Source organism: Glycine max, chromosome 13 (assembly GCF_000004515.6).
Source record: "Glycine max cultivar Williams 82 chromosome 13, Glycine_max_v4.0, whole genome shotgun sequence".
Lineage (NCBI taxonomy): Eukaryota > Viridiplantae > Streptophyta > Magnoliopsida > Fabales > Fabaceae > Glycine > Glycine max.
This window is the reverse complement of record NC_038249.2, coordinates 40114942-40187030: the sequence shown is the minus strand read 5'-3', so window position 1 is coordinate 40187030 and position 72089 is coordinate 40114942. Positions and strand designations below refer to the sequence as shown.

General features: G+C 32.6%; 7 protein-coding genes across 10 annotated transcripts; 4 read left to right on the top strand and 3 right to left on the bottom strand.

The window, feature by feature from the left end:
• The first annotated feature begins 7023 nt into the window (after positions 1-7023).
• On the top strand, positions 7024-12002 carry LOC100779075 (BEL1-like homeodomain protein 1). Of its 2 annotated transcripts, none has more exons than XM_003543368.5 (5): positions 7024-7304; positions 7830-8714; positions 9371-9744; positions 9861-9921; positions 10683-12002. In XM_003543368.5, exons 2-5 carry the CDS (start codon positions 7875-7877, stop codon positions 11514-11516), a joined length of 2109 nt encoding a protein of 702 aa, XP_003543416.1. In that variant the 5' UTR covers positions 7024-7304; positions 7830-7874; the 3' UTR covers positions 11517-12002. The 2 variants fall into 2 exon arrangements, with proteins under 2 accessions (XP_003543416.1, XP_006594920.1); XM_006594857.4 differs by lacking the exon at positions 7024-7304 and adding an exon at positions 7320-7566.
• A 4430-nt stretch (positions 12003-16432) lies between these two features.
• On the top strand, positions 16433-17812 carry LOC100778547 (E3 ubiquitin-protein ligase PUB23-like). The gene has a single exon (NM_001317469.2). It carries the CDS (start codon positions 16498-16500, stop codon positions 17764-17766), a length of 1269 nt encoding a protein of 422 aa, NP_001304398.2. The 5' UTR covers positions 16433-16497; the 3' UTR covers positions 17767-17812.
• Positions 17813-25044: 7232 nt separating this feature from the next.
• Positions 25045-26748, bottom strand: LOC100778012 (E3 ubiquitin-protein ligase PUB23-like). Its single transcript, NM_001317451.2, has one exon. It carries the CDS (start codon positions 26397-26399, stop codon positions 25188-25190), a length of 1212 nt encoding a protein of 403 aa, NP_001304380.2. The 5' UTR covers positions 26400-26748; the 3' UTR covers positions 25045-25187.
• A 4399-nt stretch (positions 26749-31147) lies between these two features.
• On the bottom strand, positions 31148-34511 carry LOC100790613 (pentatricopeptide repeat-containing protein At3g18970). 2 transcript variants are annotated; one of them, XR_005888013.1, is made up of 3 exons: positions 34333-34459; positions 31672-33605; positions 31148-31577 (listed from the first exon to the last, which is right to left on the bottom strand). XR_005888013.1 is itself a non-coding variant. In XM_006594856.4 (2 exons), the coding sequence occupies exon 2, from the start codon at positions 33315-33317 to the stop codon at positions 31884-31886; it is 1434 nt and encodes a 477-aa protein (XP_006594919.1). In that variant the 5' UTR covers positions 33318-33632; positions 34333-34511; the 3' UTR covers positions 31628-31883. The 2 variants fall into 2 exon arrangements, 1 of the variants encoding a protein (XP_006594919.1); XM_006594856.4 differs by lacking the exon at positions 31148-31577 and having other exon boundaries at positions 31628-33632; positions 34333-34511.
• A 13393-nt stretch (positions 34512-47904) lies between these two features.
• LOC100790085 (protein FAF-like, chloroplastic) lies at positions 47905-49916 on the top strand. Its single transcript, XM_003541909.5, has 2 exons — positions 47905-48054; positions 48242-49916. Exon 2 carries the CDS (start codon positions 48289-48291, stop codon positions 49561-49563), a length of 1275 nt encoding a protein of 424 aa, XP_003541957.1. The 5' UTR covers positions 47905-48054; positions 48242-48288; the 3' UTR covers positions 49564-49916.
• Positions 49917-53006: 3090 nt separating this feature from the next.
• On the top strand, positions 53007-58192 carry LOC100776581 (J domain-containing protein spf31). The gene is made up of 9 exons (XM_003543363.5): positions 53007-53287; positions 54273-54363; positions 54443-54503; positions 55612-55689; positions 56241-56314; positions 56565-56678; positions 56802-56909; positions 57718-57756; positions 57868-58192. The coding sequence occupies exons 1-9, from the start codon at positions 53187-53189 to the stop codon at positions 57952-57954; spliced, it is 753 nt and encodes a 250-aa protein (XP_003543411.1). The 5' UTR covers positions 53007-53186; the 3' UTR covers positions 57955-58192.
• A 290-nt stretch (positions 58193-58482) lies between these two features.
• Positions 58483-71019, bottom strand: LOC100776048 (serine/threonine-protein phosphatase BSL3). Of its 2 annotated transcripts, XM_003543362.5 has the most exons (21): positions 69741-71015; positions 67542-67602; positions 67355-67433; positions 67181-67260; positions 66996-67090; positions 66797-66896; positions 65890-65959; positions 65157-65258; positions 64991-65072; positions 64640-64819; positions 63712-63955; positions 63391-63628; positions 63122-63292; positions 62396-62634; positions 61378-61462; positions 61193-61291; positions 60916-61115; positions 60770-60845; positions 59918-60053; positions 59698-59837; positions 58483-59127 (listed from the first exon to the last, which is right to left on the bottom strand). In XM_003543362.5, exons 1-21 carry the CDS (start codon positions 70144-70146, stop codon positions 59044-59046), a joined length of 2967 nt encoding a protein of 988 aa, XP_003543410.1. In that variant the 5' UTR covers positions 70147-71015; the 3' UTR covers positions 58483-59043. The 2 variants fall into 2 exon arrangements, with proteins under 2 accessions (XP_003543410.1, XP_006594918.1); XM_006594855.4 differs by lacking the exons at positions 58483-59127; positions 59698-59837; positions 59918-60053 and adding an exon at positions 60078-60215 and having other exon boundaries at positions 69741-71019.
• Between the last annotated feature and the right edge of the window lie 1070 nt (positions 71020-72089).

The window sequence follows — 72089 nt, the reverse complement described above, 5'->3', positions numbered from 1 at the left end:
GCTTTGACTTTGTAATAGAATGTATATCTCTTTTTTCTTAAACTTTTCTTTATCAAATCATAGTTCCAATGGTACTATAATATAATTTTTTTAGTATAATATTTAATATTTATTAATTAATGGATTTTATGTAAATGCTTGCAAATTAAATCATTAAATATATTGAATAGATAGTACATGTTTGATAACTCATTATTACTAGTACTAGTATTTGATTAAAAAGTATACGAGTAGCTAGCTTATAGTAAGTTCCCAACCGCTATTGTGGTATGTATGGTTATTGTTGGATCTTAAAGGGGGGAAAAGACAATGGGATCGATAAAAGCATATGCTATACAAGTACTAGTTGTATTTGGAGGGTGATCACACCCACCAAGCTAAGGCTTTAATTCTGTTGGTGGATAAATATTGGGGGAGAACCAGACGAAACAATATACATACTTGCGTGTTTGGAGGCGCTTAGCATTGTCATTATGGCGTGTGATATTGACGCACCCACATATATAGGCCCACAACTTGTGGCTATTGAATGAGCCAAGCCAAAAACTACCCTGTGGTCCATGGCCACAACTGCTCATTTTGAGGTACTGCCGGAGGAGCAAATGCCATTTAATTCTCATCTTGGTGATTTCGTGCATGAGAGATTCATAGCTAGAAAGAAATTTCTACTATGTTCCAACATCACCTAAGAAATTCTTAATACATCATGATTCATGATCTAATTGTACGTATATTTATGTTTGGGGTGCATTTGTGCTTTCTAATTTTATTAAGGACATGACGAGGTAGCAAAAATGAATCGAGTAGTTAGAAACTACTACTAGGTAGCTAATGGTCAATATGGAGATTCGTTAGTGCCAATTTACCGCGGCATGCATGGTAAATGTGAGTCATCATGGGTCACCTTCACTCGGGGCAAATAGTAATAGTAGTAGTCATAGATGTGTGCAAAAGCAAGGGATGAGATAGATAGATAATGTAACTTTTGCGAGCCTCGGGATGTTTTCATTTTAATTGCTAGTGAGGATCGAGACACTTTTTGTGGACCTATAACACAATGATTATTTAGGCCACCACGCAAAAGTCACTATATGTTGGTTGGACTTTTTTTTTTTTTTTCATTTTGGACTTTTTTAAGAATTTATTACCACTTAAAAAAACTAATTATACAATGTATGTGCGAATGATTTTACAAAATAATATGAATTGGATCTTGTAAAAAATTAAACATTATTTTTAGTTTGAATCTTATAAATAGTATCAAAATGGAATATTAGAGAAAAGGCATGTGCGAATGATTTTACAATCTTAATATTTCTTTTTTATACATACTATATACACTTCATATCTGCGATGGACGAAACTCGCGAGTAATTGATTGTAGTGAGTTTGACATTTTATTCAATTATTAAGTATAAGTAAATATTAAATACCAGTATCAATTCAATATAATTGTTGGCATTATAAAAGTGCGAGCGGAATCTTAGAAATTCTTATACATATGCAACAACTCATTTATTTCTGTTTATTATATAATCTTCCACTCACTACAAGATGTTATTATCATAATCTCACTAATATCATTCAAAACATTCTACCATATAATTAGGAATACATTTTTAAATTAATATTTTCTTTTTCCTATAGATATTTTAATATTATTATCATTCCATTAAACAAAAATTTCAAACATTATACATATATATTGACATATTTTATATTTATCAATACTCAAATACAAGTGTGAGTCCGTACATCAGCATAAACATCTCTTTAGTATATATGAAAGGTAGAGTAAATTAAGATAGATTTGAACGTAGAAAAAAGTGAAATAAGAAAAATTAGAGAAAAAGTCTAGAGACATAATAAACAGTTTAGGAAGCAAATTGAGGAACTGTGACTTTTTGGATTATTTTTTAGGTTCTCATGGGATTAGATCGTTCATGAATACATCCTTACTTTGTGGCCATCACTCTAACACGGTAACAGTCATTAACAGTGACTTTTGATGATTAGCATTAGCTTGAAATTAATTTGTGTTTTTGGGTAGTGATGTAATTGTATTTATTAAGAAAAAGAGAAAAAAAGATAAATACTGTGATATGAAATAAAAAAGAATAATAATAAAAAATAAAAAGATTATAAAAATCCATAAATATCTTGGTTGAAATCAAAATCATAATGTTTGTTTGGGTCGGGTGGTGCAAAATTAGCGTCTCATAGAGTGATACGTAATATAATATTTAAAAAAAATGTAAAAATGACAAAGGTAGCTTGTGCCCATCATGGGCATCCAAATTGAAACTTCTAACATTAAATTATGCGACGGTAGACATCTATAAGTCTCTCGTTTCAGTCATCTCCTCTCATCCACTTTTTGAAGAGTAACTAATAGATTCCTTCTTTTAATTATCTTCTTGATAAGATATTTTCCACTAAAAGCGATGTTAACTAATTAAGTTAACAGGTGTAATTAAAACGAAATCCCACCAGTCAACCTATTTGAGCCCCCGACATAAACTTGAGTAGCAGTAGTATTTTATCTTTTTAAATGATGATTAAACCTCGTAATCCATTATGAAACTGACTGTTTAAAAGAAATACATTCACCCAAAATAAGTCGATAACTATAGCATTCCGTCATTTATAATTATTTATCCTCCTGATTGCATGAACAAAACTGATGTTTTTTTTTTTACAACATCATTGCTATTATTTATGGTAATATTCTCTTGTCAATTTTTTTATGGTAATCTTCTAATAATTAACTACTCCATATATATATATATATATATATATATATATATATATATATATATATATATCTAAAATTCGAATTTAGGATTTTTAATTAAATTGAAATTAGTGATATTGTGCTAATTAATTCACATGTTTAGTACAAATTATGATTTGTTTAACTCAGCCATTCACCTTCTGCGACTTGAATAAATGAAATAAATTTATTTGGATGTTTGTAAATTTATTTTTATAAAACTATTTTAATTAAAAGGTAAATTTATTCGTATTTAAGATTTTTTTATGTATAATGTAAATTATAGTAATTTTTGTATGGATTTCTTAATTTAATGTTATATATAATTTAACTAAAAAAGTTTTATACTGATAATGCATGAGGATTAAAATTATATATACATATATCTATATCTATATATATATATATATGAACTTTATTAAATACCTGTATAAAATTTTACAAGTGGGGAGACTAATAATGAAGAACTAAGTGTTCAATGAATTACATGGATATTCCAGTGATCAATATTGCATGAAAAGTTAATTTTCATTTCTACTCTCAGGGATTTATATATTAGAAAAAATCTCAAGTTTAATAAATTGAAATATAAATAAATTTTAATTAATTTGATCCTATCTAATGTTATTATTTCAAAAATACTTTAATTTAAATGTGGATACCATCTCTAATAAATATGTTTAAAGATGGTTTAAGAAATATAAATTTTATGTTAAATTAAGAAAATTTAATAAATTTCGCTAGCATCCTTAATCAATATAAAATTAAGTATGTTTACTAGTTATATATTTGAGTGAAAAGAAAATATACGATTAGCTGTATGAGATTTTACCGTTCTTATCAAATAATTATTATTATTATTATTAGCAAGAATTCTTTATTTTTTTTTCCTTTCTTAAATCATTCTTCCTCTTTATTTTTTTTAATCTCTTTTGCTTCCAAGGAATTGATACCATGAATCATGATGTATACGCTATTCTTCGCAAGCAAAATACCTACACTACACGTGCTTTAATCCACAAAAATTAACTAGTAGCAGGATATTTAAAGGACCGACAGCGCAATTAATCAGAACCAACTTTTTATTTTTTTACCTTTCCCAGCAAAGATAAGAATTCATTGGTCTGGGCGTGATCGTTGATGGTGTAACACACGTACATTTTGTGGGGACGATTTTGTAGTTCATTATTATTATTATCATTGAAACATGTTTAATTAGTGACTTAGTGGCACGTGCATATATATATTGGTTTTAAATCACATTAAGCATGGATCAATCTCACACACGCTTACTGGTTTGTGACATCTGTATATATATAAATATATAATGCATAAGTGATCTTTTTAGTGGTATATAACTTCGAGTATTAACTTTCAATGACTAATACTGTAATATACATTGAATGATAAAGAGTGAAATCAAATTAATTATTTGTCTCATGCATATAAATTAGAAATACTTTGTAAATAGTGCATTAATGTTACGGTCGATTTTTTAATTAAGGAAAAGTTTAGATACAGCTTTTTATATACTTTTATTAATCTGTACCAAAAAAATGGGACTGTAACAAAAAAAATACTTTCATTCACTAAAATTATAATTTTACTTAATTAATTATATCGCATAATAAAAATTACTATTAAATCTTAACATTTTCTATTAAGGTAATAATTAAAAATTACTATTAAATGTTAATATTGATTAATAAGATAAAGCTTTAATTTTAATGAGATCAGAGAAACTGCATTCTAAATTTTGTTTTAATGTATTAATAGTACTGGTATTAAATAATACACTTTTAGAAAACTTATATTTTGACTTCTTTAATTGATGATATAAAGGCAATGGTTAACAAATCTGATATATAAAATCATTTCTTTGTTAAAAGTTTGTCATGCACGGCCCCGCTATATATATAAGTATTTCCATTGTAGTTTTCTATTGTAAGTTTTGTTTTCTATTTTTTCTACATATATTTTTTTTTTAATCTTCTAGTTCCGCCTTCAACTACATAAAATATGGAGAAAATATCTTGAATTATAATGGGAGAAGGGATATGAGAAAAGAAAAGTAGCAACGAATAAAGAGGAGTTATTGTTAGGAGTGTCAAAATGAGATAAGTTTCAACAACTAGTATAGGGATGTTTCGGGTGATTCAAGGCTCGGTTTTGGTCAAATCTAGGATTCAATCTAATTAAATTGATTTGATTTGATTTGGTTTTCACATCTTCTTTAAATCCAACCCAATCCATTCATGAATAGTTTGATTCGATTCGAGTCAACAGGTTATCCATTTAAATTTGATCTTTTTTTTCTCTTAAACTATTATTTTATATCATGATTCATTCAAATATTCAATATAATTAACATAATATTATCAAATTGTACTGAATGTATAAAATTAATTCATTTAATACCATCAACATAATATTTTAAAGTAGACTAATATAAACTAAAACAAAATATTTTTCAATAAGATTTATAGTAATATGAATCATAACTATTTTCTACAAACTAATTTCTTAATATAAGTTTTACCGCAACCAGATTTTTTACAATCAAATTTGTTACAACTAGATTTGCTGAAATAAATGAACAAAATATGTTCAATTAATATCATAAACATAACAAAAAAAATAAATATGAAAAAAGGTGAAACAAATAACAATATACCTAAAAGTAATACCCTTAAAAAATTTCAACATTAGTAATCCCAACATTTGAAGTCCTAATATTAACAATATTTAAAATTAAATCAAACAACTTTAAAAATTTTGATTGATTCGATTCGATTTTGATCGGATTTATAAATCTAAACTCGTGATCCAACTCATACATAAAAGGCTTTGATTGGTTCAGTTCGATTTTGACTCAAATACATAAATGACTCAATCGAAACTGTTCGGATCGATTTAGGTCAATTCAGATTCATAGGTAGTGGACCCGTACCCGTAAACAACCCTAGCTGGTATGATTTGCCAAATCGGAAAATTTGGACTAGGATGTGAAAAATTCGTCTGAACTTAATTTGCTTCCGCTTGCCCAAATTTTTATTTTAAGGGTCCTGAATATCATGTTAGTTTGAATTATTTTTGTTATATATTTACATTTTTGTAAGTAGTAAAATTACAAATGATGGATTTAAAACGACATGTTTTTGTTAATGTCCTCTTATCAGGTTAGTATTTTATGTATATTGAGTTTTATATTTAATTTCTAGTACTTAATTATTGTTATAATTGATACACTCTGTTATGTATTATATTCTGATATTTTATAGTTAAAAAAATAATCTATATTTTATTCATCTTAGTTTATAGCGATAAAAAAAATTAAAACTTGTTATATAAACCTAAATTTATTTTTATAATTTTTATTTTTATATTTAAAAAAGAGTACTGAATCACAGATCGCACTCTTTGATCCACGACCGGCCGCCAAAGATTGGGGTTAGTAACAAAGTTTCAGTTCTTATCATTAGATTAGTTCCATCCTTGTAAAAAATGAGTTAACCCACGATTCAAACTAGCCCAATTAAACTGTTGACAGGTCTAATTATTATGAAGTTCTGAATATATAATCAAAGGCAAAATTTCCATCAAGATTAAGATTAATCCTTTGTCTTTATATTTCTTTTTATTTATTGAGTAATAATACACGAATCATTATTTATTTATTTTAAGTATGCCATCAAAATGTCTCTTCCTATTATATAATAAAATTCATTATATTTATATATTTTTTTCTGTGTCAAATAGATTTTAAGGTGTTAATCAAACATTTTTTTATTATTTAAATCTCTTTCACTTCTGGTTTATAATTGTGTCCTGATCTTTTTGTAGAGTTTTGACAAGGAGTACGTAATCGTGACAACTTAATTAAATTTCCTTTTTTAAAATTAAGTTCGTGTTTGGAGGTGAAGGAGTGCTTGGTTTGTTTTAATCAAACAAATACGTGCCCGAGTTTTGCTTTTATGCCCGAGTTCTAATACTATATCATTTTTTATGTGTATCAAACACACTCTGAAGGAAAGAGAAAACAGGGAAACTCAAAAAAGTGTTGAGGATAAGACGCATATAGTTAGCGCAAACGCTAGATCTGAGCGTGTAGAACACAAGAAAATTACTTTTGAACTGTCAATTATTGTTGATAAATTAAAAGCAATTACAATGGGATATTAATTAATTAATTAATCAACATCATTACCCAAAATACATAGGACCACAATCTCAGCAGTCACCACTGATCACTCATATCTTCCTATTTTTAAATATTATAAATTTATATAGAATTTTCGTTTGGAGAAGACAACAAAGTTGCAGAGAGTACTACTCATGAAACTCTCCCAAGTGAAGTCCCAACCCAATATAAATCCATCTGAAAGCAAAAGGGAGAGAAGCTTTAATTTACTTGCATCCCCTGCCCCGCGATGATGGACACTTTGTCTATCTAGACAGCACCTTTCTACCTTCCTTCTCAGCTTCCTCAAGTTTATAGCTCCCTCTATCCATTTATTAATTCAGCAAAATGGTACGGACACACACACACCCAACTCGTTAATTTCTGCACATATTGATGTGAATTGTGAATCCTCTCTCTCGGCATCTGTTTCCATTTTTATATTATTTTTTTTTTAATTTTATTTTCTGTTCATTTTCACATCCATCATCTATCTATCACTTTTTCATAAACAATCATATTCCGGATACAACTTCCTTTTCATACCTCAATCCATGAGTGATATGATGCTGAATTGTTAAGTACTTGTCCAGATTGATTTGTGAATTTTAAGGTACTTATAACTTACTAGGATTCACTGACACAGCAGCAGCAGCCGAGGCTGTTTAATTTTCATTATTTTTCAGGATCTGTGACAAACAAGCAAGGAATTTAATTAAACCCCCCAACATTGGTGGAAGAAGCGTGTGTGTTAATCCAACATAACTGAACCATATGCATGCATAATGGGCTAATAGAATACTATATAGATCCTAGAAAAGGATGATGAATTGAAATGAAAGGCTAATAATAGAAAGTTGTTGTTGTTTTGTACAGTGTCACTGAGAGAGATACAATCATAGAATTGAAGAAGAACGCAACATGGCGACGTACTTTAATGGAAGCACTTCGGAAATTCAACCTTCTGCAGATGGCGGCTTGCAAACGCTTTACCTTATGAACCCAACTTACGTACCCTACGCTGACGCGCCGCACCACCCAACAACGCTCCTCGTCAATCCCAACGCACCCAACCTCGCGAATATCCCACACGCGCCGCCAGTGTCACCAAACCAACAACATCACCACGTGATTCACGGCGTCACAAGCATCATCGGATCCGGCAATTCCGATGACCACTCCCGACCGTCGTTGATCGGCGAAAACATCGCCGCCTTCCACGGCTTCTCCGGCGGGGCAGGCACTGCCTCCACCGCCGCCCCTCGCCTTCACTATAACCTCTGGGGTCCGGTGGTTGATCAGCCGGGAACGCCGTCTAGCAGCTCCGGTGGAGGCGGTTTCCGGCGGCCGAGTCAGCAGGGTTTGTCTCTCAGTCTTTCATCACAGCAAACAAATTTTAGATCAGTTTCCGGCGAGCTTGACGTGGCCGGACAGGGCCACGTTGCCGGAATTGGGAACTCGCCGATGTCGGCGTCGATCGGAGTTTCAGGTGTTATTATGGGGTCAAAGTACTTGAAAGCTGCACAGGAGCTTCTGGATGAAGTTGTGAACGTGGGAAAAGGAATCTACAAAGAGGAGAAATTCTCAGAGAAGGTGAAAGCGAATAGGGAATCAACTAATTCTGGTGCTGCTGGTGATGGTGGAGATGGTTCAAGTGGTGGAGGAGAAAACAGTGCAGGGAAACAAGTGGTTGAACTCAGCACCGCTCAGAGGCAAGAGCTTCAGATGAAGAAGTCCAAGCTTGTGACCATGCTCGATGAGGTAATAATAATAATTACTTATTATATGCATAGTGAATTTTGGATGTGTCATGCAATATTGTGTTGTGTGTGGGTGTGTGTGTGTATATATATGTTTGATTGATCTTGTGATAGTACTATACTTAAGTAATCGGTTAAGAGTGGTGCCATTTTGTTTGGTTTGGTCAGTTATTCAGTCTGTGCTGGTGATGATATGATTCAGTAATTGGAAAATTATGTACGATATTCAGCTTTTGGAGGGGGCAATATCAAGAATGTGACACTGGCAAGTGTCAGTGAAATTGAAAGTGTGATGCTGCTGTCTCTCGTTTTCAGTTATATCTTGTGTCCTGAAATTATGTGTAGAGGAAAAGAAAGTAAACTTGGCAGGAAAAGTAATTTGGTCTGTTGAGTACTGTCAGAGAATAATGTGAGTTCGGACCCAGTTGGGTCAGTTTCAGCATTCATTCAGATTGATGAAGTGGGAGAGTTAAAAGTATAAACTCTAATAATAATGGTCCAATTTTCTTACTAAGTTTGTCTCTTTTCATGATTCATCTTAAAGTCCAGTCTAACTTTTAATTAGCTTAGATACAATTTAATTACATTTATTATCTACATATGATCATATATATGTGTGTGTATGTGAGATTCTAATTAATTTTCTTTTAATTGCAGGTAGAACAAAGGTACAGACAATATCACCACCAAATGCAAATTGTGGTATCGTCATTTGAGCAGGCAGCAGGTTATGGGGCGGCAAAATCTTACACTGCCCTTGCCCTAAAGACTATCTCAAAGCAATTCAGGTGCCTTAAAGATGCAATCTCTGCACAAATCAAAGCCACGAGCAAGACATTGGGTGAAGATGATTGTTTAGGAGTTAAAGTAGAAGGGTCGAGGCTTAGGTTTGTTGACCACCATCTCAGGCAACAAAGGGCACTTCAGCAGCTAGGAATGATTCAACCCAATGCATGGAGGCCCCAAAGAGGCTTGCCTGAACGAGCTGTTTCCATTCTTCGGGCTTGGCTTTTTGAGCATTTCCTTCACCCGTATGTAACATATTTCTATGGACAATTAACTTTGTGTTTCGTTTAATTACTTTCTTTAATTTTAGATATTATGTATACTTAATTACCATCCACTTATTACTTATTGTGGCATGCAGTTATCCAAAGGACTCCGATAAAGTTATGCTTGCTAAACAAACTGGACTTGCTAGGAGCCAGGTATGTTTTCATCAAACCATATATGCCTTAAGGAAAATGCAAATTAAAATTTGAGAAATAATTAATACATGCATGCTTGATGTAAATTAATTTTTAAGAAATAATTACTTTTTCTTTAAAAGCTTTTAAGAGAGCTGATAAAAAAACTTTTTCTTTTTTTAATAGCGTTGTTATATAAATATTCTTATATATCAAGTACTTTATTAACATTCACCTATTACGATGTTTACTCTCTTATTATCATATTTATATCTTTTTCATTCTTTCTCTTTCTCTAAGTTAACTAAACCAAAGAATGGAGTTATACTCATCTTTGGAAATTCCGCATTTGAAACTCTTGTTGTAAATTGAAGTGTGGTATTTACGAATTATCATATCAAATATTATAAACATAAGTTTAATTTCACTTCATCTCTTTTCACATTATTTTTTTTACTTCTTATCACATTATTTATCACTTTTTCTATTACATTTTTTTCTTTTTTTTTTTTCCTATCACTCTCTTCTTTCACTTCAAAATGGGGTAAAAGTTGATATATTTTTCCCATGACATACAATTTTTTTTCACTTGTTTTTTTTTAATCTTTTTGATTTATAAACATTTCAAAAATACATCACAAAATCAAAGGAACAAAATTTTGCAGTCCTCCTCTCCCCATGCTAATTTACACATTAAAGTGGTTCGGTAACATGAACTAATAACAACAGTTGTAGCTAGCTAGCAATGTGAGAGGTTTCTGATACTACTCTTTCTAATGCAGGTGTCAAACTGGTTTATCAATGCCCGAGTTCGGCTTTGGAAGCCAATGGTTGAAGAAATGTACTTGGAAGAAATCAAGGAGCATGAACAAGGTAATGGCTCAGAAAACACCAAATCAAAAGAATCGAGCAAGGAGTTGGCTTCAACAGCAAATGTTGCACTCGATCATCTCCAATCAAAACATGAAAGCTTCAACAACCAAAATACTTCCCCAACCGAGATCTCAACAAGCTCTTCAATGTCTCCAATGGGAGGGTCCCTTCAATCCCACTCTGGTTTCCATCTTGCAGGATCATCTGACATGCAAATTAGGAGTCCAAACAAACCAAGAAGTTCTGAAATGCAAAACTCCCCAAGTAGTATCCTTTCAGTGGACATGGAAATGAAGCATAGTGGTGACCATGGAAATAATAGAGATGCCAACACAAAGTTTGGTATTGAAAGGCATCACCAACAAAAAGATGGGTACCCTTTGATGACTAGCAATCCAAACCATGGTGGGGGGTTTGGAGCATTCACCATGGAAGACATTGGAAGCAGATTTAATGTCACTACTGAGCAACTAGCTTCAAGGTTCCATGGAAACGGTGTTTCTCTCACACTTGGACTTCCCCACAATGAGAACCTTTCTATGTCAGGAACTCAACAACATGGGTTCCTCTCACAGAATATACACCTGGGAAGGAGACTTGAAATGGGAACAAATGGAAATGAGTTTTGTACTATCAACACTGCTCCACCTTCTTCTCACTCAGGAACCACTTATGAGAGCATTGATATTCAAAACAGAAAGAGGTTTGTTGCTCATCAGTTATTACCAGATTTCGTGGCCTAGGAAGTAAGAACTGATGGCTAGCTAGCTAGCTAAAACAATATTGGATAATTTATGAGAGAAATCTTAGAGTTCTGATGAGTGTTTCTCTAGACTTGGCTAATTAACTTCGCTAGCAGCACCAAGAAAAGAAAAGGAGAGGGTTTATGTTATTTTCATTTACATATATATACACATGCATGCAGTCACTAATTATGAAATATTGTACCGTGATTCTGGTATACTGGAATTCCTGGCATGGGAGGGGATGCTAGCTCCCTGTAAACATTGAATAGTAGCATATAGAACTATACTTGCAGAGATTTAAGTTAGCTTAATATTAATTATAGGATTCATAAAGTTGGGGATGGGGTATATATATTGTATATGGTATTGGATGTAGCCAGGTACGTAGATGGATTTGAAAGATTTCTTTTGATTTGATGTTATATATATTTGTGCACCAGAGTTATTATTTGGGTATAGAAGAAGAAGCATTGCTTTGTAAAATTAGTTATTCCTGCATGTATTTTTCGTTTCATGATCATTTTCCTTCTGTGTACACACTAGTGGGTGAAGGTGGAATTAATAGTGGGAAACATGCATGAGATGGAATATACGGATATGCGTACTATTTGGACGCTTTCATAAAATAGAGTATGAGAATTTGAGTCAACTTTAGTATAAGATATATATTATTTTTACATTTTTTTCTTCTATTTTTCTTCATTATATTATTACTCATTTTATTTCATATTTCTCGATGATCTCTTCTTTTCCATTATCATCATACCAAGTTAATGTACTATATATAATTATAATTTCTCAACTATTTTTCTTTAGACACACTACCACTACATTTCAGGTATGCAAAAGTAATTAATCGGACCTGAAAGCAGTTCTTTGGTTAAATTAGATTTATCCTTCTGAATGGAAGGTCAAAGGCAAACAGATAAGATGTATAACTTCTCTGTCTTTTCCTTTCTAAACTCCTCTTCCTTAGAGTTTAACGTATGATCATAAATTTTATAAAACTAGTCTTTTGGGCAATGCATGAAACAATAAGTAGAAACGTTTTGTTATCTTGTCTTTTGGGCTAGCTACCTGATACACGTCACTATATATATGCCCAAGCAATGAAAATGTCTAGAAGCCCTACTACTTTTGTTCCCATTCTTTCTGCAATAATGAAAAGCAAGAAAGTAAACTTGTTAATTGGCCAATTCCATTTTATTTTATAAAATCCGCACTGCTACCTCGCTAGTCCGAACCTCTTGTAATGCTCTATGAAACTTGTAGATCATGTTATAAGCTAACGATGGATAAATTATTATATGTCCTGGGAACCCCATTTGTTTCACTAATCATTGTGCAACTCGTTATTATTACATATTTTCTAATTTATAAAAACGAGTTAATAATGTGTTATACAGAGATTAGTCAGAATCACATATATACTCCTAAATTATGTAATAATTTCTCCTACAAGTGGGGTATGAGAACGGAGCCAGCACCCTGCTTGTGGGCACCCCTTGCTTTTTATATGATATATAGACCATGCCACAGCAGACAGTAATGTACTGAGAAGAAAAGGAAAGACTTTGGATCTGATACTCAATCCCGACATCACACAAGAACGAAGCGGGCTCCATGCAGCTAGGTCCCACTGCTCACAGAAATAGCTGTATGATGTACTTGTTGAGTTTCTGTTCTCACTGTCTTACCCTCTATCTTTATATGCATTATTTATTTAACATTCCTTTAGTTTTTCATATCATCATTTTCTTTTACTAATTTGCATGTGTGATATTGTTGAATAAAAATGAAAAAATTAAATACTATATAAGCGAATATAAAATTTATATTAATGAAAATTTCTTAAATATTTAATCCCCTCGTATATAAGATAAATATTTATTTTTATAGAATTAAAATTTATAATTAAGTAAATATTTTTAATATATGAATTACATTATAATTAAAATTTCCAACATATAAATACTTGAAATAAATAAATTATATTTTGAATTTGTAATTATTAATTTAAATTATGGTATAAATTTATTTTAATTATTGATTTTTTTTTATAAAAAAATAACTTCGAGATGTTGGGGAGAAGTGGATCCCGAGCCAATACAACCCAAGCTTAATTTACATACGCACTTGGATTTCTCTGGATTTTTAATTAAATTTAGTGCTAGAGCAAACCAGAGAAATCCAAGCTTCATCCTTCACTGCGATTCTCCAATAGTAAAGAATCTGTGTTACATAAGCTCTGAAGAGGGGTCTAATAATTACAACAGCAAGGTCCTTAAAATCGTTCCTTCATTCATGTCTAACATGCAAGAGTACCAAGAGGTCGGTTCCTGCAATGGCTAATTAGCTAGTATGTATATCTGATGCACTTATTTAATATTTTTAGTGGTGACTACATAGAATTGCCCAAAACTAGTCACCATTCAGAACAAGATAGTAAAACATTGCGGTTTATAGTTTCGGAACATTCTGATGTACTGATTATCACACTTGGCACAGATGCTTGGAGAAGTTTCGGGTCTAAATAAAGACTCTAATCGTGTTAAAGGCTTGATTTTGATCTTAGTTATATACTTACTGTATCATAATCTATCTAAGTTATGTGTTGCAAAATAAAATCAATGTCAAAAGTAAAAGGGATTATATGTTAATGGAAATGAGTGAGAAGAAATGGACTGAAATAAAAGATGACAAAGAATGGAGCATATACCTCAATCATCGTGGAAAATTGGGTTAATTTGTGTAGGTTCGTAAGTGCTGGACCAGGTGGCTATTATGGCCATCCATCAGGGCAACAGTTAGTCTAACATTTTTGTTGATGGGCTTTGAAGCACTTTGGGCCTTTGAGTAAGCCCGGTCTTGGAGATTGAAACGGCAAATTTTGACTTCTTTTTCGGTTTTATCCACTTATTCCCAAAAAAGCCCTTCTATTAATAAACAATTAAAAGTTTATTTACTTTCTACGTTAAACTGTAGATTTATTCTGTTTAGGTGGTATTAATGTTTAACTTAGTCTTTATATGAAGAAAAAAAAAATGATTTCTGAGGTTTAGCTACTGCTGTCTATTCAGTAAAACAATTGAAGTCTAAAGTGCACGGCAGATGAATTGAAAGGAAAATTTTCTTAGTGTGATTCTAATTAAGGCAAGACAAGCAGCAAGGTGATTGTGGCTATTGATTCTCATCCCAAATTCTAGTTTCTCATTAGTCCTACTAATTATATAATTTAAGTGTAGATTTTTTTTACCTATTTAAAAGGCTTTAATATCTCGACAAAAAAAATCCTTAATTCAAATTATACTTTTAAATGTCAAGCTTTTACAAATGTCACAGACAGATATAACAAGAAGGTATAAATCAAATAAATAAGTTGGGTTCAAGCCTTAAATTTAGGAAACAGGTCATATTCTAGTCTTATAAAATATAACCCTACTCATTCTACTTTAATCGATCCTTACCTGCTAGTAAAATAAAATACATAATTATTAACAAATAATTGTTTTATTATTTAATAATGTTAATACAATTATATCTTATATATTAACATTTTATTTAAACTCAAAAAATTGAGTCTCGTATATTTTTAGTTAAATAAAAAATTGTTTATTTCCCCAAGTCCCTAAGAAAATAAGATTTGTGAAGGACTAAAAATACATTATTATATGTTAATTAAATTAATATTATACTATACTGACCTCACAAGAGATTGAATTGGAAATAACCGACCTCCACGACCTTATATTGTCCTTAATGGGCGTCATGAATGGTTACCACGAACAAATATAAAATATAAAAATGAAAAAAATAAAGAGTCCCATATATTCAAAGATAAAATCCTAAAATAATTATAATTATAATATTTTATATTTACTAATATATAAAAATGAAATAATCAAATATTCATTAATTCCAAAAAAATCATATATTCAAAGATAGAATTATAAGAAAATTAAAGTTATAGCATTTTATATTTCATATATAAATGAAAAAAAATTCAAAGATAAAATTCTTAAATAATTGTAATTATAGTATTTATATTTAATGTATAAACATGAAAAAAAATTAAAGAGTCGTAAACTCCAGAAAAATATCATATATTCAAAGATAAAATTCTAAAAAAATTATAAGTATAATATTTACATTTATAATGGGATATATACCCAATGATAAATTATATTAATATTTTAAAGAATAAATAAAAAATAATTAAATTTTTAAGCCAAACAATCGTGCCAACGTAAGGTTGAATTCAAACTCGATCCTATACATGTTTGAAAGTTCCACGCACTAATTTATAGCTGCAAGCCGGCCTTATAGCTCACTCTGTAAGTTGGGTTCCAAATGAAATCAATACATAGAATGAAGTAAAATACCATAAAATTTTTATAAAATGTTGCCCATTCTTTCATTCATTGTATACACTCCCCTACGTGAGCATCACCGAGTTTGAAACTTATTTTGTTTTTGTCCTTTTTCTCTTTTTCTCTAGATTTCTTCGTGGTTTGAAAATTATGTCACTATCCAAAATCAACTCATCAAGCTGCAGTATATATTAGCCGCCGACGTGAACAAGTGGACACCAACTTAATTATAAGACCCAGAAAGTTCATGCGTCTAAAATTCAAACACCATAATTTTGTAGTAGTATTTCAAACGGTTGCTGCTAGGTTTGACCACCCAACTCACCATTGAAAATTTTCAAGCATCTAGACTAGTAAAAACAAGGAAAATTAAACACACACCAAGCACATATATATAAATAAACATCTATAACTTTATAACGCATTCATAAAAAAAAAAATGTCTTCTAGTACTCTATCGCCAACGCATACACAACAATACTTATTATATTAATCATCTTTTGGAACTATATATTTAATAGAGCCGATTTCTCTTACCAAATTAAGAAATCAAATCATTTTCTATCTTCTAACATCTCTATATCAGAAAAACCACACCCGCATTTCTTATGCTGTATGAATCTGATATAATGACAGAAATTGAAACTCCTCAATTTTTTCTTTGTCCTATTTCGCTTCAGATCATGAAGGACCCTGTGACAACCGTTACAGGGATAACATACGACAGAGAAAGCATCGAACAATGGTTGCTAAAAGCGAAAGATTGCACGTGTCCAATCACAAAGCAACGATTGCCACGAAGCACAGAGTTCTTAACCCCAAACCACACGCTTCGGAGGCTAATCCAAGCGTGGTGCTCAGCAAACGAAGCCAATGGCGTAGACCAAATTCCAACCCCAAAATCCCCTCTTAGCATCGCCAACGTTGAGAAACTCGTGAAGGATCTCGAAGTATCTTCCCGTTTTCAAAGGGCATTGGAGAAGTTGCACGATCTTGCAATAGAGAACGGGAGGAACAGAAGGTGCATGGCTTCTGCGGGTGTAGCAGAAGCTATGGTGCACGTGATCACAAAGAGTTTTATCCAAGGTAACAAAACGACCTCGTGCGTTGAAGAGGCTCTGAGAATTCTTGGTTTGCTTTGGAGTAGTGCTAATAATATGGTCGACAACGACAACATGAAGCGCATGGTGGGTGAGAACTTTGACTTTCTCAACTCTTTGACTTGGGTTTTGCAGCTTCAAACCAAGAACAACGTTAAGGTAATAAACGAAGCAATGCCAATATTGAAATTGACAATTGAAGCCAAAGATTCAACCCCTTTAGGGAACTTGAAGCTTGAATTCTTTAAAGTTGTTGTGAGTGTGATGAAAAATAGAGAACTCACTCAGCAAGCTGTTAAATCTGCATTGCACGTGCTTATAGAAACCTGTCCTTTGGGGAGAAACAGAATGAAGATAGTTGAAGCAGGTGCAGTGGTGGAACTCATTGAACTTGCACTTGAAAAACCAGAAAAGAATATGACAGAACTCATATTTATTCTCTTGGCTCATCTTTGTTCTTGTGCTGATGGGAGAGAACAGTTTCTGCAACATGCTGCAGGCATTGCTGTGGTTTCAAAGAGGATCCTTAGGGTTTCACCAACCACTGATGATCGAGCTCTTCATATATTTTCCTTGGTTTCGAAGTTCTCGGCCTCCAATGAGGTCGTGCAAGAGATGCTGAGGGTTGGTGCTGTGTCAAAGCTTTGCATGGTGTTGCAAGCAGATTGTGCTTCCTATTTGAAGGAAAAAGCAAGAGGGGTACTTAGGTTGCACTCAAAAACATGGAACAATTCTCCATGTATTCAAGTGTATTTGTTAACCAGATTCCATAGGTGATTGATACTAATAGAAGCTCCAATTCTATTTTTTGTTCTAAAAGAAATTCCTGGGTTCTTTTTTCACCCTTCATTTTTTCAGCCTTTATTACAATCTATTGTCTGTATCAAATCAAAGTGTACAATTTGGAGAAAGAATTAATTAAACTTTTCTTTGCCTGTATGTATGGAGAAATTATTATATACTTGAGACTGCTGTCATGATTCTAACTGATCATACGTAATGAATGTTATTAATTTTTTATAATTAAATTTTAAAAAAATTACAATATATGTTAAATATTGGTTGCAAAACAAATATTTCTCCTGCGTGTGTCGTGTACTATAGTTGGCTTTGATGTAACATGAGCCCGCACTTGATTGAGTATCAGACTATCAGCAGCCGACATCTATGACAAAAATGGCGGTGGCTAGAGATTAACTTCGCAGCATGAATTGTTTGAAAGCCAAAAGCGAAATCTTACTTTAATATTGAGCAATGCACTGAAATTTTTCACGTGCTTTACTTAACTTCTTATTTTCTAGTGGTTCTTCTGGGTGTAAATTTGTTATGTCCTTCTCCTGTAATTCTTTCCGATCAGCATTAAGAGCATGCACGGGGGTTAAAAAATGGGTTAAATCCAATAGGCTAAGGCAAATGGCCGGATGTGTATGTTAGATTCTGAAAATGAAGTTTGATTTTAACTTAAGCTAGATTGACCAAACTCAAAAATTGATTTATACTAGATCTTTGGGCTAAACAAATAGTATATGTATATATTAAATATCAATGCACTGAGTATGTTTCAGGGGTCTAACCCATTTGTATTGAATTTTGTCAAGTAATTATAAATATATTAAATATCAAATATATATATATATATATATATATATATATATATATATATATATAATATAACAAATTATTGATGTATGTAGATGCGAAGTAATAATTTAAAATAAAAAGTGAGCTGATAGTCCAAGCCCGGCCCTTTAACCTACAACCATTAATTAGTACAAAAAGAATTAAGATATATTTTATTTACATTTTAAATCGGTTGTGCACGATGCAAAATCAGTTGATATAAAAAGTTGTTACTTTCTGAAAAGTAGTGTAAAAAGTGTCTTTTACAATCATTTTTATAGTGTGTTTGAATTATATTTAGTTTTCTTATAATTAATTATAATTTCACGTTAAAGCCAAAGTAGTAAACAATTATTTTTAATTGATTTTAATAGTCATCCAAACGCACTATCGAAAAGTCTCGCTTCTGTATCGGTAACTGTTTGTTACTTTAAATTTACCCGCATAAAGTATAAGATGTGAAATTAAATGTGCCGATAAAGAAAAATAATAAGTGTGAATGAAACATATAAAATATAATATATATATGCAAGTGTTTATATATTATTTCTTATCAAAAATTTCTTTTTGTTATTTGTAAAATTTAATTAAAAATAATGAAAATAACTATAACTTTTTTAAAAAAATTGAAGGATTAAGAAAACAAGTCAAGAAAAATATAAGCGAGAGAAACACAAAGTTAATAAAAGAAAATAAATAAAACAATAAATTGATTTTCTTTAAGGTCACTTAACGGAATAAAACAATAAGTTGTATAAGAAAAATGGTCGAAAGAAGATTCATTCATTTGAGAGTAAAACATCATAACTAGACACGCAATAGATATCTGAATCAAATTTAATTGCTCCTTTATTCTCGATCGAGGGCCATTCTCAGCCTCATACTTTATAGACAGATTCATAGTCTCAAGGCCAAAATAAGTTTACAAATTATACAACTAATCCAGTTGAATCTTTCTATAGTTGACTTAGCAAGTCTTATCTGTCATCCGTGGTGCGTAGTACGTTCATCTGCAGTTGGTATTGCATTTGCAGCAAACATTAAGAACCACTATATATTAATTAATTCCTCCTATGCCTAAGTTAAATATCCATTATTTTATATATTATCATTGGAAGCTTCATTCAATATTTTTTCACATAGCTTCTATTTTTTTTCTTGAAAATAGAATAAAAAGGGTTCTTCGGCTAATTATTTATTTAGGCCTATATTTTCTTAATTCATTTTTCAAGTCTATGTATGCATGATACCTCTTACCATGGATCAGAATTTTAATAGTCAATCCACGTATTGCAAACAAATTGTTGTTTTGTTTTATGTATAGAGTGTTTGAAAAATCGTTGAAATTAAAATAATCACATTAAAGAAATCTGAAAGTTATAATTATTAACTTTTGAAAATTACATTAGAGATGTGAAAAATTAATTATATTTAAAACACGGAATCAAACACACTAGTAGTTTCCTAAAAAAAATCATGGTAGTAGTATAATAGTTTGACATTAAATTAATGATCCAAATATATATTGAAGATGAGTATGACATGTTATTTCATAAAATAAATCTATAGAATAATTTTAATATTTTTATTTTTATCCTATCATTTATTTTATTTTATATTTTTTTCTCTTTGTATCTGTCTGTTTTATCTATAAAAAAAGGTTACATATAAATATTTTATAAATAAAATTTCAAAAGTTTTTGCTTGGATTTTCAGAAGCCAAAAAGCTTGCCACATTTACAAAATGACTAGCATACAGCTATGTAATAATATTCTACTTTAAGGAAATGTCTCGACTCTCACGTATCAATTATTCTCACTACCAGTCAAGTTTACAATAAATGGTGATATCCCTTTCTATACTTTTCGACCCCATAAAATGGAATTGTATATTGTACCATTACCTTTTCCTAGTCAAAGTTAACGTTTGATTGCAGCAGATGATGAGTCGTCCCATCTTAAATTTTTTCTGATTGCATTGTCATTCTTACTAAAGACTTAAACATATGCATCCTATTTTAAAGTGATTGGGCGGAGGGAGGAGACTGGAGAGAGAAAATAAAGAAAAAAACTATAAGCATGATATGTGGTGGAAAAAAATAGAAAGAGAATAAGAGAAAAATAAGATAAAAATGAGTTGTAAGAGAGTGAAATCTATAAATATTTCATTACTTCTTACAAAACCATATTTAAGAAGTTGTAATTTTTTATTATTATATCAGTCCTTATATTTTTTTATTTTTCTATTCTTCCTTTTTCAACACCTATCTACCACAAATTTGGAGTGAAACATTATGAAACTATTATTACAGTTGAGTTTTTCTATGGATATATAACTATAAGTAATGTTTGATTCAGTTTTTTTTTATGTCTCTTTATTTTGAAAACAAAAGTTAGATAAAACATGTTTTTAAAAAAAAATTCTTGAAACATTTGTTATGACGCGTAAATACTTTTTAAAATTCTTTTATATATATAAAATTCTTTTATATATAACGAGACGGCACTAACCTTGAATGGGTCAATGTTTCGACCCAAATGTGCAACACTTAACCAATGCAAATAACTTGGGGCCTAATAATCTACCAATCAAGCTATGGGCTTTAATCAAATCTTATATCTTACAATATGGACTTTCGGCCATCTCAAACAAATAACAATAGAAAAAATGAAGGGATTTTCTAGGCGCACCCAGCATTTTTGCTAGGACACCCAGAAAAATAGTAAAAGGACGAAAATGCTCTTCACTTTTTCATGGATCGCTGATCCATATGAGACAATCCGTATGAGCATACGGAGATCTGTATGCCTCATACGGATCAGTGATTCATATGAGTTTTTTTTTTATGAATTGTTAATCTGTAGGTGCATACGGATTGTCAATCCGTATTGAGCCTACGGATTCTCAATCCGTACGTGATCTATAGGATTTTATTTTTATTTTTTTTCAAATATATTTTATAATTTAATTTATAATTAATGGTCCAAATAGGGATCAAACTTGTGCCTCGTGCATTATTTTTCTCTATTTAACATTATCCTAATGTTCTTATGTTGAGAAATTACTCAAACCAAGATCCCTCTAGTGAATGAGCCTAACTCTCTTTAAACTTCATCCTTGATTCTTCAACAAACTTAGCCTAAAAGAGTTGCATTAAGTCTACAACATAATATGAACTAGATCTCTGCACTCCATTCTTAGACATACAGATTTCTAGCTTGCTTTATCAAGTTCTAAGGCTTTAAAGCATTTCCCAATGCTAAAAATCCTAACTATACATACAAATGGGTGATCAAGCCACAAGCATGTAAAAATAAGCATAGATAGAAGCAATGAACACATAAAAATAACATTAAATAGATAGTGAAAGAATATTACATCAAGGGTTCAGCAGAACTTCCTAACCAAGAGGCTTAACCTTCCATTACAAGAAATATGCTCTCAATACATGGAAGGAATAGAGTTTAGTGAAAGAAAATGGCAAAGAATGGTTGATGATGTCTCCTTCACCCTCTAAAACCTTAAATTCACTCCTCTAACCTAAGCTCTCTTAGCAACTCCATTTATGTCGCTTCAGCTTCTCCTTGTGCTCTTTTTTTCGACTCTCTTTAAGTTTACGCCAACTTCAATGTTTTAAAGGTTTCCTAGACATTTCAGCTTCTAAAGGCTCGCTAAGCGAGAGTAAGTGAATTTTGGCTTAGCAAGCTGGGCGCGAGAAGAAACAGTATACTCGCTGGGCAAGCTGGCGACGTGTTGGGTGAGCACATCTCTGACTAATCCTCTTCTAGGGTTTCCCAACCCGCTAAGCGAGCTGTATGCCTTGCTTAGCGGATGTCACTCGCTAAGCGGATCTGTCTCGCTCAGCGAGACATCAGCTAATTGAACCTTTTCTTCTTTTGGCCTGAAACTGAAGTGATTTCAACATTAATTCACAAAATGAGAGTATCTAATATATAAAATCACACTAAACATGAAAATATGTATAATTCCTACAAAAAAGAACCATAAATTGGAGGTAAGACGCTAATTTTGTGCAAATATTCAATACAAAACTAAGTCGTGAATAGCAACTAACAGTTGCTTAGGTTAGAAAGCGTTACTTCCAGCAATGGAAGATAAGCCAAAGAAAGATGCTACAAGGGTGATGGAAAACCACTGATAAGTCTGAACGGGTTTAGCCCAGAACATAGAGAATACTCTCACAATACATAAGTATTTGTCTGAAAATTCAAGTCTCCTCATTCCATTGTAATTTCATGTACGTATAGGCAAACAACCTTTAATTATTATAAATGCACCATTAACTACAATTATGAAGGCAAGGCTTTAATTTCTAGTGGTGTACATGAAAAGACATTAGTCACTAAAATAAATAAAAGGAAAAAAAAGAGATACAACTTTATTTAGTTCTAAAAAGAAGAAAGTCAGCAACAACACCCTCCCTCTAGCTTATGGGTCTTTAATAATAATCATGCATTGAAATAATTTTGGTTCAATGTCCTTCACCGCAAGTACAACTTCAAGAATTATTGCTACCAGTTGTTGTAAGGTCTCCTTTGTCTTTTTGGCTCTAGCTTTGGTTATAGGTCCTCCTAGTCCTTGTGTTGGTCCTTGAGCTTCAATGTCCTTATCAGATGTGAATGCCACTTTCTCAACAAGTGGCTTCATGTTGAGAGGATGAGAGTCTTACATCATCTTCGTACTTGTCAGGTGAAAAGTTTGTATATGGGGCCACACCTTTTGCACCACCAACTCAGCCACAAAAACATTCTCTTGTGCCACTGATGACTGCGGCTATGACAAGGTGAATGCAATGGAAAGGGAGTGTTGTCGTTGGCCACATTGGTGAAGATCAATCTAGAAATGGACAATGTGCTTTGTATCAAGTCAGCTTGGAGAACGAATTCAATGTGTCGGTGATGGTGGTTTTCATTGGCGTTCGTGACAACAACTGCAATGGGAACCACCATCATTGACACATTGAATCCATCCCCCGAGCTGACTTGATACAAAACATGTTTGTTTATGTTGTCTAGATTGATGTTCACCAACGAGATAGCCAACCACCAAAACTATTTTCCCCTGAATTCCAACTAGTCAAAGTTGTAATCATTGTTGAGACAAGATAATTTTTGTGTGTGTGAATGAGTTAGTTATGGAGAGAATGTGACCCCATATACAACCATTCCACCTAGAAAGGTACTGAGATGACATAAGACTTTTCTCCTTTCAACACGAAGCCACTTGTTGAGAGAGTGATATTCGTGTTACTATTTTAGTTTCTGCATTGCACAAGATAATTTTTTTTTATATAATTATAATAAATAATTATTTTTAAATGTATAAATTATATATTTAGATTTAGATAAATAATTTAAATATGATTACAATTATGTTTAATTTAAAATGAATGGACTGTAAATAAAATTATATGTACATGCATGTGCATGTACGTACTCGTGTGTGTGCACATGCATGCATAAAGATAGATGAATGGTGGTTTGAGATGATTAAGAGATATCTTTTATCTTATAAAAAATATAAATGTTCATCCACCCCATTTTGGGGTGAAGGGAGGAGAGAGATAGAGAGAAAAAGAAAAGGTATAGGCAGAAAATTATAAATATAATATATAATGTCATGGAAAAGGTAGAGAGATAAGAAGAAAAATGTGGTTTTATTGATTTGGATGGTTCTAGCTTAGACCTTTTGGAAACCAAATTACATCGGTAATGAGTGGGATAATTATACAGATACTTCGACACTTATGAGTAATATCCTATGTAAAAAAAAGTGTTATCTTACATAATGACAAAAGGTATTAAACGTGTATGTTTGATAGTGACTTTGGTATGTAGTATATTTATGTGTAAATGTTAGATTTGAGCCAAAGCCCAAGGCTTCTTTAGGTTATTGTACATTATTATACATTGTTTTAGTGTGTATTATAATTATAATTTATAATAATGTTGGTATTAATGTTTGTTTTGTCAAGCATCTTTAATTGTGTTGGAACTTGTAAGATATCAAATGAATTGTGCATAAACTTAGTCCAAAGCATTATCATTTCAAAAATTAAATAGAATATTACATGTCCAGTTTGTACAATTTTTATAGATATAAATTTGTTCAAAATAGTATTTTACTTTAACATAATATGTGATTTTAATTTTATTACTTAATTATTATAATAATTAATTATATTTCAACAATTATAAGAAATGAGTGTAAAAGTAAAATATTATGGCTATTACACATATTATGTATAGGATAAGTTTGGGGTGGGCAATTACACAAGTCTAACTCCCCCAATTTGAACTCTTTACACACTTTATGTTGTTAAGATAAATGGAATATGAAATTTATAATTAGCAGCAAGTGCAATAAAACCTAATGTACTTGTAGTTAATTATTAGTACTACAGTTTAGATTAGTATAATGTTCAAACAAAATTGATCTAAGAAAAAATTTTCGCTCTTGATTATTAAGATTCATTTGTATAATTCAAAAATCTCTAACACCATACACTTTCATTGCATGTACACAAAAAGAACTTACTAATTATGAAAGAATTAGATCATGGATAGGAAGATAACAAAGGTACAGGAATACATGGAGAATTCTTCCAAACCACAGAATGCAATTGGAGTATTTCCTTTGCCCTCTCCTTAGTCTTTAAACTGCAATTCACTTGAAGCACCAAGCACAACTTGGACACTGCCCCAACCTGCAACATTTCATGAAGCACTCTAGCATTGGCGGAATACCTACAAATAGAGGCTAAAATTCTAACCCCTCTGTCACTTGCCACATGAGAGACCCTTAGAATTTTCTTGGACACAATGGCCACTCCTGCTCCATGGTTCAACAACTCTGCACGCCCTTCTGCACACCCACAAAGCTGATCCAAAGCTATCAAAATGAGTTCACACGTTCTTCTTTCCGAGGCACCAAGAAGTAACTCAACGAGGACCAAAACAGCACCACCCTCAACCCCTTTGATCCTGTTTCTTCCCCACGGAAAGAGCTCCACAATGAGCTTCAATGCAGCCTTTGAAGCCTGCTGCGAAATCTGATCGCGCAGAACGCGCATGATTTCCACGAACAGTGCAGTTTTGACACTGATCAATTGGATTGGATCAGCTACCTCAAATGCTGATCTAAGCAGCATTGTAGCAAAGGCTCTAGATTGGTAGTTTCCAAGTCTTAAAACATGAAACAATGACTCAATAAAATGAAATTCCTCGTTGTTAATCAGAGCTTTAACCCGAGCCTCGGAAAGATTGAGGTGGAACAAGACTTCAATAGCTGCTTCACTGAGAACAGTTGAGTCTTCTTGTGTGTTGTTGTTCTTCATTGTTGAGACCAAGAATTCTATTACTCCTGCAGACTCTAAACATGTTTTGTTCCTTTGGCCTTCAAAGGCAATGGATCGAAGCCTTGTGAGGCACTTGAGTTGCTTCTCAGGGAACCTTTTTGCTTCTGTGAGGAGTTTCACAATCTGAGTTCTGTCTATTGGTGACTTTGGAGTTGGAATGCGTTCAACTCCTAGAGAGGCGTTGAGGGTGCACCAAGATTGGATCAACCTCCGTAGAGTGTGGTTTGGGGTGAGATCATGGTTTAATAGACACTGCTTAGTAACGGGGCATGTGTTGTTCTTGCATGAAAATAACCATCTCTCTATGTTCTCTCTATCATAAGTGATTCCTGTGCAAACCGTGACAGGGTCCCTCATGAGTTGGAGGGAAATGGGGCAGAGGAAATGAGCAGGGATTTCAATTTCATCCATGTTTGAAAGGATGAAATCTCCTAAGTTATGAAAAGAAAAGTTGGATTTGATGATCTTTTGGTTGTCACAAGAAGGATGAGATGGGTATTGGCTAGAAATGGGAAGAGTGTAGAGAGTTGAAAGGGGATAACAATTAAGTCGTCAAATTTGTGAATTGTTGAGAAGTAGCTCCCTCTAGTTGTGGCACATTTAGTTGTTTCATGAAATTTGTGGTAGAGAAGATACGAATTTTAATACAAGTTGTTATAAACGATAAAGTCAACACACGGAAATTGAGAGAGATGGGGGAGGGTGAATTAATAAGGGCCTTTTCCAAGGTTTCGGAAGGAGAAAAAAAAATAATAATAGTGACTTCTATTAGCTTCGATATGTGGGTGATATATAAATGAGGAATTAGACTACATAATTGTAAGGTGTTGAGGGAGTTAACGTCGGTGTAGGCAGTAGCAAATTGAAAATAAAGCCTGATACGGAGGCTTTTGACTTGCACTTAAACAAATAAAGTATACGGAGATGCCCATTATTTTTGTATTTGATCTCTGTGGAGTCCTTAATGCTGGCATGGTTGTTGCCGACAAGTTCTGATGAGGCTCATGCATTTTGCCATGATTGGATGCTTTCTCACGCTTTTCTCGGCTCAGTCCATTAATGCTTTCTTTGATTGTTTCCTCAGAAACGTGCTGGGAGCTGGGATTCTGGGAATTGCTTAGTTTGATTAACTAAGGCTATTGTTGTTAGTAGTACACTTTTCTAATTTCTTATTTCGTCCACCCTCATTTACTGTTACGTTATCCATGTCCTAAATTTCTCAAACTCATGCTCTCTTGCTAGTAGAATTAGGTTGATGCAATGCAAGTACAACACCCCTCCCAAAAAATAAGACAATCGAGTCCGGATATATGTGTTCACAACAAACGTAAACTAGGGTCATGTTCACAAGTGTTCCTAAGAATGATGATTACGGAATTAACAAATATATTTTTAGTAAAAACCACAACGAGACTATATTAGAAATGATGTATTGGTAATATTTTTTAAAAAAAATATTTAGACTTTCTTAACTAATGCCTAGAGGACGTTTGTTAATATTTTTCTTTCAACAATCACAACTTGGAAAATCTTGTAGCTAAGGTAAAGGCCTTTTTCTCTTCAAGAAAATATTATTTCCTTATATAATTTGCACTGTATCAATTGAAATTTTAAAATGTCAATTATTAGGTACATAATTGATTCACAAGACATCAAATATGAATTTGTTTAAAGAATTGTAATTCTTTGTACAAAGGGCAAAAAAATTATTATTCATATTCTATTAAGGGAGCATTTGAAAGAGGTTAAAGTAACTTATTCAAACTTATGAAATAGTTTGACTCTAATAAAGTTTTTGTTTTATTTATTTCAATGAGTTTACTAAATTAAATTATTTTTAACTTATTCTGATAATTTTCGTAATTAAATGTATGATATAAATTCGTATGTGGTAAAAAATTATTAAACAAACGCTTAATTAGTCTGTTTACTCAAGCGCATGTATCAAGGAAATGTTCTTCTTTTTGTAGTTTTCAAATAAGGTTCCTTTTGCTATTTGTAGGCCCTAGTCACTATCTTCTGGTCTCATTAAATCGACGGCACTGAATGGCTCCAAACATAGTCAAAGACAAGCATCCATACAAGACAGAAAAAAGTTATATATAAAAGTGCCCACACTTTGTACTTTTGCATATACAACATGTACAACTAAGATTTGAATTTGGGCATTCATTTTCCTAACGCAAGGAGATATGATAATGCACCGAACATATACACGCAGAAAAAGAGTATTTCGAGCAAAAATGAATACGTAAATACTGGAATCACGCAGTCATGAATAAAAACAATGAGAAACTACACATTATTATTTTCTACTTGGAACGGTGATAGGCAGGGAAATATGCCAATTCCTGCATAGGACTATTAAGACCCCAACATATTTTATGTAAGTTGTCCCTTGCATTGATAGTATTGTATGAACTTTTTATTACATTTCGACAAAAAAAAAATATTTCTTACACAATATCCCATCATCTTTTCGAAAAAGGTAAAGATTAAAGAAACAAAAGTATTGCTTTAGTTATTTTCGTAAAAATAAGTTTATATAAATATAAGTCAATTTTGAAGATCTGATCTAGAAATCCATGTGCTACAAAATTATGATTATCCTCATTCACATGGCATTGGAAACTTCGAGCCAGTGTTGGACTAATAATACCATTTCAAAGATGATTACCAGTTTCACACAGTTACGAATATAAATTTACGACAAAAATAATAAATAATTAAATAAAAAAAAAGTTGGCTTAAATGAATCTAAAGCATTTATTTAAATGCGTTTTCACACTGCTGTCATTTTTTGTTTTTTGACAGACACACTACTGTCATTTATTTTTACTATTATTACGTTAAAAAAACTGAACTATGATAACATTTAACATAACCATTTCAATGGTATAAAAGTGCATAATTGATTATATATAAAAATCATATCCACAGAAAATCAAAATTGAACTGGATTAAAGCTAAAATCGTAAATGTAACTACTACTGGAAATCGGCTCAACCTAGGTGAAAGCAATGAATAGAGACGGCAGTGTGCCGCAAAAGTAACTTAGAAAATGGATAGCCGTCATCTTATTATAAAGCCACTCTTTTTTAAGTTCTATGTACTTTGTGTTTAGGTGATTTTAATTGATAGGTACGTTGAATAGTGTGGAAATTGAAACTGAACGGTCAAATAGAGCAGCGATTTAGCAAAGGTGTGGATATGACCTAACGATAAATTATATATTCCATTGCTGAATTTGCTGTGAGCTGTGTACCTCGTGATCGTAATGACCAGAATTTCATTCTTTTATTATTTTATTGCAAGCTAACAAATTAATAGACGCAATAACACTGTCACAACTCGGAACCCGCAGGTGCAGAGACCAGGGAATGGATATGAACCAGAAGGTTCATGATTTGCGGTATACGGATTCATATATTGAAAAGTTATACTTGATTATTTTATTTTATTTTTGTACTGAGGGGGCCAAAAAGGCCCACTTATTTGTTTGATTCATGCTCAGAGGTCACTAATTAATACATCCAACCGACCTAAGTTTGCAAAGTTCCAAGTTATGGGTGCAGAAATGTTGTCTACACATTGAAAAATTGTTAAAATTGCTATATTTTGACAAAATCCAACATCAATATTTAGAAGATACTAAGAGTTACACGAATTAGTAGAAGTTGCATAATCCCACATTGAATTAGTAGTATAACATCCAATAAAGAGTATAATATATCAAGAGCCTTTTAATAAGAGGGAAGAAAGAAATAAGTCAACAAAAAAAGATAGGCAACTCAACGAACAAAGTGTTCTCTAAATTGTGTTGTACATACCTTTTTCATTAATTAAATAAGGTTAATAATGTAAATATAAAAGTTGGAAACAAATTATAAAAGTTAATAGCAGTGTATAAGAAAATTAGTTGAAGAATTAGCACATATTAGTAAAAAGCCAAACAAAATAGGGTTAGGTCCACCCTGTGACACACAATTATATTTTCACTTTTCTAAGCACGATAAAAGACTTTCTTCCCTACATTGGTTAATTAGAAGAAATGGCTTGGTTAAGTGGTAGAACTTTCAAAGTTATGAAAAAAGATTACAAGGTTGTTGGATTCTGGGTCTCCTTTGATGTTCAAGTTGAAAAGGAAGAGAGAAGGCTTTGAAAAGTTCATAGCGAGTTCAGTGAAATGGGGACCAAATGGATGTGATTTCGTTTTTTGATATAATTCAATTTGTAGAATCAATCTAGGTTAGGAAACTTACCTTAGTCACTTTGGTTTGGAGTCAAACTGGCCTTTAAGTGCCTTAGATGGCCTTGCACGTCTACTAGGATTGTCTGGAACTGAAAATTATTGTTCACACGGCTTTTACAGCCCACCATGATACCATATCACGGTGAAAGTGAAATTGGTTCCATTTGGTTGAAATCTAAGACATATGATTGCCATGTAACTAGATTGCTTCAATTTTGGTTAGACTGTAACTAGGCTTTCCTTAGGTTATTATGGTTCAATTTCTAAACACAAAAATGGTCAAAACTAAGTTTCCTAGGTTTATTAGTCTTGTTGTAATCAAATCAAGCTAGTTCCATTTCAATTGGTTTAGTTGGTTAAGGATGATCCATGGTTAGTTTCCATAAACCACGGATGCTTACTATTTTTTACTTTAGTGAGAAAAATATTCTCCAAATGCCTAGCTGTGATTCTTCCATCAATTATGGGAAAATGTTGTTACATGAATGATTAAGGCGCTAAATCGGTAAATCCTAACTTAAGTTGGATTGGATTTTAGATTTGTCTTCCTAATCTTAGTTTAGTGTAATCTAATGGTAGATATCATGATCCTATTTGAATAAGGGGTAAAATAAGATTTATCATAAGATAATATATTATATAGGATCGATGTCACACTAAACCATCATTCTGAACTTTTTAAAATAGTTTAGGACTTTCAAATTCAAAATTATTGCACTTAATTTTAACATATCACTAAGCATAAAATAACTAAATTTAACACTTTCCATATAGTTCTTAGTTTGATTAAGACTGATGTACAATGATAAACATTTTATGATATGGATTTTGAAATTTAACTATATTTAAGAAGGCAGAAGAAAATGACGCAATTTGATGCTAATAGAAGGTGAGCCCTCAAGAAATTGTTTCACTGCTTCATGTTAAATTTTGGAACCCAAATTGATTTATGGTTTTTCAGTCCATGCAATGGAAAGGTTTATATTATATTTTATTTTATTCTTTTCATGAGATAGATATGTTTAAAGAGGTTATGAGACTGGTGTGCATTAGGCTGTTGCAAAAGTTTTTCTAATCAGGATTAAACATGAATTATTACACTTAGCTTCCTATGATCTAAATTTACATTGTCTTCTCTCCTTCCATAATTAAGGGTTTATTTTATAGAGAGCTCAAACTACCTTTTTGCAAGGGTGTCATCCGAAAATATTTGGGCATAAAGAGAAACGACTTACAGGGAGGAAATGTGTGATTATCCTGCTGAAGGGCCATTAGTACAACCTCTGTTGATTTTATCAAATGCTCAGCCTCAAAATCCTCCCTCTTTAGGTTTTTTTCTACAGACAGAGTCATGTGAAAGCAGAAAGCTAATGAAACCAGCAACTAATAAATGATGAAAGCTGAAAAACAGCACTTCTGTTAGTATCATACTTGGGCATCAGTTATACATGGTACATCCTTGTATACTGCTGTTAGAACATCGCACATTTCCAATCTCTTGATTAAAAGTATTTTTCCGTAAACTGTATACTTGTCATTGCCGCTATTTCTATACTATTGCTTTTAGTCTCAGCTACTCCAGGAATTTTTTGTCTGTTGGGTTTATTGTCTTGCTAACATAATTTTTTGAAAGGAATCAGAAATCAATTTTTAATTACAGCCATGCTAACAGTTTGAACAGCGCTAGAACCAGCTTTACTCAAAATACCCTTAGATTTCATTGTTTTCCTTACAATTTCAACGTCATCCCACTTTTCTGCTAAAGCATAAACATTGGACAGAGCTATGTAGTCCTCACTCTTTGGAGACTCTGCAGAACTCCACTCTTCTAACTGGAGAAGAAACTTCCCCACCTTCTCTCCCATCACTACATCCCCATGAATCTTGCATGCACCCAGCAAACTCCTCCATATTACAGCATCAGGATTAATTGGCATCCGCATGATAAAATCATAGGCTTCTTCTAAATTTCCAGCACGGCCAAGAAGGTCAACAATGCAACCATAATGTTTTATCTGAGGCATCATGCCAAATGTTCTCTTCATTTCATGGAACAATATTAGGCCTTCTTCAACAAGCCCACCATGACAACAAGCTGACAAGAAGCTAGTAAAAGTTGCTTCATTTGGCTTCACACCATAAGCTCCCATTTTATATAAAACCTCCAAGGCTTGTTTTCCTTTCCCGTGGATGGCTAGGCTAGTAGTCATTGCCGTCCAAGTCAAGATATTCTTCTGGTTCATTCGCCAGAAAACAGACAAGGCACTATCAAGACATCCACATTTTGAGTACATATCAACAAGCCCAGTGCCTATAAACACATCATCTTCAGGAGTACACACTGTCTTCTCTGCAAAACCATGTATGCAGGCACCAGTTTCCAGCATACCAATTTGAGAAACTGCTGAAAGCACAGAAACTATAGTTGTACCCGTTGGTTTAATTACACTTACATCAACCAGCATGTCAATAAACAAAGACAACGCATTGAGAGCATATTTCTTGTTTCCTTCTTTTTGGGAAGAATAACCTGTTATCATAGCATTCCAGGTAACAGTGCTTCTTCTCGGCATTTCATCAAACACTCTTCGGGCTGAGATAATGTCTTTGTTGCTCGCATAAAAGTATATTTTGGTAGTCGGAACCAAAATATTTGACTCAAACCCATGTTTTACAATCCGAGCATGTAGTTGTCTACCAACCCATAACGTTGAAGCTGAAGGAGAGCGAGCACAGGCTCCAAGAACAAAATTGTAAGTGTACTCGTCAAAATACATGAGTCCCCTAGAAAACTCATTTTGGAAAATAAGAATACAATCATTGGGTTGCACACATCTTATCAAAGTATTGAAGAGAAACAAATCTGGCTTGTCAAAGTACTGGAACACCAAATGTGCATTACTGGCAATGTGTTGATCTGGTGAGCCACAATAATGCTCAATTAACTTGGCCCAGAAGGTGGGAGATTTCAGGCCATTAGTGATTAATTGGGCATGAATTTGCTTTATATTGTAGGACAATTTGGGCAAAGAATACAAGAAAGAAATACATCTGAATCTTGGAAGGCAGTTCAGCATGAGGTATATTACGACTCATAAAAGAATATTAAAAATCTGAGCTCAAGAGATAGATTTTGATGTTTGACAGTTCTATGTCTTCAACAAATTTCACCTTCATTTGACAACTTACAATGAACTTATCCTGAAGTTTTATGAGCAGATCACAAATGGCAGAAGATGAAGATTTAGAGCCGTACATATCTGTTGGGGTAGCAACATCCCCATACCCAAGCACTCTGGTGTGTCTATCCAATTCTGATCAAAAGACTTCTACATGGATTTCATCCTCATTCATCCAAGAAGATCCTTAATAAGTTGAGGGTTGAGTCAATTCTAAATTGAAAACAAATTAATGACAAGTAAGAATGTACACAATTCCCAAAATCAGATGTTACTTGTTAGTACCATATACAATTCAGATTCACTAAAGTAATTCTTTTTTTTCCCATTAAAAATTAATAAATGTTGAACACCCCCAACTCTTGCTTTTTCCCAATCAAAGAACAAGCCAGAGTAAAAAATAAAATAAAATCCAATAAGCAATTTCCATCATTCAAGTGAAGCAGTGCACATTTACTCTGGCTTTTTCCCAGCCTTTTTTGGGCAATGCACTTAATTGCTTCAAAATGAATGCTAAAAACTAATTCTAATGCTACCTTTACATTGCTTTTTCAATTCCTCCAGCATCACTATCAATACAAAAAAGCATTGAGCAAACTTATACGCAGCTAATAGAAGATAACGCATTCCTCACATGAGAACAGAGACAGCATTTAGATATATGTCTACATTCCCCCTCAATCAAAATCCTGATTCTAATTTTGCTAAATTATCATCTATGACTCATTACCAACAGTTCATCACAAAACTAAAGAAAACCGAAAAGAAAGTGATGCTTTCAAATCCTGATAATAACACATCGAATTGAGCATATTAAAAATATGAAACGCAGTAACAGAACTATACATATTAATATAGGTGTTAAGTAATAGTAACAGCTTGCAAACGATTGAAGAAAGAGAGAAAAAATTACCTCCGTCAGGTATATCGAGTGGCAGTTCGCGAGTTGCCGAAAGGAATTGCAGTGGTGGTGCTAAGTGGTGACTACTGGTGAAGAATTCTTGACCCTGATTTTTTAAGATTGGAGAATAACTAATGAGCCATTGTGCACGGGCGTCCTTTTGTCTTGGACTTATGGTCCAAATTCTTCCTATTTTCTAAAATCTAAATTGTATATTCTAATTTATATATTTAAAATACTTATTTATTATAAATTTTAAGGTCAATTGATTTATTTGGTCCTTTATATTATTTATTTGATTCAATTTAATCTTTTATCTTTTAAAAAGTTCATTTTGACTTTTTATTTTTTCAAATAGGTTCAAAATAGTCATTTCGTCCATGAAAAATTAAAATTAAAAATTACAAATATTAACGACTAAAAATCGCTAAAGATGTGTTTATCAATTTTCCTTTCTTCTTTCTCTTCTTCTACCTACGCAGGCCAAAATCTTCTCTCAAATTCCTAATCCCAAAACACTAACTCCTTCTTAGTATTAGTACTATACCTCTACGTGGTGGGATAGCAAAAATTATGATCTACGAAGGGGTCCAAGAAGAAATAGTCGAAGTCACCCGTCATTATAACACGGGAGAGCACCAACACACTCTGCGCCTACATCCTTAAAGTTGGCAACAACTACGATGTCTTTGAAATCATTGCTAGCTACGTGTGTTACCGCTAACGAGAGATTTGTATCCTCAGCGCCAATGAAATGGTCACAAATGTGAGCCTGCAGAAGCTAACATCGGCGAGCTCGGTTGTCACACTTCACGGTAGGTTCAAGATATTGTCCTTACCAAGATTGTTCTTCCTTCGCTAGCACTGTCAGTGGCGACAAGTCACAGCATATAATTGCATGATCACCACCACCATTGACCCTTTCCTCCCCAATCTCAAATTCTCTAATATGTTATTGTTTCATTGTTTGAGGTTTATTTGTTAGGTTTAATAATTTGATTTTGGATTTTGGGGGCTTTGAATGCATGAATCAAATTTTGGGATTTTTTTAATTTTTGATTTTGAACTATCATTTTTTTGTGAATTTGTTAAAGGGTATATATGCGCACCTATTATTATAATTTATAGGTAATTTCAAATGCTAGACTTGAGTTCTTGTAGTTGTCATTAAGTTCGATGTGTTTTGGAAATGAGAAATAATTTGATTTTGAATTTGCAATACATGACATGTGATGGATCATAAAGCCTGAGATTTAAGAGGAACAAGAAATAATATTAGGATTCTGGGTTTGCAAAGGAGAAGGAAGATGAAGAGAAAAAAACTTACATTTTTATGGTAACTTTTAATCATCAATATCTTTATTTCATTAACAATATTAATTTTAGATAAGTGGAAGGATCATTTTGAATCAATTTAGAAAGATAAAGGATCCAAGTGAACTTTCTAAAAAATAAAGGATGAACCAAAAAAATAAGATTAATGACAAAATAGATCATTTGATCTAAATTTTAATTATATAATAATTAGATTTTATTTTGTGTAATATGTGTACTAAAATACTGGATAAAAATAATTTATGAGAATAATTTTCTATTTTAACTGATACTATTTTTAAATACTTATTTTTTTGTTCACATATACATTTGACATTTTTACTTTTTTTTTTAAGAAAACATATTGACCCAAGGGACTAACCTATCTCGTCTCATCGGTATCTTATTAGGTTGTCCGGTTAGGTGGGCTCGGCAAGTTGGCCCGTTGAGTTCAATTTGTTTTTACACCTCTAATTAGATTCAAAGTTTATCCAATATTGAGTCAGGCCAACTAACTATTTATTTTCATTTGATCGAGAGGCAACAATTAATACCTTTTTTGCTCTTTGCACTGCTTGCCTTCTTTTATATTTTGTTTCAGAAAAATATCCTTCATGAAATCTAGTTTTTGTTATATATTTATGTTCTTATGAATTAAGAAAATTAGTTTCCATAATGTATTAGAACATAACTATATTACAAAGACTAATTTCCATAACATTCACACAAAAAATATATAGGTGCGAAGGTAATAAAGGAGATGGATATTTGGTAAAGAAAAATGTTAACACTTTTTTTTCTTAATACACTCTTTGCTATTAATTGAATTTTATTGCAAAAGCACAAAAAAATTCGTTGGTCTCACTTCATATTTAATGAGTTTTACTCATAATTTTATAATTCCTAATAAAATTTAGCAACAAATAAATAGTGTATTGCTAAATGCTAATGCTCCTCTGTTGAAAATATATAAAAAAATTAATAATAATATCAAAAGTAGAGGTGTTAAGAACAAAAAGGAAGTATAATGCTCCCAAGACTTCACTGGAACCAACCAAAATGGATCCATGTCAAGCTGAGCCCGAGTTAATAGCGGTCTTTCCATGTACCATTTAAAAGGAACTATAATGCTTCTTGCTCTTTGCGAATGGCGATTGCATGCAATCGATGGTCTTGTCTTGGTTTAGCTTTAGCCAATTTCTCGCAACATCCTCATTATGTCTTGAGGTATGCTATAACCGAGTAAATGATCCCGTCATATTAAGGACAGTAATGAATATCTAACATTCAACAGACATACACATTGTGAAAGACAACAACTGCACCAGACAAGGTGAAGTGATGTCTAATCCTAACTAGCCAATAAGGGAAGAGAATTCACTCCCGGCTCTATGGATGAATCCTTTCACCAAAATTTTCATATGATAACACGTAGAAAATTTGTATTTATTAGTTTATAAATTTTAGAAAGTAGAATTCAATCAAAATTTATGAGTTTACTACTCATGTTTTATTGATATAGAAGTTTTTACATTGTGAATTAAAAATTAAAAAAATCACCCATTCATCAAATTTACAGAATAAATTACCTTTACATTATTATCAATACATGTACTATTAATTTAAAATTTATTAGAATTGATAGAAAAAAAAATAGAAACAATTTTCACATGATAATATCAGGTAAAAATTTGATATGAGAAAATACATTCTCATTTATCCCATAATGAATCCTTTCATGTATCTCATTTGTATGCCAACGGAACATTATTATTGTGTAGGTCATGAACTTTTATGTTTTAAAGTTTTGAGTGGCTCTCCATCGAGAAAAAAAAAAAAAAACACTATAGTCTATAGCAGCATTAAAAAAATTCTTCCATGAAGCTCATAATTTTATAGGGCCAGCTCTAATTAAGAGGAAATGTATCCGACGACAAATCTGATCGTCCTTATTCTGCTCTTGGTACATTTTTACTCCCACCATAACTTTTGCCATTAATATCCTTTTAGCTCTTGTCTAATCCATAGTCAGCTTCTAGATTGTTCCTTGTCCATTGCCCATTAATGGCACCGTGGTTTCTTCGAATAAATTTTCACGGAGACAAATTTGTAATAGATTCAAGATTTTGTTAGATTTTGCTGTGAACAACTGGTCATATCCACCACCATTTTAGCTAGTAAGATGGTACAACACCATAGTGTGTTGGAATCTGGTACGTCTTAACTGTTATTCGGTGGAAAATCCACGTCGCCTTTAGAGATAAGTACTTTGTTTGAGCCACAAATTTCTTTCTTTTTATTTATTTTTCTTTTCTCCTAAATTAATTTCACGTACAATGCCATGATAGCTAACTGGTGCATATGTTTTTAGTTACTTCCAAAAGGCATAAACAAATAAAAGAAAGGTTTGGTAAGAGCATTCATTCTTAATGTCGGCCACCTTTTCTGTATAAAATGTTCATATGTAACAAAACAACCGAACGTGGGTGAAATTAGTCAATCTCTATATCCACAAAGTGGATGCAGACTCACGTATGGTATAGCATCCTTAACTGCATGATAAACTTTTCAATGACATTTATGTATTATTTCTCTCATAATTAAAGAGATTATTATTGACATGTGATCGAGTACGTAGAGGTACAAGGTACACACAAAATAACACAATACAACATAAGTGTCATGCATGACAGGTTCAGCAACCTTTTACAGGAACAAAACTAAGTAACAGTCTCTAGAAACTAGAACTTAAAAAAGGACAAGAAAACAAAAAAACAGCTTAATTAACCCTGTTGCGATCAGAGCGTGTTGTCCGAACATGTACCCGGATCCTAACATGCATGAGCTGTTAGGAATAGATTTATATACCTGTAATCTAAATCATCATGTAATCAATTTTAATTTTAATAATAAAATATTATTTTATTTTTATTATGATATTTTATTATTTGATTAAATAATTTATTTGATAATGTTTTTTTATTAAAATTAAAGACTATTTATTATAATAGAAATTATAATAATGAGAAACAAGTTTGTTCTAATTTTAATCAAAACCATTCTTGATTATAGGATTATTGTAAATAGGATATCAATAATCCGGATAGATTAATATATATGTGATAGTATTTATTGGATAAATATTAATAAATCTCATTTATTAATTTGCATATATAGATGAGTTACATGTTGATAGGATCATTGAACTGACTCAATTCAAATTTTCTAATGATTAAAATTTATTATAGACTGTCAATATAAAATTCTCAAGAGACGGTATAATAGCTTTCTTTGACCTGAAATTGTTATAGTAATTAACAGGTTATTTGTTGTATTTTGATTCCGGACACCTAATACTTTAGAGCACTTGTTGAATGAATATTGGATATGATTAAATGCCTTTTGAATTGATGATTAATCAAGAAGGAATCCATCAACTCTTGGTAATGAGTTTGAGCTCTATGAATAAAATTATATCCTGGCCAGAAAAATTAAATAAATGAAGAAATAAGTTTCTTAAGTGATTATGAGTTAACTCAAAAGGGTTTGACAGTAATACCATACTCTAGAGTTAATCCAAAGTTGTAAAGACGGAAGAAATTATTACACTATTCTTCTAATGGTTCTTGAAAGTAAAATGTTATTTTATGCTATCTAAAAGTTAAAGAGTGTTGCTAGATACCTACCTTGCTTAGTATATTAATTTAATTAATATATTACCGGTTTAGTATTGAACCTACATGGTCGCACACAAATGAGTGTTCTAATATCTTTTAAAGAAATTATTTTAATATTTGATGATTAATTAAACTAGAGAATTTAATATGACCAAATGATTAATTGATTTCAAAAGGTGGAATATTATATTTTTGCTAGCACTGAAAATATAAATAATATGAAAGATTTTGTGAAAGAAGAGAAACAAACATGTATAATTTTGTATTTGGAATTTGGGTTGAAAAGGCGGCTATATACAAGTTTGACTTGGTCAATTATTATTTCAATTTTAATTTCTAAATGGTTAGCAATAAAAAGTAACAAGAAATAATATAGTTAAAAAAAAGGATACTATCAATAATGATTTTGATTTGATCAGAAATTTGGTATCTTTAGCGTGCTATAAATAGAGCCTTGGGCTGCACGTTGAAAGATCAAAAAAAAAAAATATCACTTTTCTATTCTTATTTTTTCACTTGTCAAAGTTGTTGACGAATAGATGTCAGTCTCGATGTGGATACACGTAGAACCTTCATATTATTGAAGAATTTTTATGCTTCAAGAGCCCATCAACATGTACATTTTTAATATGTCATCTGTTTATAATATATTTAAATATAAAATAGATCTTTTTATTCTGCAATGTGTGTTTTTTGAACACCTTTAATCCTACATGAGGTTACAAAATGACGTCATCTTGCCCCTTTCTTCTTTCTCCTATTTGTCCTCGATGACCTTCTCCTTTGCCAACATCTTCTCCCGTAGCCTGTGTTGTCAGGATTGCAAGTAAAATTGTGAACTCTCATGATTTCAAGATCTTGCTTCTTGCTTTCGAGCTCAGTTGTGAGGAAAATCGTGAATCGATGGGATTGAAGATTGAAGTTAGACTAGATTGAAATTTTGAAATTGGATGTTTTTTTTTTCCAATCTTGCTAGTTAGGTTTTTCTGGCTCGGGTTGCAGATCCGATTTGCCCCCAAGTTTGTTTAACCTATTTTTTTGTTGTCATAAATTAATATTTTCTGCTTCTCCCCCATTTTCAGACCTAAATGACACACTGCCCAGCTTTTCTCTTTCCCCCTCTTCAATTCTCTCAGACTCTCTTTTTGGTCTCTCTCAGTCTTGACTTGACCCTCTTTTTGCTACAATTGTTTGCTATCGTGTCTGTGGTGTGTGTTCAGTCTATCAAGCTTTGATACCCAACCCTCTCTTTAGCTTGTTGTGACTTTGACTCAAGTGCTTTGGTTTGCACTCTTGTTTTGCTTATTGTGAGTGAGAGTGAGATTTGCTATATTTTGCCTTCTTTTGTTTCCTACGTTTTGTTCTCATCGAACCATGACATATGTGACTCTAAACTTTTCTTTTTCAGCCATGACCTCTCTCCAACGTCTTTTGTCCACAACCATGGAGGACATGAACACGTTTCAATTGCAGCTCAATCATGCCCTTGTCTTGGTAGAACCAGAAGAAGAAGAAGAAGGAGAGGAAGAGGAAATGTGTCCAGAGTTTTCTCTGTAGATTTATCTCGACAAAGAAAGGGGCAACAGATTGAGAAAAGGAAGAAAAAAAAATTTAACATTCAAAATGACGTCGTTTTGTACTTTTTTAAAAAATATTTTCCACGTGTAATCCTAATCAAAGAAAAATCGCATGTGATATGCTTGTGTGGCCGATTAACGACCACGTAGACCATTAACGATTACGGACTAACAGCAGGAACATAAGGCAAAAATTTTGAAATATCAAGGATTTGATCCAAAATTTTTTTTATCAGGAATTAAACACAAAAAAATATGTATTTATCAACAACCAAAAGTATATATAACCCATATATATATATATATATATATATATATATATATATAAAACAGTAGCAGTATTAATACTAATTAACTAGAGGAATATATATTAGATGCAAGTGGTAGAGAGGAGTGTTGATGTCTAAATTATTGGTGAATTCAAACAAAACATGATTGAACTTTTTTAGTTTAAAATGATCAAAATCGTTTTCTTTGTTTTGATTTTTTAATTTAATGGTTGGCTTTATTTTTTTAATTCAAGCTAATCCAATAATAATAATAATAATATTAATATTAATAATAATAATAAATTATACTTACATTCTCTATATTTTTTTAGTAAATTACAGTATTGTACCCGATACTCTTTTGTCATTCGATCTTACAAAAAATCCATTGTTTTCTATGTCTAACACCTAGTATCCCTTCCCCCAGACGTAATTGATATTATTAATGAAAAGATGACTTATTATTGCACTCACACATCTTCTTTGTTAATTTTATTAGTATTAGTATAGTATTTATATAAATATATATTGTTATTTTTCGCGATTTTAATGTTATTAATTGAATTTATATATAATATTTTATTTCATGATTTTTATTCGGCCAAATTAAATTTGATGAAATTGTATTACAAAATATAAGTTTTTATTTGTGAAATACATTTTTTTACCTATGCATATTTTTTTAATATATAATTATATAATATTAAAATAATTATTTTACCCCTCTCTTAATTGTTTGCATTTATAAATAATATGTTGCTATAAGAATTGCTCAATGCAAAATATGCATAAAAAAAGAAAAGCAAAATAATAAAAAAATTAAAAACACCGAAAGTAGCTACTAATGTAATGTTACATCAAATCAAATGGATTAAATATTAAATATTGTCCAGACTCTGTTTCTCTGTGTATAGGTGTGCGCAAGTGGGAATTAGGGACAGAACCATATGCTCTGCAATTACAAATTTTCCATTACGATTGGTCTCTCTTTTTATGGCAATTGTTTACAAGAAAGCAAGGACCTCTGCTCTGTGGCTAAAGTTTTCATGTTCTTCATTATGTGGCTCTTTTCTGTTGGCCGCTTGCTTTTATACTCGTCACTCGTGAGTGCATCTTAGGCAATACGTATTTATTTATAATAATAAGGATAAGGATAATTGCATCAAAAGAAGTTATACAGATTCTTCCAAAAAAAACAATTGGAGGTTGACTTTATTCAACATGAGTTTAATGATTATTAAAAGTTCTTGATTTAATTATAGTATCGGAAAACTTAAATTTCTACACACCTATTTTAGTAGTAACTAAATTTTAAGTGAGTTTCCTTAAGTAATTTGAACGTTCTTTTTAATTAAAATTAAAATTTATTTTAATAACTAATATAATTTTTATCACGTGAATTATTAATATGAATTACAACTTTAATCATGCACGCAATTTTTATCTTATTTTAATTAAGAGATAAAAAATTAGGCACGGTAATAGAAATTAATTTGGTGTTAATTTTTAATTAAAATTAAAATTTCACTTTAATAACAAAATTACTAATAAATAATGTAATTTTGATTAGATAGAAAGATAAAAACACTTACAATTTTGATTAAATAACCAATTTGATTCTTTATCTTTATTTAATTTGATCATTTATCTTTTAAAAAATTCATTTTAATTATTTATCTTTTTAAATTGATTCAAAATGATTATTTCGTTCATTCATATTTAACACCGTTAATAAAAATAAAAATATTGACAACTAAAAAGCATTATAAAATCATTGCTCTTGTTCTTTCCTTTTTTCTTCTTCTTCTCTATAGACAACAACGAGGAAGCATTGACGGCAAAAGTAACGACAAGTCTATAAATTCAAAAACCAAATTTTATTTTTTCTTTCTTTCCCATATTTGCTCGTCCCTCTCTTTCCACTTCTTCTCTCCAATCCCCTCCACACCTCCAAACAACCACCACTCTTCCCACATTTAAATATCAATAACAGTCAAACCTTAGAGCGACAAATCCAAAACCTTAAGTCAGTGGGTGCAAATTATAAAAAATAAAATTAGGGAGTTCAATTATATAAATATAAATAAAATAAAATGCAAAATATAAAATTATATTTACAAATTTGATAAATTTTAAAAAATGAGGGGGTGCAAGTGCACCCCTCAAATGAACCTAGGTCTGCCACTGCCCAAGAGTTTACCTTGAACAAATTATAAAACAAATATAAGAAATCAAAGAAATTAAAAAACCAAATATTGAACAAATTTAAAACTAAATACAAAAATCATGTCTAAGAGGCTCTTTTGAAGAAATTACAAAATAGATTTGAAAATGAAGGTAATGCAACCAAAAATCAATGGAGAAGAAGGCCTCAATAGAGGGTCATGGTCATGGGTTTGAGGTCGTCAAAGCCGAAGAAGTTGGAGACAAGGATCATGGGATTGGGGATAACGTTGTCGGCAACAAAGAAGAAGGCCTTAGCAAAGGGAATGTGATGGTCGGGCACAGAGACAACTTCACATCGAAATCAGCATTGGGGGTGGACATCAATGGAAAATGATGGAGTGGAGAGGTGTAGGGGTGGGGGTTTTAGATTTGGGTTTTGCACTAAGTTGGGAGTGTTTGATTTATTTTTTGTCCGTAAAAGTTGGGCAGGGAGGAGGTAGGAGAAGAAAAGAAGGAAGATAATGGGTAGAAAACTTATATTTTGTAGCGGACTTTAACTATCAATATTTTTATTTTATTAATGGTGTTAGCTTTAGATAGATGAAATGACCATTTTAAACTAATTTAAAAAGATAAAAAATCAAAATGAACTTTCTAAAAGATAAATGATTAAAATTAAAAAAAAGAGATAAAAAACTAAATATATTATTTGACCTACAATTTTAAATGAAATTTCTCCTAAGGTCTTCGTCAAGCTAGGATTCCAATTCTAAACCTTAAGAATTTAACCCAAAGGTGTCCCCTTACGTAATCTTTCATTGCCTTTTTGGATGTTTATCGATCAAGTAATTATTTCATTAATCTTTTTATAATGCAAAAGCAACTAAGAATTTTCAGGGGAGTGTTCACTACTCATTTTCTATAGCCAAAAATATGAAGAGAAAAAAAGTTATAAAACAAATACAACAAGTCATAAGACCAACGGCCACCATATGGCTTTGGACTTCCATAAATGAATAGCCATTCTAAATACGTCGAGGTCAAACACTATGCTATTTCCGACCTTTTTAGGTTAAAAGAACTGCTGAAAATTTTCCAAAGGTCAATTAAGCTATATTTCAAGCATAGGTCTACAAAGATGCATGTTAATCCAAATACCTTTGAGGTTTAAGAAACTATTAGGTTGACGGAATCAATAAGATAAAATAATTATCCAATTATCGCGAATGATGTTAATTAATTACCAACTCCTTGATTACTGATTAATTAATCAGGTTGTTTGATTAGCGCCACAAACCTTCATATGTTTATTGTTTTATGCAACTTTCGTATGTTTATGAATTATGATTATAATAGAGCCTGAATACATTATACTCGTGCTAACATTAGAGCTAGCTAATTAATTGCTATCCTGTTCATTCGATACTTTCATAATTATATACAAGGAATAACTTGAAAACCAAATTCGGATTCCCACAATGTAAAAATTTAAAATCTGTCAAGTCCAAATCCACCATTGCATGCTATACAAATGAAATGAGATTCTAATATATATTTAATGCTTACACTCTCAATGACTTTGGTATTTTAGAGTTTCAATTTTGTAGCTAGCATTCTAGCTCACTTTCCGGAGGAATTTAACTAATCAGTCTCATCATTTTTTTTTCAGTCTGATTAACCATTGATTGGTCCATGTCCAATGTTTCATTTGTTAAAATAAACCCAAGCTTTAAACTTTTTTTCCTTCATAAGTATTTAGAAAAGATGTATCAAATAATAATCTATATATCTCCACAACATTAAGAAAAACTGTGGACTTCAAAATCAACTAAAATTAAAATTATAAGAAAATTTAGTACGAAAACTCTTAATACAAACTTATTACTATTATTAGAATGAGTCATGCTATTTAGTATATTATAATACATGATAGTGGTGAAGAGGTTGAAAATTTATTTCTAATAAAACTTGAGTCGATCACTGACTCAATTAAGATATCAAGTATATTATAATTACAATTTGTGTTAATTGATTAATGCTATTTATCTTTTTCCTATTAAAATTGAGTCGGCCACTGACTCAGTTAAGATGTCGAGTAAATAAGTCATCAGTTAAATTGTATGAACTTAAATATAGTATTATATTGACTCTGCTTTGAATTAACTCTTTTTTTTTTTTATGGTATCTTTGGTTATTTAAAGCACATTATTCTATACTCTATTTTGAAATATTGATCAACGTCACTCTACCTTTTTGAGTGTATTATTAATTGGTTGATGTATTGGCCGCTATTAGCCACATGACTTTCCATAAGCACGGAGATGGAATTATAATACAAAAAAATATACTGTGATAAAGAGAATGCATGAAAGACAAATGAAGCAAGTCTTGTATCCAAAAGGAGGTCCAAAAAAGCAAGACATGACGCGCGTTCATTCGTTTCCACATACATTATTCCTTGTGATTAAACTATGGCAGTTTAAAATTAATATAGATATAAGTGTCGGATTCTCTCTTCAGACAATGGGATTGTGGGTTTTCTAGCCGCCCAATCATATTGGCCTCTCCCAAAGCTGATTCTCTTGCTTCCTTCTTAAGCCATTTTCACCCAACAAATGTCACTCTCTGTTTTACCTTATTGGTATGGTTCAATGAGATGTGGATTGCCTACAGTCACAGAAAAAAAAGAGCTAAATTTTTATTCTTAATTTTATTTTCCAACCTCTATAAAATTAATAATATAAGAAGAAAAAAGTTATAATTCTTAGATCTTGATTGGAGGGTGAACATCGTGAACCATGACTGCAATCCAAGTCCGGTTTTTGAAATTAAAAGCGTTTGGTTGAAAATTCTTAACTTGTCCTTAGTTCATATGTATTATTGTATTAAATTTATAATATATATATATATATATATATGTATATATATATATATATACACGTGACAGGATGTGTATTAAAATATCGTTTAATTAGAATGTAGAGTATAAATATTCAAGTTTTTTTAGATAAATACAGAGACCTGAACCCATTTTAATGGTTAATTTCTCTCCTTGCTATGAACATTTCTTGTAGGTACCATTGTACCAACCAAAGATAAATGTAATATGTAATTATCATTCCTAATGATGGGTTGTTCTTGTTTTTATATGATATAATAGCTTTTTTTTTTCTCCTCCCAGGCTCCCAATGGAAGTTTGTGACACTGTACCAGTAGATCATTAGCTATGCTTTATAGATTTAACATTGCCAAAACAAGTAGTGAAAAATGTAATGAAACTGACCTTGCGTGTTAATCGGAGATACAAATAGGCAACAGTGATCAGGTTAGGAGACTAGAATGCTAAATTAAATGGTAATACAAAGTTGTTTTATGGTACTACGTTTTACATATCAAGTCTCAGATCAAGTTCATAAAAAAAAGTACTATCAGATCAAGTAACTTGCATTTATAGTGGTTATTCAACTTCAAAGTTTGGCACACATCACTAATAACATGATATTATCATTTAAACTATAATTTAATAGGTAACATCAATTTAATATTGTAATAATTTGGAAGTTAAACAAAGTTGACATTGGCAATTTGATACAGGGCAAAGCAGAGCCCACTGTTGTTTGCAGTAGTCATACTTTCCCTTAATTAATATCTATTATGCCCATTAAAAGAAAAAAAAAACGCGTTGTTGGAGTAAATTCCATATAATCCAATAGAATTTCTTCACTGCTCAACAATTTTTGTTGAGCTGTACTCCGCTTGTATAATATTCCCAACGGTTAAAGATTTCATATTGATTAGTCATCATATGACTAAATTAATGGTATCATATTTAGTAGTTGTTATTAATTAGGCTTATTTAGTTACCTATTATTGAGTAATTATTGAATTATTTGCTGATGTTTAATCTCTGAGATGCCCATTTTTTTTATGTGAGAAAATATGTTAGAAATTTACATTGACTATTGATTATAATTTTTTTTTTTATCATTACTAACGATCTTATATGACTAGAAGTTAGAAGAGTAGTCTATCTAATAAATATTGTTAATCAAGCTTATCTAATTTTGTCAAACAAAAAATTAAGCTTATCTAATTACTTGTTATTAGATTGTTATTGAACTATTAATAATATTTAATATTGTAAACTTCACATTTAAGATATTCAATTTTTAGTGTAAGAGATATTAGATATTTCAGATGGACTATTAATATAAATAAAATAGTATATATAATATCACTCTATAAAATAATTTTTAGGGTTTAGTTTGAGTTAAGTGCTAACTCTAATACCAGTTACGTTTCAACTAAAATATTTGTAACATTAGAACAATGTTTAAATTAATCATTGATCCCTTTTCATTTCAGTTCATGTCACAATGGCATAATAGTCACCCCATTAGACAAGTTAAGAGTAGAAGTGCTCGTGTGAACCAATAAGGGTTTAATTTCATGGCACCTTTTTTATGAAATGGAAAATAATGAAAAAATATATAGTATAAAAGAAGAAAAAAAGAAGAAGAGGAAACAAAACACCAATAAAAAGGAACTTTTCATGGTGGCGTAGGGGATACGGTTCTAGAAGCTTTCTGGCACCCTACAAATACACCCATTTCCTCTACTTGCAGTACCATCAACCACAGCCATTCCTCTAACATCATCTGAATCGTCACAACTCACAACCCTCACTCTTTCCCTCCTCCTTTGCAACTCGCACTCCCACTGTTGCCTCAGGTAATAATTCATCCAAATTCTCTCTGTTTATTTATTTATTTCATTAAATTCACATGCATGTACCAAAAAATATGTAACTTCAAATTCTGTTATCAGTTATCTCTATTCACTAGCTTAGAGTATTTGCTTATCAGGTTATATTTTTTATGACATTTTCTTAGAAGTTTTTTCCTTACCTTTCATGCAGCTAATAACTAAGTGCTTGTGCTCGTGCTTATCTTTGGATTACTGAAGATGTCAACTTGTATGAGCAAGAAAATACAAGGCCAAAGCCTTTCTATAGAAGAAGAGAACATGCTGGTGGTGCAGAAGCAGGGAATCGTGACCATTTTGGGCTCTAACCACGATGCTCCGACAACTTCTCTTCGACGCACTTTATCCGCAGACATGTCTTCCAAGACATGGCTTTCTCAAAACGGCTTCTCTCTCATGAAAAAAACCTCTTCCTCTGAAGAACTCTCTTACTCATCACTCACAAAATCCACTATTTCTGACTCATCCTCGTCTGATGAAGATAACTGCGAAGAAGCGAAACAAGACCAGTTCCAAATTTGGAACACAATTCAAAAGGAGCAGCAGCATGAGGACAACAAACCAGGACAGGTTGATGTGTGGAGTTCAATTTTGGTCCAAAAAGCCAACGAGGAAACCTTAAAACTAAGCACAACTCCTTATGTTCACCCACTTGTGAGAAGGTCAAAGAGTTGTTTGAGTGAAAAAAGTTTAGAGATCTGCACGGAGAGTCTTGGATCCGAAACTGGCTCAGATGGGTTCTCTTCTTACTCACCCTCTGAGACAGAAGAAAAAGAAGAAGAAAAAGAGGAAGAGAGTATGCAAATTACACACGAGGAGGATTTTCAAGTGCCAAAACAAAACTATGCTGAGAAAAAGTCCTTGCCTCGTTCTTTCCCTCCTCCACTTCCTTCACTCCACATGCGTTCACACCGTGACAATGGAAGGTTGTTCCTACAAGCTGTGTCTGTTCCTTCACAGAACAACTTTTGTGCTCAACGAGAAAACGGTCGACTTGTCCTCACTTTTGCTGACGTGGAGGTAGCTGAAGAAGAAGAAGAGTTTGATGAGGCAGAGGAATTTGAGAGTGTGATAGAGGAAGCAAAAACACCCATGTTAAGGTTGTTATCTAGTGGGTTTGGGTTAGCATTAATGATGAATAAGCCAATTGGGTTATTAGGTACTGATGCTAACGTTAAGAGTCCAAAATGGTCAGAGAAGTTCAACGATGTGGTCAATTTTAAGGATGTTGATACGGTACAACATAGTCATCCACTGCCACCGAGGCCAAGGCAGCATGGTAGTATTCATAAAAAGGCTTTCAATGCTTATGAATACTATTGGAGGACCAAGCCTACGACAAAAGTTGCTCCTGCTTCTAACACGTTTACCTTTCAACACAACAACAATTACTCTTCCTTGGAGAACAATTTGAAGAGTTGCAAGGATTCTAGGAGGTCTTTTCTGATCTGGGAACCGTATTGCATTGCCACCTGATCCGAGTCTCAAATTTGGTCACATTGCTAATTAAAAACTTTTTACTTAACTCAAATGCTTTTATCACTGTGGCATTTTCTCCCTACCCAGTTCCACTCATTCAGGGAGCTGTAGTCGAACTCAAATAATAAAAAAATGGAGAGGGTGAAAAGGGATAGTGAGAGAGAATACTTTATTTGTAATTGCAATAGTAAGATTAGAAAATGAGACAAATTACTTGGACAGTGTCATATATATTATATTTAAATCTGTTTATGCTATTAAAAATTGCATAATCAAAGTTTTTCTTTCCCCTGGTTGACTGTCTTGTCCCCTCTAAATTTAATTTATCATGGTTTCTTTTTAGCCTTCTTTCTTTTGCAATAATGAGCCAATCTCCAATGGGGCTTGAAAATTGGTCGTATCCTGTCTAACTGGTCTTATGTTTTGGGGACACCATGATCTATACGTGATATTTTTGCCTCTCCACTCCTGAATTTAAGTCAAAATAGTGGTTGCTATGTGCTTGGTTAAAAATATGAAAGATTGCAAGCGATATTCATCAACATGATCTTTATAGTTTTTTATTATTAATTTCTCAGATGTATCACCTCTAAAGTTAATTATCGCCAATGGACTTTACAAAATCATCTTTTTATGATTTGATTAAAACATGAAAAACAATTATGCATTTAGCGATGACAACATCAACAACTTTTAATTGAATTACGTCTCAGCTTACCTTTTCCAACGGTGGTGTACAACTAATGAGCACAAAACATAAATTTAGCAGTAGTCCAATTAGCAAGGAGTGTGATTTTGCTTTCAAAATGTTCATGGATCATGTAAAGGTGATGGTGAATCGTCTCATCCCTTTAATCCAGCTCGGCATAGAGTTACTTTTTAATGAAATTGGATTTAAAAATTAGTCTTGATGTATTTTGAAAATAAATTTAGAATATAGTTCATAGTGTCTAAATCCAATCTAATAGTTTATAATTTTTAAATATAAATTTTAAAATAATTATATATAATAATACTGCCATGATATCAAATTGATATCAATTTCAATTATATAAAATTTCAAATATATAATAATTGTAGTTTTATATTTCTCTAATTTTATAACTTAATTGTATAAATTTTAAAATTAATAAATCATGCCAAAAAATTAAATTTATTAATTATTTTCTTATATAATTTGAATCTTAATTAAATTGGACTTAGATTCAAATAAATGATCTAACAAAAATTTTAGTAAGACAAAAATATACCCGTCCCAGAATACCTTAACCATGTGTTAATCGTTCCCCTTTTCGCAATGACGAATCCTTTCCTTTTCTTCCTTTATAGAAAAAATCCCTCTTATGTAGAAGACTAAGTTGTCTTTATTGTCCCCTTACCAAAGAAAGTGTGCACCAGATACTCTCTTCATTAAGTCCACAGGAGTGGGCTATAGCAACTTAATTAGCAAGTGCTCCTGTTCCGCTTCGTTCCTTTCTAGCTTTTTTTTTTCAAGTGGACTTTTGTTTTGATTGAACTGAATGACCACTACTTGTTACTACTATGGTCCAATCTATAAGTAACTTAAGGTTTAAGGTGCAAATTAAGGTTGTTATAGATGTAATTAAATTAATTAAAGTGATTTATAAGTTTTTTTTACGTAAGTGATTTATAAGTTAAAATTTAGATGTTGTGTATCAAAATCTCTATAATCAAATTGTTAGAACATTAATTCTTATCATTCTTATAAACTTTTCAGGACCCTAACTTAGTTTCTGTAGTCTAAGAGAATTTTGGGTACAACCATAATCTCCACCACTTAAATAAATAGTAACTTAGACACAATTCAGGTCAACATGTTAATTGCAAATGACTAACCTCCCACTTGTCAATTGTGAACCCCTGCAGTCTCTTTCAGGTCCCATATAAAAACGCTAACCTGAATCCTCCTCTGTTGGCCACATCGATAGACGCCCAGAGTTGTGAGAATATGTGAGATAAAAAATAGTGGGTAGTTTTAGTGAATGGTTTTGAAAGTAAACAAAGGAGAATAAAAAAGTGTATTTTCTTTATTATAGTTTTTTTTCTCTCTCGTCTAAATTAGTTTCTTTAGCTAGATTCAACCCGGCTGATTCTTTATTATAATTTTAAATTAAAAATAAAGAGTTTAATGGTTAAAATTGTGTAAAAAAATTATATTGTCATTTATTCAATAATAATGTTTGTATAACTTTTAAATACTTATTTATTATAAAAGTCGATAAATTTATTTTAAGCAATAAAAAAGATAAGGGGAAAAAATACTAATATTCTAATTTGCACATCTTCAAAATTGTCTTATATGATTCTTAGATCTATTCGACATAAAAAACACAAGATTCTTTTCACAATTAAAACTTCACATTTAAAACTATTAAGTATCATTAATGATAAAGATGTGTGAATTTTAAAGTATCCATCATTCTCCTAGATTAAAAAGACACACCATTCTACATATTTTTCTCTTGTGTGAACTCAATCTCGTTAATGATATTTTGTTGATGTGATTTTTTGTAAAAGGAATATGAAAAGATTGATATGCTTCAATTTAATTTTAATCCTACACCAAATGAGCTTTTGCCAAGCGACACATATCCGAAATATATATGTAATGCCACTTAGGATGACTAGAATAGGTGACAATGATATGTCATTTATTATTTGACTTAACATCACTATTAAATGTATTAATAATGATTAGGGGTATTTTAGTACCTTGAAACATGATAGATGCATTAGGTAGCAAAAATAATTTTGACAAACCACAACAACTTTTGATGAAAAGTGAAATATGCAAACACTTATGTAGACACTTTAATACTTGAGGGAGGGTAAATTGCGAATAATTATCAAGTATTGGATATATATTTCTAAGCATGAAATGTCTTGTTTATACTAATTTTAAAAGAAATATTCTTATTTGGTATACACATTTTATTACATCATTTTATTCTTTGTCAATTTTTAAATTTTTATCACTTTTCTCTTAATAAGTATCTACTACTTTCATGTTGTTAGTTTTTTTTTTTTACTTCTAATTTTTTTTCTTTTTTCTTTTTAGTTAAAATAGGTAGAGAGACATAGAGAAACCCTCTTCACTAGTATAGTAATAATGTGAGAAAGGTAATTAAACAAAAGTCCTACCTGAGTCATGTGGCCAAACCCAAGATATCTTTAGAGCAAACAGATAATTAATGATTAAGTTTTAATAAGATATATTTTTAGAAATAGAAGATAAAAAATATTTAACCAAATGATTAAAATTAAGTATTTATTATAACCAATAAATTTTTAAAAAACAAATGATAAAAACAAAAAATAACTCCAAAATAATTCCTCCTTTTTATAATTACTCGATACTAATTTGTATTGCATTCAACTTGCTCTAAAACGACATTTCTTTTGATGGTTGAAGTTGTGATGCTTTATTTTATTTCATAAACAAAATACTAGTAGAATATGTAAGGCATACATGAGGCCTCAAAAACTGGGGTTCCTGAGGTTTGTTGTCGTTTGAGAGGATTCGATCGGCGAATCTTGTTTTCGACCTCAAATTGAATTCAACAGTGAATTGCTGGAAGGAAAAGGGAACGAACCAAAAAATGGGAGACACAAACCACGCGTCCACCGTCGATGACGATTTGCTCCTCAAAAACTTCTTCGCCGAAGTTAGCGAAGTTGAAAGGGATAACGAAGTGCTTAGGTACTTTTCTATCTTTGAATATGTATATGTGTATATATGTATTTGTGCGTGTGTTTTGCTATGAGATTATGTGCTTCTGAATCGTAATTTTCTGTCGCGTTCTCTTTATTTCGTCTAGTTTTTTTTTTTTTTTTTTTTTTTTTTTTTTTTTTTTTATGTATGCGTGTGTTGGTGCTATAAGTTTAGGTTAGGTGGTGACTAGGGTTTCTGGACGGTTATTTCTGTGTAATTATTGCATATGTTGGTGAATTTATGCTTTGGTTTTGGAGTGGTTTTTTTTTTCATATGTTTCTTAATTAGGATCACCGAAGCTTCGCGAACTGAGATCTTTGCGTGATCCAAAAATTGTGTCGATTGGTTTATTGGAATGCGGATGATGCTGCCTCTGCTCTCCATGTATACATGCGAGTCTACGTGAGGATGGAGACATATGATTGGCATTTTAATTTTGCTCTCGATGTTGAATTTGAGTTTTTCGTATGTGCCGTGTTTTTGTCAGAGTTTTCATAAAACTAGTGAATCTTACTATCAACAACGAACTGAGCAACATCGGCCTACTATAGTAGTGTTAATCAAATTCTTTCACATAAGTGTATAATTGGCATTTTGATTGTAACTTCAAAGAATCATTTGAATTGTAGATAATGTATTGTATTATATTGGGCTCTTCATTGGTTGGAATACATTGAGTTTTTCTGAGCAAAGGTGTAACAAGAATGTCATGAGGCTGAAGGATGGAGGGGAAATCAGTAATTGATGGTTTATTAACAATAACATTGGTTGAAAGATCCCAAAATGAAAGTTTAGAAACCAAAACCCAGTGTAGTGGATGAATTTTAAACAAATATGTTATTCAATTTGTAATTTTAAAATATGCTTGGTTCTTATACCAAATATTTATGTGGAAAATGAGAAATTTTGTTATTGTTTTAAGTTCTATGCACTCTGCTGATCAACATTCTCTGGGTTTTGGTTTTCTCCACAGGATTCTCTCTTGTTTTAAGTTGAATCCTTTTGAGTATCTAAACTTATCATTTGATTCATCAATTGATGATGTGAAAAAGCAGTACCGCAAGGTAATGTCATCCTACTGCTCACAGCTGTCTTAACTGTTCTGCTGGCTTTTTATATCATACCCTTGCAAATCTTATGTAGTTATCATTGATGGTTCACCCTGACAAATGTAAGCATCCGCAAGCAAAGGAGGCTTTTGGAGGTACATGAATACATGCTTTATGATATTGATAGCTTTGGTGGAATTAAACATTTTACTTGTTTATCTATGTTTGTTTCTTGTTTCTTTGAACTTGTTAAATGTCTCACATTTGCTAGGAATATAGGCATAGTAGTCCTTTTAAGACTTAGGCAATACTCACCTCTTGAACTAGCTTTTAGGGTTTGATTAACATAGTTTAGGCCTTTTAAGGAATATGGCCATAGTTTAGGTCCAGTTAGTCTTGATGTCGAGCCACTTGCATATGTCCAGTTCTGGGCATGGGAGTTGTGTTAAGAGATGCCCTGCATCGGCCAGGAATATGTCCAGTTCTATGCACTTGCATACCTCTTCAATCAACGACATAATTTAGTTAGTAAACATATCTCTTGAGTCCCAAAAGTTGCTAATTTCCTTTCTGGTAGGCAAATATGTGCATAAATTGAAATATGTAATATATACACTTTACCATGAAGAGTGAATTAGGTCATGGAAAAATGGATTGCTTTTAGAATAATTTCTATGTTCTTGACCAGAAACTAGCATATTGGGAGAGACTACTTCTTTCCTTGACTTATATAGTGGAAGGATAGGCTTCAAAAGTTCAAGTAGTTGTGTATGCTTGTATGGATGGGTCACTTTTCCTCACAGTTAGAGTTACTTTGATATAGCTTTTGGAGACAAACTGGTATGAATTTATAAACAGTTCTTTCGACATACTTATGTACTTAACTATTCAGTATTAGATACTGTTCTTATTTACTACTTTATACTATCATTTTTATCAACTTCAGCTTAACCTATCCAGTGATGATTTTTTTCCTTATATCAATTATATATATTGATGCCAGAGAAGGAAAATTAAATAATTTACCGTTGGTATTGTATGTCATTCAACTGCTATTTTGATTGATATCTACCCCTTTCTGGCTACAACTACAATATTAGAGAGTCGGGAAGCTGGATCCTATCTTTTACTTTCTGTGACATTGATTCTGTATTTTGTGTGGGATCTATTATTATGATAAAAGTAGAAGTTTTGCAGCTAGATGGTTCACATGGAAGTTTGCATTCTTTTTAAATATTGTCTGTGCTATTTTCATGGATGCAGCATTAGCGAAAGCTCAACAGTTATTACTGGATCAAAATGAAAGAGATTATATTCTTAGCCAAGTTAATTCAGCTAAAGGTTAGTGTAAATTGGTCTTTTGTACCTGGCCTCTAGTTATTGTGTATTAAAGGGTGCTTATTCTTTCCAACTAAGGGTTGTATCTTGGACTGTAAAGGAAGTAAATCTGAAATCTGAATTATTGTGAAACCTGGTTTACTATCTTTATGACTATAGCAATTCAATAGTAATTTTTTCTCATCCCCCCCCCCCCCCTCCCGTCCCCTTGTTTTTAGCACTTTTGGTTAATGATAAGAAGTCATTATTGATCCTGTTTCAACTGAGTGCTGTGATTTACTACTCTCAATGGGAAAAGTTTTGTATAGGCTAGCTGTCTAAAAGCTGATCTTACATAGGCATTCACCCAGTTGAGGAGTTCATTTAATGTATTTACAACTTGCAAACCTTAAATTTGTGATTTGGGATCAAGCTTTTATTTTTTTTTTCGTCATTTCCCTGTTTATTTTTTCTTCTTTTTCAGGGGTCTCTCTGTAGAAGAAATGCTTATTCCTGGGAAAGCTGGGGACATTAAAGAATAAAACTAATATTTTTTTCGTTGATGCGAACTGCAGAAGAACTTAGAGCAAAGAGGAAGAAGCAGCTGAAGAAAGATACAGCTTCAAAAATGAAGTCTTTGGTTGAAGAGGTTTGTATAATTTTACTAGGGTTCTTTTGTAATTTTAAGATCTTTGCCACACCAGATTTTGAAACCTAAAATTTTAGAGTAGTCTCCTCTTGTGTGAGTGTGTTGCTTTTTGGCTCTTCTGCCTCCCTTGTGGTTTGAATACACACTGAATGGTCAGAGTACCAGATTTTGATGTTGTAAACTTAGTATTACTGTTAGTTAACAGACAATGTACCCTTGCTTTTTAAGAATATCATCTTGTTTGTCTCAGGGAAAATATGACAAACAATATGAACAATCAGAGGAGTTCCGGCAGGAGCTCAAAGTCAAAGTTCGCGAACTATTAACAGAACAAGAATGGAGGAGAAGAAAAATGCAAATGAGGGTATGCTCTAATCACCCCCACCCACTTTTCCAAATTCTGACATGTCTTTGAAAATGCCAGTGACAAGACAGTAAAATCATTTGGAGATTATTTGCACCTTTGAATTTATTCAATGTTATGTAGATATCTGAGGAGGAAGGCCGATTAAAAAGGGATGAAGAGGAACAGAAAGAAATGTGGAAAAGAAAGCGTGAACATGAGGAGGAATGGGAAGGAACACGAGAAAAGAGGGTTAGTTTTCTGTGACTTAATCTTTAAATGAAATTTTATACATCAAACTGCAATTTGTGATGTACTGATTGTGAAATTTATAATGAAGCTATGAAGTCATACCAGAATATGGCCAAAATGCTGTTCTTGTTCTACATATACTTTCTGGTTATCTGTATACATTTAGTGTCAGTGTGACAGCATATCAGGAGATAATATTTGTTAAGAAAAATATTTGAACTGAAGACACATCACTTTGTTAGGGACAAAGCAAACTAATCTACTACCGTTTGCAAAGGCTGATTTCAATTCCATGGTATTGTCATGGTTACTAACCAACCTAGGTGGTAATACTTGTGGCCTTTGGCCTATGCATCTTGGTTAATAAGCTTGGTAATCCATTTTTGTGGGTTCATTGAATTTATAGAAGTTTTTTAATAGTTAAGTAATTAAATAACTTGAAATTGTATCAATTATTCTTGTTGAAGCACACCTCTTAAAATTTTAGTGGGTGAGCCCTGTAACCTGGGAATTGTTGCATACACATAAGGAGATTTGTGCATTGGTCACCATTTTTTTAATTCTTGCATTTTAAGCCTACACGGGTCTTTGAAGCAGTTTAAAATTCTCATGCTTTTCATCAGCTGTTTAGAAAATAATCTGAATGATGAGTAAGATACATTGTTTGAAGTGTCTTACTAGCCTACAAAGAGAGAAAAAATAGTGAATTTTGTTTGCATGCAGTATTTTATTTCTTATTAGAGAAAAATAAATATATACACACACACAGACAGAGAAAGATGTATACATTAACACACTTCATCATCAGGTATCCAGTTGGAGAGATTTTATGAAGGGTGGAAAGAAGGTGAGATACTATGCTTACTGATTTTCATATAAACTTTTCCGTTTGACATGTACCTTGGAACCGATGGTTATTAATTGCTCAAATAATATCCACCATTTTGTATGTCTGCAGAATAAGAAAGGGGAAATTCGTCCACCGAAGCTTAAGACAGAAGATCCCAACAAATCCTACGTTCAAAGGCCTGTAAAAAGAGGTTAGGGGTTCTGCCGTCGAGTTAGAAGATCACAGCAATCAATTGAAACAGGAGTCCGAGAGAACTTATTTATGCAGGCTATCTTTTGTATCAGTTAGATACTTTTAAACAGATTTATTACTGGGGTCATTTGAGGCATGTTAATGGAATGTAGACCTCCAACGAATGACTATCCCATTTTGGGATGCTAGGACGTTACACCCCAATACTGATAAATAGGAATTACTGGTTGAGGCATTGAAATGTTTGTTTAAACGTGGGCCACATGGGTTTATGGAGAATATGATTTCTACACAAATGACGATTTCACCTATGAAGCTCGAAGTAAGATGAAAAAACTGAATAGTGATAATACATTTGTATGCACTTTTTCTGTTTTTTGAATCATGGATAGTTTGCAGTTGAAACCTCGTTCACATTAGCTATTAGCCTATTAGGCACCGCAATAGTCAATATCTATAAAATCCTGGCAGAAGCATCTGGAAGCTAAGTAAATCCTGACAAAAATCCAACCCCCCAAGACATTTGCAGCATAGGGCAAAATACAAAATCTATTATCAAAATTCACATTCTTCCAAGGAGAATATCCATTCGCGCAAAAATTAATTGTACAAAGATGAAATTACAGAGCAACACCCATGATACAAGGACTTCCAAGAACTGATTTATATAACTCACCATCACATTAAAAAAAAAAAAAATCATCGTCCTCTTGATTAACAAAACCCCAACAATAGCCTAGGGCAAGTAAAAAATATGTAAGAATTGAAGACAAAAATAGCCTCCATGACAACCATAACCTTGATGTCGTAAACTATGCTCAATTTACAGACGGGTGGGGGGAACTTGAATTGCGTTCTAGCTTGGTCAAAGTAAACGTAGCAGTGGCTACCAACCTTTGATGCGGAACGTGTATATCTTATCTTATCAGGGCCTGCTGATGGAGTGATGAGAACCAAAACTTTCTGCAGGGATTAAGTTCACAGGTTCGAAGAGACTCCCGTAAATGGCATTATGCTATATACATAACACTAAAACAAGGCTGATAGCACGAGCCAGTACGGCATAAATTTGAAGGACATTCATAATGATCACTATATCCAAGCCAGCGAACCTCGGTCATTTGTTACTGGGGGGCGACCTCTAGTTGGCGTTGGTGGTCTGTTAGCATTCAACTCCTGGATGTATTAATAGCATTGTTTATTTTTCGATATAAGCACCACAATACAGTGAAATGACAAGCTCAAAAGGCTTAAATATGTTTTTCATAATATACTCATTTTTCAATTTACTACCTATATTTTTATATTTTTCATTTTATTATCTGATATTTTCAAACTTTTACTTTTGGCATTTTCTGTTAGTCTAAGTCTATTAAGTGATGATGTTCCACAGTTAGTTTGTCATATCATCACTTAATCAATGATGTGACACTCCGTTAGTTTGTCACATCATTATTTAACGAAATAAGACTAGATAGGTACCAAAACCAAAAATTTAAAAATGTCATGCACTAAAAAAAATCAATTTTAGGTAATAAACTGAAAAGAGATATATTACTGGTCTAAAAAACATATTTAAGCTAGCTCAAAATTAACTTTAACGTGCCTTTTTTTCCTGAATGAGTTTAACTAAAGGCGTCATTGCAGCTATCAAATATACATGCCACTGAGTCATATATATTTGATAGCTGCAATAATAATTATTACGCAGCACTACTATTTAATGGAAAATATTTGAAGGAGTACCTGCATCCATGTATCTTCAATATGACGTTCTGGTGATGTTTCTGGTGAAGAAATTGCTGGTGGTAATGGATGGATTAGTTTAGGAACAACAACGAGGTCTCTACCCAAAACTAATATTGCCCCAGCATTATTTGCGGTACCTATTGGAGCAAGTAGTGTCAAAATTTAGAAGGGAACATGACCAAAGGAGGAAAGATCAATGCAGAACTCAGTAACATACCACAATAATTAGTCGCTGAAAAAAGTGTGATCAAATGTCCCTGAGCAAAACGCTCAAACCCATCCATCACACATTCATGTGCACGAACAATCAACTGAAGATCATTGTTGTTACAAAATTCCATGACCCGATCAGGCTGAACAATAAGAATTTACAGGCATTAATCAGTTTCATGATTCATTAAATTTAAACCTATTCACCTACCTTTCAAATATAATCATCTCATAGATACATGCTACAAACTTGCAAAAGTTTCAAAGATATACACTCTTCAATTAACAAGTTTAATTTTCATGCCCTGTCAAAGCAAAGATTTTTATCTGTCAACAAATTAGACATCACCCTGAATATAACACTTAAAATAATGATTACAAAAGCTAACAATCTTAACATATATGATAAATGATAGTGTAACAAACTTTTTACACTAAAAAGTTTGTTACACTTAAAAAAAAAACTTCTACTCTATCAATGTATTTTAAATTTTTAATTAAATTCTTAGATTTTACGTTTCAAAGGATGCTTGAAAATCCTATTAGAAATGTATTGCCAAGGGTAAAAAGTTTGTTACACTTAAAAAAAAACTTCTACTCTATCAATGCATTTTAAATTTTTAATTAAATTCTTAGATTTCACGTTTCAAAGGATACTTGAAAATCCTACATTAGAAATGTATTGCCAAGGGTTTCTACAATAATGAATAAAATAATAATATATAAGCATTCTAAATTATCAAATTCTGTCACATAAACAAAGCATATTAATATGTATTACCAGTTTTTATTTCATCAAAAACACTGAAACAACCAAATTACTATAGAAAGCTGAAAAATTACTTCCAAAATGACTAACCCCAAAAGTAACTAATCCAGGACCTCTAGCATTTGGTCGCAATCCTTCCACACTGTCATTCTCTGTAGGATCAGACCTGGAAACATTTCATGCTGTTATTATCCTGAAGGACAGTCAGAAACATGCAATAGCAAACAAGCACCTACCACAATAGATCCATAAGCACAATTGATCCAGCTTCCATAGGAATTGGACGCTGAATGTTTTCAATCTGTTCTACATGATTTATTGAACGACCAATACCACCGTGCATGCAAATAATTTTTTTCTCAATTAAAGCTGCCAGAGGAAGCCAATTAAACAGCTTGTTTATCCGATGCCATGTCCAAATTCCGTCTCTCTCACCCTGATTAACAATTTACATGATTGGTTGATGAACCCCATATAAACAAGACACAATTTCTGGTACAAGAAATTCCTTACCATCCTCTCTATGCACTCAATTCGGAAACCAAACAGTGCATTAATATCTGCAGCTTCGTGGTTTCCACGTATTAAATGTACATTGTTGGGATACTCAACCTGCAATATTTACAAACTATGCATAAATCTGAGGCCATCAATTTTGACAAGAAAAATCGAAAGACAATTGAAACAATCATGAGTACCTTCAGAGCAAGAAGAAGGGTTATAGTTTCCAAGCTGTGCTGTCCCCGATCAACATAATCTCCTAGGAATAGATAATCGATATATCTGATAGTCATTTTATAAAATTAGCAATAGAGAAAATCAAATGCCTAAAAACTAGTATTATAATTAATAGCCCTTTTGATATTTTATGGATTAGATGAAAAGAGATAAACAAACGAAGATATATTTTAATAACAAGATTGAATATTGTGTTGAAATATTAATCTAACCCCTGAATTTAAACTAAAACGATGACTATGAAAAAATAGTTATAAACTTTGGGTGAACGACAGCTAGTGCTCATGTACATAGCCAAGAAATTTTTCCTAAATTTGAATCACACAATCATAAATATATTTCTCAACCTTCCGCTCCTCATGCAATTGATTTGATTCTAGTGCAGCACCATCTTTAAAATCAAGCTATTAATCATTGCAAGAAATCTTTCAGTATTAAAAAATAATTTCATATTCTTTGACCTCCTTTTTTGTTCCATTTGACACCATAAGCTCTCATATTAACATAACAATTTACTTGTTTATCCCCACTAAAATAAACAATCTAGTAAGCTAAAGTATCAATATCAAAAGCAAACTGCTAAAAGAAATCTTATTCAGAGCATAATTTAAAATATAAAAATAATCTACAAAAATGAATTATATCATTCCAGTGAGGGAGTAGTATGTGAATCATGCATTTTTGCGCTAACTAGGCATACTTAATAGATTACTGTCCACAGCCAAGAACCACCGCTATGGTAGATTAGAATAGGAAAAATTTGGTCAAAGGTCTCTACAATGCACCAAGTGTATACAAACTAAGAAAACCAGCTGGTTGTGGTTTTGATTGGACATCTTTTACATCAACAACCATGCCCCAATACAATAATTAACCTATTGACCCATAATAGCCCAACTGAAACGTAGTCACTGTAATGCACACCACAATAGTATCCATTATTCACAAATAACCATCAACAGTAGCTATGAAACTTACGCAATGTCACCAGCAGTTGATGGTGCACCATACTCATCAAAAAGGCGCATGAGATCACCAAACTGTCCATGTAGATCACCAAATATTTTAATTGGTGCCCTAAGTTGCAAGACACTTGGTTCACTTGAAAATATCCGCTCAGCACTGTCACAAAGATCAGCAATTTCATTACAATCTAAGAAAAACTGCCGGCGTACTGGTGGTTTCCATCCACGAGGCTTTAAGAGGTGTGCAATGACCTATAAAAGTAAGGAAACTCCATAAGAAACAAACCTGAATCTGAATCTGAATATAAGACAAAGCAAGCATGCTTAGTAATTGCTGTAAATAACAGAAATATCTTAGGGGATCCATCATTAACTTATTTGATCTTTTATCATCTTTTTTCTTTTCTTTTTTTTATCTTTTCCTATTTATATTTAAGCCATAGTTTCCTTATTTTCAGGATAGTTTTTCTCCTATAAAAGCATGATTAGAGAATGTAATTGGTGTGACGGAAATTAATAAAGAAGTTTCTTTTTCAACTGTAATCCAACAAAAGTGGTATGATAAAGCTATGTAAACCATGACTAGAAACCTCCCAAACATAATTATCAGAAAATTGTGATGAAAGATGGAGTAAGCAATGGCAATGAAAGAATGGTCAGTAAACACGAACAACCAAGTGACAAACTGCAAAGTATTTCTCTAATATTATTAATCTGTGTAGTAGAGATGAATCTGTACCTTTTTTGGCACACTATTGATAGACATCTGTCGATCTAATAATTTCCTGGCAGCAGTTGCATTTTCTGGAGTCCCGTAACCAACCCGCCTGCCTTCATTTTCAAATTGATCTATTGAAAGCTGTCTAACCATGCCACCTAATGCTCCACCAGTCTCTGCAGCAACAACCACCTGGAGAAAATTCAACACAACCAAAAATGTGCGTAAATATTTTATAGAAACTTGTACACAGAATAATTTTCCCCTGGTAATGAAAATGTATTACGCACAGCTCTGTGATGCAGCCGAACTCCACCAGGAGTAATGTTATTTGAACCTGCAGAATCAGGCTTAATCAAGGAAGATGTTTCTTTCCCGCTTGGGGTAGCCTCCGCCCCACGGTCTCTGTCAGGCAATTCAACTTCTCCATTCTCCTGCCGTGCCTTGGCAGCAGCCAGTGCTGCACTGATAGCTTCAGCTTCTGCAGCTGATGCTTCAACCAGATACTCCACACCTCTAGCAGTTCGCCTGTTTAAAGTCCTTCAGATGAATGAAGCCAAACAAGTAATATTAAATACTTTGCCCAATGAAAATGAAAACAACTATCTTACCGAGGTCCCTGAAGCATGGCATTTTCAGTGCTGATATCAGTATAAATGTCACCATTCATTGGTGGCGCAACAGGATTTCCCAAAACAACAGAACCATCAGCAGCCGCCTCAGGCATTGTTTCCCTCGTTCTATCATCAGCAAATCCATATCGTTCAGGTAAGCGTCCTGCTTGTACATTAGATGCAGCTGTTGTTTCAGCAGCAGCAAGATCTTCAGCAACAAGTAGGTCATCTAGCAAGACTCCTGAAGCATAAACACAATACATTACAGTCAGTCCCGCTTTTGAAGTGATGAATTGGTTAGATGATTAGATCATCATTATCATACAGTGAAATTTAAAAGTATATATTTACTAAAATAGATTAAAACAAATGTAAATCTAGTTAATATTTGAGATGAAATCATACATTTCAGCTTGCAGGATGAACAGGGATTAAATGGCCATTTTATTGAAAACTAATAATAGGGGCAAAAATTTTATCCACCTGATCAAAAGGAAAAACACACCTTGGTTGTTGGAGAAAATCAATAAAAGAAATCTTAGGCTATGTTTGGACTAGCTCTTTTATGGCTTAAAAAGTTAAAGCTCGAAATAAGAACTTTAAAAATAAAGTACAAGTTATTTAGCAGTTTAAGCTTAAAAGCTCCTTTAATACTAGAAGTTTTGTTTCTGTCCTGCATTGACTAGTTCATGATGAGAGGAATTTCACTCAATGTCATGGCCGCCAAAATTGACCTAGTTTTTTTAAAAGTACAGAACTTGTAAATAAAAGATAACCGAAAAGAATTTCAAGCTGTATTGTAAGGAGCACAAAGTAATTATCTGAATAGTCACAACTACATTGATAAAGATATAACATGATACCAAGCAAATAGAAAATACAATCCAGTAGAATGAATCCACAAAAAATTATATTTATGACTTACCCCCACGTAAACCACCATAAATAAAAATTAGGTCACCAACAGCAGCAGCTGCGTGCCTACAACGCCGAGTCAACTCAACTGCAGCATCTCCTCCTGCTGCATCAGCACTGTATCTACCAGTTCTTGGACTGGTAACAACAGATTTTGTATCACACCAAACACCAGCAGCAGTGTCCAATACTACAGACAGGAAAAAAAATCCAAAAATACAGCATCAATTGGAATAACACTAAATTTTGCCTCCATATACAAATAAGTTGATATAAATATATAATAGCCCATTTACATACAATCCAGATCATATAAAAAAAAACAGAGCACCAGCCAACAGACTAAAAACTTAAGCAGCACCTGCAACACTTGATGAGTCTTCAACCATCCGTCCTCCACCAAGAGCCCCACCAGACACATGGAGCCTTGCATTAACAAATACCTAGAATCATAAAATTAAGCATGATCCCTGAACATATACTCAACTAAGAAAAATGAGAATAAAATAAAAGAAACTGAATCCAACCGCTGCATGCTGATATCTTGGTGATGGTGAGACACCTGGGGCAATTGCCCATTCCCAACGACCATCTCTATGTTTAGCAAGTCCATATGCACTTGACAATGGCTGCAAACATAATTGGTAAAAGATATTTTCAACAAAGCATAGAAAGAAAAAATTCACGAGAGCCACAACAAATAACTGTCAAGCAGAAATTATATAGGAATATAACTAGAGTTAGTCTGAATAAGAATAGGGCCAAAAACAGAAAGCAACATTGGTAGGGATAAATTGCCTAACTCAACATAAAATGACCACAACTATGAAATCCATCTGTAAATATTTTATTTCTACAATCACATATAGCCTGCTCAAGAAAAGCTGCTGGAACTTCAACACACAAAACTCAAAAAGTACTCCAGTTGACAATTACTCTACATGGACCACTATAATGGCAAACCATATGCAAGGCAATGTTATCAATGGCGGATGGCGGAACACAGCGGAAGGCCAAAATTCCGCCACATAAACATGCCATTGCAGCCTATAGCGCTGCCATGGTGGGCCTCCGTTCACAAATTGCCTATGGCTGTTGGCAGAAAAACCACCACACCACTCCGCCATGGCGGCCATAGCGCCATCATTTAACAACACTGATGCAAGGAAATGCAGAGACAGGGACATCACAAAAAAGACTTAAGTATCAGACACAAATTGCAAGCTTCCCATGAATCAACAAAATGAATAGATAACTCACAACACTATTGGCATCCCTGCCTCCACAAAGCAGAAGAAGTCCATCAGAGCGTGCACTTGCAGTTGCATACCTAGTCAAAGATTAAATGGTAAAATGAAAATCGCACCATGACAAGTTGCACCAAATGATAGCCAACTAATATATTTAAGGTAAGTCTACACTTCACAGAATCGATTGTTTACATCTTCTAATGTAAGATATTTAAAGTATTCTCTTGTGCTTACAAAAAAAAAAAAGCAATAATGTGGTAACTTTGTTCCACAAACAGTAATATTAATGCTAATCAAAATGGCCAAATAAGATGAGATTCAATTCAAACCCTACTCAAGCTGCAGTCTAACTCAAGTTTTCGTACAGAAAATCAAAAGAAAATGAGGATAAGCCTACTCTATAATCACAATGCTCACACAAAGAATAAAGAATATAGCAATCACAAAATAACACAACAGTCCAACTTTACAAAGTAATAATAGTAAACAAATGAACATTATTGCTACAGGGAAACTATTGAAAATTTCTGACAATTCAACTTGCTTTAATTTTTATAGCAACATGGCCAAATTTTATTAAAGAAAAAAATGAGAAAAAGATCAATAAAAAACAAATCCAAGACTTGACATGAAAATAGTTTTAAAAAAAAACTATAAACATGAAACAAAGATAACAACTTACATTAAATCTGTAAAAACATCACTTAAACCAATTAAAATAAAGGAAAACTGGAATGAAGTGTTTAACTTAAACACTCAACAATTTTTGCAAGTACAATAATTAGAGTGACAGTTTTAAGAATTTAAAAAAGCACACAAAGCCTATCACGTGTTCATAAGAATTTAAAACCAATATGCAGATAGTGATGACAAAATCTGAGTCTAATAAGGCAGAATTCATGGAGACAGAAGCATACATGCAAGGAGGCGGGCCCTCTCCTTCTGGCTCTAGCTTGCGCCATTCATAAGGCTTAGCAGCTGTGTCCAAGGCCCATACATCAGCCAAAGGTCTCTTTCCTGGAAAGCAAAGAGCAAGTAATGTGATATCCAATAAATTTTCACACACAAAAACAACCAAGCCACGCAAAGCTAAAGAGATGGCATTTGGATAGTTACCATCATTGCCTCCAATTGCCATTAGATACCTCTGCCCCACCAAAGCCATTACATGTCCATAGCGTGGCCCGGGTCCAGGTCCCTGAACAGACACTCTACATAAAATTCAGAACCCTCTAGATTAGATTAAATAGCGTTGGAAGCATTAAGTCATCAGGAAAAATCATGAAGGTTACAATTCAAACCTATGCCAGCGTGGCCATTGCTGAGTGAGATCAAGAACATGAAGGTCCTCTGCTGACAAACCAGCAGGACCAATGCCACCCTGTGTAACATGGCAATATTCCATTAAGAACTAAGCTAATAATTTAAATAAAGGAAATAAATTCAGCAACATTAAGATATTCTTTCCATGCGACCTGAATAACCACCATAGTTCCTACAGCAGTCGCCACATGTGCAGCCCTTGGAGTAGGAGGTTCTCCAAAGGGAGTTATCCTGCATGATATTTCCCTTATTAAGCACTGATGCAAAGTATGCAAGTCTATACAAGTAATAATTAAGTCTTAATGGAGGTGAGAAAGAATAACTTAGTTCTAAGCTCACCTAGACCATTTATTAGTCAAGACATCATAACAGTGGACATCAGCTGTGGCACCAGCTAAACCTGAAATGCAAATCATGTAACAGGATAAATTGTAAGCATAAACAATATAACACTCAATTGTTAAAGCTATAGAACATATCATTTCATTCACAAAGAAGCTCCCTTAATCCAATCAATATCAACTCTTGACTTCAAAGGAAAAAATGCATAAATCTATATAAATTATTGTTTATCCTGTGTTACTCCTTGCAGGAAGATAAGCAGATGTAGCCAATTCTCAAATAAGCAAAAATGTTTGCACCAAATCAAGTTTTTGGTATTTAGTTACCAACATCGATATGCACCATAAATAAGACTCACAAACATCATTTAGTGCTACAAATGAACAAAAACATGATATTCTGTTACAAATTACAATAATGGGCTTGGAAAAAAGAATGCATTGTTATTTTCAAGAGCTGCAACTTATATAGAACATTTGAATGAATAGATTTCACAACATAAACTGAAATAGAATCGCTCTTTCTAAAGTAAAAAAGTGGGGTTTGTTGAGCTCCTTATACCACTGAATCAAAGATGTCACTTAGTATAGTATGGTTTATATGATAACCAAAAAAATTATATGCAAAATGGAAAGGTACCAATCCAAACTCATTGTCACATTCAAGGACCTCCACCTAAGAGCTTAAGCTTTTAGAAGAGTTGGCTCTTACCAAAGCTTTTACGACCAAGTGGTCAAGAATTCAATCCTTGTCACCACCATTCTTCATAATTAAAGTAAATTTTAGGATACAGTAAATTGGGTTTGTGCATTATCTACACTTCAAACTTGAGATTCTTTTGCTTACAGGGTGCGTTAGATATAAAATCATTCATGGCCTTTCACTCAAGAGAGCTTATCTGTAAGGAGAATTAGTTCTTGACAAGCTTGTTTGGGTGAATGCAATGGCTATGAAGTGGAACAGAACAGACACTAACAGAAGGAACCACTAAATCCATCTTTTGGATGTATTAAATAGAAAGCCAAATGGACTGAAGTGTTCCCTATAACATATGTCAACTTGACTTATTGTTCCCCTCAAAATCAAAAATAGAAAAAAAGTGACGTCTGTGGAAAGAGTTACACAAGAATTTATGAATTTCCAAATGACAACCAACCATAATATAGAAATAAAGTTGTATATTAATAATCAATTCATTCAGTTTATTGCCTCATGCACACACAAACCTGTATTAGGAGTGAATTAATGAAATATTTGGAAAAAGTTGGAGTTGCACTTAATGAATAGAAAACAAGATAAACTAGTCTAAGGTGGTTTGATCATGTGAGCAAAAGAACAGCAAAGGTCCAATGTGAAAAGTAAATAAAATTGAAGATAGTTCAATTAAAAGGGGGTCAAGAAAACTTTAGATGAAAACTTTGAAAAGGTTTTACTCTAAATGAATATACTGGAATTTTAGTTTTTGATAAAGTGCCATGACAATGCTTGGTTTTGTTTGGTCTATCCAACAATGAATTATTTCTAAATGTGATTTCCATTCATTTCTACTCCAATCACTTCATCCATCAAAGTGAACTAGTATGGACCTTTTGTAAACAACAGAGCCAGGTTCCATCCCAATAAATAAATAACAAGAAGGAATTAAAATGCAGACCACATCACGTAAATGCACTTGTAACAGGTTGGTGGTGGTGGCTGCCACAACCACAATCGTAATGCAAATCCAGTAGCAACACAAACAAGATTTAAAACCTTAATCAACAAAGCCAGATTTATGAAAACCCTAGCTTCCATGAAGGAAAACAATTCCATAAACACCAAAGGCTAAAAGATGCCATGGAAATTGAATTGAATAGTCTAAAAAACAGCAATCCATTGCCACAAAGCCATCCATGCACTTACATGGCCTAAAATAACAATACAATCAGGATTCAGGAGTCATCACATTTAAACAACTGCAATAGCTAACCCCTGGACCTAGACCTTGACAAAAACAAAAGCCCGTCCATGCGTGCAGCTACAACTTAATTCTACTTCAAAACACAACAAACATGCAAAGCCTATAGTTACCAAACCAACTAACCAACACATACCAAAACTCAAAATAATCAGCCACAAAATCCTGAGGAATGTTACGTTAACAGTATAACATAAACTGGGGAAGATGAAAACACGGTAAAATAATTAAATACGTACGTATGCCAGCATTTCCAGCAGATGAAGGAGTTCCTGACGCCGCAGAATTGCCTTCAAGAGCAGTGGCACCACCGAACAAAATCAGCCTCGGACCAATGTACCCCGGCGTCCCCTCCTCTCCGACAGCCGCCACCGCCGTCAACGTGTGGCCGCACCTCGGCCCCGGTCCGTCCTCCTTCTTCTCCAAAATTGCATTCACCACTGTGTAAGTTGGCGCCAGCCTCGGTCCGACCACCGGACTCTGCGGCGCTGAAGCAGCCGCCTGCTCCGGAGATCCGTCTCCGGACGACGGCGGCTCCGCTAGCTGCTCTCCCTCCGCCGCGTCCGGAGCCGGAGCAGCGGCGGCGTGGTTCTGCGCGGCCGGATCGTGATCGGTCTCCGGCACCATCGAGGAATCGACATCCATGCTTCAACCCTAAGATTCGAGTAATTTCGTGAGATCGGAGCTAGAATTCCAGCGAAATTAAATTCCGAACCAACATTTCGATTCGTTTCGCGGAATCAAAACACCTCAAACGAACTCCCGTCCTTCGATAACACGCGCATCGAAGAAACTCGAACAAACAAACAAACAAACTCAATGTTCGCTCGCAATTGAAAGCCTCAGCTCAGACAAAACGATTCTTCAATTCGAAGACGAAAGTCCGAAACACGCAAATTGCAATAACAGTAACCAGCGAAAGGAAAATAGTCTCTAGGTTTTCTCTGTCTGTCTCTCTCTCTCTCTCTCTCTGTGTATATATATGTATATCTTTTTCTCTCTTCTGCGTTGAAAGTTGAAACTCAGAGAAAAGAAAAGAAAAGAAGAAGCGGTCGAAGAACGAAACGGGAAAGGAGACAATATCAAAGCCACAACAACGAAAAACACACACTCGCAGCCCCAAAGCGGAAAAAGGAAAATAAATTAAAATTAAAATAGATAAATAAATCCAATCACTTTCTCTAAGGTTGAGTTGAAGGTGCTGTGTCTTTCTCTCTCTAGATTTTATTTCTTCTTCTTCTTTTTGCCTTTTTTGTTTTTTCTCAATATATTTTTATGTATATTCTGTTATTTTTTTTAGAAAAAGTATTAGAGGAGTGACCGTGACCGAGATGAACGGTTAGGGCAATGTACGGCGGCGGCGTGACGGCGGAGATGGGGAATTGGTAACCGGGATAAGCGGGGATTGCTTAAACCGTTTAACGGCGTTGGCTGGCTGGTTCCTAATTGTAGGGAAAACTTGCCTTTTGGGCACCGAGGAGAGGAGAGGGGTTTATTATTTAACGGCTCAGTTAGAAAGCGCAATATGTAAAAGCACACGCTAATGTATTGGATTCCTCTGTTATTTGTTGTGTTGGGTTGTGAGCATTTTTTTTTTCATTATTAATAATAACCTGCACCTGAATCGATACCTTGTTTGGTTGTTTGGATAGATAGTAGTAGATTAGTAATAAATTACAATACAACAAAAATGTCTTGCTGGTTGATTAAAGAAATAATATTAAAAAAAATTTAAAAAGTAACATAAGATTTAGGAATAAAATGAAAGTTATGATGAACGTGTATTAATAATATTTTTAATAAAACTTCTTTTTTAATATTTTATGATGTTTTATTTTAAAATTATTTTTTAATAAGTAAATTGAAAGTTTAAAATCTTGTTTTAAATATAAATTTTTTAATTATATTTCTATCTGATTTTTTTAATTTATATTTTATAGTCATTTATTTTAAAAAATAATCCATTTTTAATTATAATTATTGGAATACTCAAAGAATAAAAAAAATTCAGTAGCTAACATATATATATATATATATATAACTATTTTTTGTTTTTACTTACTTTACAATATATTGCATAATTCAATTTTTTTTATTTTTTATAAAATTTATTTATATAAAACAAATATTTTTCTTGTGCATTGCATGAGTTAAAGTACTAGAAAAAATATTTTAAACATATAAAATATGTTTTATGTTTGTAGTAAATAATTTATAATTTGCTGCAAGGTTATTTTAAATTATTAATTTTTTCTTATAAAAGTATTAAAGTCTAATTAGAAAATAAATAAAAAATGGATAGAAAGAAATAAGTGATTAGAAAATTAAATTATACAGTATTTGGAAGCACTTTACCCCCTTGGCCTTTATATGACAATAGTGATTTGGAAACGATGGACGGAGACAGTTGTATCCAGCGGTTTGGTTTAGTGATTTAAGATAGAGATAAGTTGGATGGAGATGAGTCCCACAACAAAAAATTATATCCTTGTTGAGTGGTGCATCAAGTGAGAAATGTGTTAGAGAAAACACTTTTACGTTTGTACTCTCGTTGGATCAGCATGTTGACGTTTTTTTTTTTCTTTTTA

Coding starts and splice junctions, on each gene's coding strand:
- LOC100790613 (XM_006594856.4), bottom strand. CDS start 33,317: ATGCTGAACTGCCTTCCAAGATTCAGATGTATTTCTTTCTTGTATTCT.
- LOC100776581 (XM_003543363.5), top strand. CDS start 53,187: ATGGGAGACACAAACCACGCGTCCACCGTCGATGACGATTTGCTCCTC. Junction 54,504..55,611: donor AGCAAAGGAGGCTTTTGGAG/GTACATGAATAC, acceptor TCATGGATGCAG/CATTAGCGAAAGCTCAACAG. Junction 57,757..57,867: donor TTATGAAGGGTGGAAAGAAG/GTGAGATACTAT, acceptor GTATGTCTGCAG/AATAAGAAAGGGGAAATTCG.
- LOC100790085 (XM_003541909.5), top strand. CDS start 48,289: ATGTCAACTTGTATGAGCAAGAAAATACAAGGCCAAAGCCTTTCTATA.
- LOC100778547 (NM_001317469.2), top strand. CDS start 16,498: ATGCTGTATGAATCTGATATAATGACAGAAATTGAAACTCCTCAATTT.
- LOC100776048 (XM_003543362.5), bottom strand. CDS start 70,146: ATGGATGTCGATTCCTCGATGGTGCCGGAGACCGATCACGATCCGGCC. Junction 66,897..66,995: donor GGCAATTGGAGGCAATGATG/GTAACTATCCAA, acceptor TTTGCTTTCCAG/GAAAGAGACCTTTGGCTGAT. Junction 60,846..60,915: donor GTGCTTATGGATCTATTGTG/GTAGGTGCTTGT, acceptor AAATGTTTCCAG/GTCTGATCCTACAGAGAATG.
- LOC100779075 (XM_003543368.5), top strand. CDS start 7,875: ATGGCGACGTACTTTAATGGAAGCACTTCGGAAATTCAACCTTCTGCA. Junction 9,745..9,860: donor TTTGAGCATTTCCTTCACCC/GTATGTAACATA, acceptor TGTGGCATGCAG/TTATCCAAAGGACTCCGATA. Junction 9,922..10,682: donor CTGGACTTGCTAGGAGCCAG/GTATGTTTTCAT, acceptor TTTCTAATGCAG/GTGTCAAACTGGTTTATCAA.
- LOC100778012 (NM_001317451.2), bottom strand. CDS start 26,399: ATGGATGAAATTGAAATCCCTGCTCATTTCCTCTGCCCCATTTCCCTC.